The 72,089-nt window shown below is 34.6% G+C and overlaps 2 protein-coding genes and 1 pseudogene across 2 annotated transcripts; 2 read left to right on the forward strand and 1 right to left on the reverse strand.

Moving 5' to 3' along the window:
• The first annotated feature begins 22,250 nt into the window (after window positions 1-22,250).
• Window positions 22,251-28,378, forward strand: LOC120142830 (annotated as a pseudogene).
• An 8,182-nt stretch (window positions 28,379-36,560) lies between these two features.
• Window positions 36,561-38,883, forward strand: LOC120142832 (pre-mRNA-splicing factor syf2-like). The gene is given in 9 exon segments (XM_039157320.1): window positions 36,561-36,626; window positions 37,051-37,184; window positions 37,309-37,502; window positions 37,580-37,637; window positions 37,640-37,663; window positions 37,666-37,818; window positions 38,226-38,362; window positions 38,444-38,712; window positions 38,744-38,883. Coding segments are annotated over 7 exon segments (918 nt in total). The 5' UTR covers window positions 36,561-36,626; window positions 37,051-37,060; the 3' UTR covers window positions 38,672-38,712; window positions 38,744-38,883.
• Window positions 38,884-39,600: 717 nt separating this feature from the next.
• Window positions 39,601-42,633, reverse strand: LOC120142831 (26S proteasome non-ATPase regulatory subunit 4 homolog). Its single transcript, XM_039157319.1, has 10 exons — window positions 42,493-42,633; window positions 42,258-42,371; window positions 42,059-42,164; window positions 41,514-41,628; window positions 41,222-41,431; window positions 40,773-41,067; window positions 40,538-40,658; window positions 40,110-40,213; window positions 39,954-40,022; window positions 39,601-39,861 (listed from the first exon to the last, which is right to left on the reverse strand). Exons 1-10 carry the CDS (start codon window positions 42,502-42,504, stop codon window positions 39,814-39,816), a joined length of 1,194 nt encoding a protein of 397 aa, XP_039013250.1. The 5' UTR covers window positions 42,505-42,633; the 3' UTR covers window positions 39,601-39,813.
• Between the last annotated feature and the right edge of the window lie 29,456 nt (window positions 42,634-72,089).

Raw genomic sequence — 72,089 nt, forward strand, 5'->3', positions numbered from 1 at the left:
ATTTATGCATTTATTGCATTTTCACATTTACATTACATTTGTTATTTTAAGTATTGTTAAATACATTAATTATAAAAACATATAAATAATTCATGAAAGGTTTTGTAACAGTAAAACCAAGATCATTCACTCATATTACTTTACCATCATCATGAAAACAATGGAGCAATCTTATGAGGGACTACAAGATCAGTGGCTAGAACAATTGACAGGGTTACCTCAGGATACAAGGAAAGAAACATTAGATTCAGTACCAGATGGATCAAATCAAATTATTCAGTGTATGGCATCTGATAAAGAAGAGATAATTGATAAAGAGCAACCATGCTATCAGATTGAAGAGTCGAGAAAGATAACATACTCTGGGGCATCCTAATTGAACCCAAAGAATAGCCTCGTTCATTATTCACAATATGAGGAAAGATTTAAGAGGATGGATGAAGCAATCAAAAATAATATGAAATGTGTTGATACTCCCTTCAAAGAACTAGAAGCAAGAGAAATCAGTTTGGTTCCACACTTGGTTATTCCCCATGATTTCAAAATGCCAAATTTTGAAATATATGATGGCACTAGTTGTCCCTTAATCCATTTGAGAATGTTTTGCAAAAAAATGGAAGGATATTTAAGTTCTGATGATCTGTTAATTCACTCTTTCCATGATAGCCTTATTGGCCCAGTAGTAGTCTGGTACAATCAGTTGACCCAAGAACAGATTAAGAGATGGGTTGATTTAGCTGATGCACTTTTGGAACAATATCGGTATGTTAAAGGCTTAACTCCAACACGTATGGATCTTCGAAGAGTAAAGAAGAAAACCAATGAAAGATTTTAAGAATATGCCTTAAGATGGAGAGGAGTGGCAGCACAAGTTCAACCTCTCATATTAGAAGAAGAAATATCACGTATGTTTCATGATTCCCTTCCAACGCCTTTCTTCGAGTTAATGCAGGCAAATCCGACAAAGGAATTCGAGAATCTTGTGACAATTGGAGATTTAATTGAGAATGTAATCAATAAAGAAAACTCAAAAGTCACATCCAGGAGCCCGACGGATCAAAAAGCAAAAGCTGATTATGTGAATGAGTGTTTCATCCAGAGTGCTCGCAATTGCAAAAGAAAAAGAGCGGGTAACTGTTCGGATCGACCAAAGAAAGTCATGCGATCAAGAAAAACTTTGGAAGTGTTCCAAACTTCCATTTCATACTTGTATCCTCATTTGGTTAAATGTCAATACATCACACCAAGACCAACTAAAGTGACATCAAACCCTTCTGCTCATAGCTATGATCAAGATAGTGTTTGTAATTTCCACTTAGGGGTAAAGGGGAATTCTACAGGCAATTGTAGGCCACTGTTAAAAGAAATTGAGATACTTGTTGACAAAGGGGTGTTGACACAAGAAATGATCAAGAAATGGGGGGTAAACGAGGAAAAGAACCCTAATCCTATTACATACCCAACATTATAGGAATAATGAGGCATGATGAATAAACAAGTGGAAGTTGTTATCTACCACTGCAGTACTTTTCTATTTTTCAGCATCCTGTTTAAACTTGTTTTTTGTTCCTTTCTCCGCCTTTTGTGCAATAAATAAATTTGTGTTGCTTATTAAGGTTACGAGCATTGAGTCAATTTTGCAATCTTGCAGTTCTTTGAATATCAACTGGATTAAAAAGTTCTTCATAATTAGAGTTATAATCTTTGATAGAATATCAGGATTGAAAACCAAAAAAACAAGGACCATTGGCCTTACCTCAGAAGAAATACATCCAAACACTATCCTATTACAAATATGAGATAACCTTCTCCTATTGAAAGGAATTACAAAAAGGCTTGGTATTTATATATAGGAGCGTACAACATGGGGCATCATTGGTGTATTACATTACAAAACTGACTAGAGTATTTTTCTATTGATGACATTCGATGATGAACATAATTTTTACAAATAGGTAAATCTAGTTTAAATCAGTTGCTTGAGAATTGAACTCTAACAAAGAGATTTTCTGAATTCCACCAAAACACATAGACTATAACAGGTTCTTCTTAACAAGCTTAAGAAATTGGATTTGGATAGCCATGTTATATTATTATATACAATAAAGCTTGAGTTGTCCCACTAGAGCAAATGGTTAATCGCCCCGGCTTTATGGATAATATTCAACCAACTCATTATATTATTATATATAATAAAGCTGTCCCTCTAGAGCAATTGGTTAATAGCCCTGGCTTTATGGATAAGTTTCAGTTAACCTGATAAAGGTGATTATATTATTATATACAAATAAAGTTGAATTCAGCTAGCCAAAATGGAAAATGTGTTAACAAATGGACTAAGGGAGTTACGAAACACCTGTTATAGTCAACTTCACACAAGCACTTAGAAATTTCATTTTTAGACCGATATTTTTGCACTACTTTGATTAGATGAGTCTAAATGAAAGATTCCAGAGAATTGAAATGGAAGGACTCTAGAAGGTCTAGTGATTGGCAATCCTAGTTGCGTCATTTTATACGCATCCGGTTAAAATACCAAGTCCTCAAAGTGAGACATGTGACAAAGTTCACAAAGAGCGAGAGATGAGTGACATCTTAAATAGATGTAACCATAGAAAATAGGAAGGCCATCCTGAAACCAAACCAAATCTTGATACTTGTCAAAGAATTATAATTCTCAAACATTACAGAGTTGTTGATTCTTTTGATATTCTTTGAATTCATGCTTATGATTTGATTTTATTGTGAACCTATGATAGGCAACATTCTAAAAAATTCTTTCATTCTTCGATAAAGAAGTGAGGAAAAACATTTTCAAACAGGACAGTCTCAAATGGAGAAGGTCCTTGAAGCAATTATTGCTTATTCTACCTCTGTTGTAGAAAAACAATGAACGAGGCCAGAATAATGAAGCACTTCACATTTTTGAAAGCAAGTGGTCCAAGAAGCCAGAAAGTCTGGAGAATTGAACTCATGATGCTCTCTTGTGACATTATTAGCAATTCATCAAGAAAGATTATCACTTATCTCATGTTGAGGGCGATAAACATCACCAGACAAATTATTTTCCCCAGCCATCAATCCTTGTTCTCTAGAAGATTACATCACAGAGCTATAAGTCCCATTAAGATGTATTATGGGAATAAACAAGTCACCATTTGCACTCTGGTTATACCATGATGCTGGCTCAAGTCTTGATACATCATTGCTACTTCTTCTATGCCGATCATTTTCTTTGTCAATATGATATCCATTATGTCCTTCAGAAGATTGCTGAATTTGAATTTGAGGACTTATGGCACAGAATAAGACATTGGAACAGAATCTACCCTTATAGGCCTTTTATATAGGGTAACATTGGTTACAGGATTCCAAAAGTTGAAGATAACCAGTTTTACTGTCAACTAAATCGTTCCATGATGCGAAAAGAGTGGGATATATTGGAGTAGCAGAAGAGACAGTTTGTCGTAGCAGTCATTGCAAGAAAATGCACCAACAAAAATCTTCTGGTTTATCCTGATGATGTTTATTTCTTCCAGTAAGGTTGTTACGCTGGATCCCACCGACAACAAGGTCGAATTCGACAAATCTACTCATCAATTGCTCTAACCGATCATCATTCAGTTCTTGCACATCTTTTTTCAAAGGTATGCCAAGACAGTAGAAGGCAACCTCTACATCACTGATTTTAGAGAAAAGAGACAGGACATTGATACCACTGGGGAACATGTCTCTAGCAGATCCTCCTCCTCGTGTATGGTTTTTAGGGAAAACTAGATGCATTTCCACCTCATCAGGTTCAAGTGGAACAACTTTATTCCTTCCAACCCATACCAGATTCCATTTTCAGCACTCATCAAGAACATACTTCTGGACACTCGAAGGTGGCTCATCGTCATAAGCTTCAAGAGCCTTACAGATCCTTTCTGTCAATTTGGCACTTCCTGTACATGTTTGTAAACAGTTCAACTTTGTTCTTGGATCCCAGGAAGGCCATCATTTCTTTGTCAATGGAAAATATCATGTATAGTGTGTGGAGAAAACAAAGTAAGAGGAAAATTATTCTCAATTGGTAGATTATGAATATAGCCCCTTTTCAGTGTAGCAGCATGAAAATGCTTAGAATCTACAAATTCTGGCTCTACATCGAATAAGTACTGTGATATTCCAGTCCAAACATTAACTGGAGTAAGTGCCACGTTCTCGTAGTAGAAATAAGGAGACCCAATAGCATCTTCTGGAAGTGTTCTTTGAGTTATCTGATCTGATTTGGTATGAGCCCCAAAACCAATCATTGGATTTGAAAGATAAATTTGCTTATAGTAGAAATAAGGAGACCCAATAGCATCTTCTGGAAGTGTTCTTTGAGTTATTTGATCTGATTTGGTATGAGCCCCAAAACCAATCATTGGATTTGAAAGGTGAATTTGCTTATAGTAGAAATAAGGAGACCCAATAGCATCTTCTGGAAGTGTTCTTTGAGTTATCTGATCTGATTTGGTAGGAACCCCAGAACCAATCATTGGATTTGAAAGATGAATTTGCTCATAGTAGAAATAAGGAGACCCAATAGCATCTTCTGGAAGTGTTCTTTGAGTTATCTGATCTGATTTGGTAGGAACCCCAGAACCAATCATTGGAATTGAAAGATGAACTGCATGACCGTCTTCATTAAGAAGCTTCTTTTCAAGCTTCCTCTGCTTCTTCCTTTTCAAAAATCATAGCCCAAGTTTCGCCTTTGCATGTAATTGGGATCATTGCATAATGGCTTCCTATCTTCTACCATAAGAAGTGGGTCAGTAGCCTTAGCCATTTGATCAGCACATATAAAATATGTCAATTCTGCAATTGATGAATCTGGACCACATCTCTCCATGGTTATTGAAGCCTCAGCCTCTGAGAATCTCATTTTTGTCAAGCATAACAGTTTATTCTCCTCATCAGAATCAGAATTCAGGATTTCCTCGATATCAGAAGAACTATCAATATCTGTGAAATCATCCTGAAAGATCGCTTCATAATCAGATGAGTTGTTATCAGAATCAACATGTTGCATGGGTGTGGATTTTTCAAGAGCCTGTACCACTGTATATGTAGTCTTGCTATTGCACCAAATTACTGTTTGCATAAATTGGTTACTCTCCCACAAAAAAGTATATTTCAGAGATGGCCTTCACTGAAAGATGATAAGACACTGTGTCAGCCTGGAACGGATTACCAAGCTATTTTTACTGCTCTGTCTGACTAGATTCCTCCAGATACAGAAAATGGTCACCTCATTCAGAAGACACATATCTCAGACGTTTCTGTTAGAATGATTGAGTATTTCTTAAGTTTGTGACAACATGAAGAGAATTTCTCCAATTACTTGACGATACTACTATTTAGTGATACCAGAATGAGATTATTCAAGATAAACAGATTTGGGGCACGAATAAAGCTACAAGTACCTACAACAGTTCATTGTCAAAATTGGACCTTGTGGGGATCATGACATTTCAATCAAACAGACGTCGAGAGTAAACCAGAAATAGAAAATTGAGGCATCTCGAAAGCCCAATTCAGACAGATCTAGAGGGACATCTTGAGGGTCCATTTTCAACCAAAAATAGAATATTGGGGCATTTTGAAGGCTCACAACAATATGAATATTTGGGCATTCTTGGAGGCTCATCTCAACAAGAAGTAATGTTGAGCACACTTTTAACATTTGTATCAGCAAATGTTGGGGCATTTTAAAGGTTCCTTCATACAGATCCATGTGGGGCATTTTGAAGGCTCAGATTAACAAGAAGCAAATGTCGGGGCATGCTGAAAGCTCATTTCAATCAGAATTAGGACTGTTGATGATTTTTGAACGTTCGTATCAGTAATGCTGGGACATGCTGAAGGCCCATATCATCATGTGTTAAAGATCATTGACTTGAACAAATATTTCCAATAAGACATAAAGATATAAAGAATGAAAATGATGAAACAGTGACAGTCGAGCTGACTACACATAATTGCTTCGTTCATCAGGCAGTTGCATTAGAATCTTGTTGTTGAACAAATATTTACTCAGCAAGTATGGTTTTAAATACCCAATCTTCTTAACCATGTGTCACATGACAGCATGTTCTTTGTTAATCTACATCATGGTTGCATGAATAAAAATGATCCCCAGGAGACTACTCGATCCAGGGTTCAGTTCCTCAAGATCTCAGCTTTGAATTTTGCATTCTCTGTATCAATGATAATTGAAAATATTTCTTTGAGGTTCCTGGCAGTTAGTTTCAACCATACTGTTGGGATTAGGAATCTGTTTTTGACATCAGTTTTTTTACTTACTTGATGACATTGGAAAGGAATACTCGACTCACTTACATTACTGTTATTCACGTTGTTATTGGGATTATTATTACCAGCCAGGGTGAACTGAGTTTTCATCTATTTTGGTTTATCATGTGTGTTTCATCCCCAGCGGCAAGAATTCCATTGATATCTTTCTGTACATGGATCCTATAGCTGATGTGTTTCTAATTTCTATAACACTTGTTATGGAAGAAAACGTGATCAATATCACACTTACCCTTTCCTGAGACAATATCAAGATCAATTGGTATCTCTTATTCAATTCATCACTAGCACATCTTGAGAATTTGATCAACTTTTTGGTCACACCAGCATCTCATTTGTATTCCTATTGAGTTTTGTTCTCAAGTGGTCTTGTGACGTTATACAAAAGTTCTGAGCGCTACGAAAGAGCTTCCCTGACCAGAAATCCGGGCAGAAGCCACAAGAAAGGAAGAAGGTGTTTTCAAATGTTTTATATCTCGACAGAAACCACAGGAAAAGATGAATGTATTATCAAATGTTTTATGAACCAGTGATTATGGTATTGAACCAATGTTGTTATCATATGGTTTTCCTTTATTGATCCAAGATGAAGTTTGTCTTCTTCAACTTCAAGATTATAAGATGAGATATGATGAAGATTTCTTTCCGCAAAAAAAAAGAGCTGAAATTTTAACCACAAGAAACTAGTTGAACGACAGGTTGTGGTTAAGCATCTCGACATGATATGGTCCAAGTTGCTTTGTTCGAGAACCAATTAAATGTGGAGACATGAAAGAAATTGAGATAAATTCTCCTTATGATGTGTTTCAAGAGTCAAATCAGAACATACTCTACTCCCCTAATTAATCCCTGCTGAGTCAGGCATATCTATATCTACACTCTTCAAAGATGATAGATTCTCTTTTTAAAGATGATAGATTCTCTTTTTAAAGATGAAAGCTTTATGGGACTTATACACAAGTCCAAGCAAATAAAGTTGGTTTTATCCAAGACAAAATGGGGCATCAGGGTCATAATTTTGACTACAGCCAGAGTTCCACAAAAGAAACATTTCTTCTGAGACTTTCATGAAACAAAGAAGACGCCAAGATAAAAGTTGATCAGATGATTCTGTAGAAATGAAAGCTTGATAGCATTAGTTTCTACACTGATATCCAGAGATAACCCTGGCAATAAATGATGAAGTGAAGGAAGACCAAGTTCACCACTTTGAAGTCAAATGAAGATTGCATCAACATTCATGCATTCATAAGAATATCATTTACACAATAGACAATGCATTACATTGATACATCTGAGTGCATTCAAACATGAAGTTTTACAGATCTTCAGAAGAATAAGAAGATTCATGGAAAAAAATACCTTACAAAAAAAAAGGTATTCAAAACCGCAAATACAAGAATCATGCAAACATCTGAAGAAGAGATGGACGCTATCCACATGAATGAACATTATCTTGAGATTGGGTCATGTTACCCAATCAACAAGTTATTTTGAAAAATAATGAGAAAACGATTTTCATAGTTTCTCATTCAATCTTTTCTAAAAATGAAATTGTTGAAAAGTAAGAAAACGATTTCCTTAGTTTTTTTACTTATTAAACTATTTCCTACATCTGTAAGTCCTGCAGAGCATGATGTTTCCAAAAAGCCTTCGGGAGCTTTTTGATGTTTTCAAAGCCTTAGGGTCATCTGTAAGTCCTGCATTGCATGATGTTTCCAAAAAGCCTTAGGGAGCTTTTTGATGTTTTCAAAGCCTTAGGGTCATCTGTAAGTCCTGCAGTGCATGATGTTTCCAAAAAACCTTAGGGAGATTTTTGATGTTTTCAAAGCCTTAGGGTCATCTGTAAGTCCTACAGTGCATGATGTTTCCAAAAAGCCTTAGGGAGCTTTTTGATGTTTTCAAAGCCTTAGGGTCATCTGTAAGTCCTGCAGTGCATGATGTTTCCAAAAAGCCTTCGGGAGCTTTTTGATGTTTTCAAAGCCTTAGGGTCATCTGTAAGTCCTGCAGTGCATGATGTTTCCAAAAAGCCTTCGGGAGCTTTTTGATGTTTCAAAGCCTTAGGGTCATCTGTAAGTCCTACAGTGCATGATGTTTCCAAAAAGCCTTCGGGAGTTTTGATGTTGTTATTTGAAAAATAATGAGAAAACGATTTCCATAGTTTCACATTTTATCTTTTCTAAAATGAAATTGTTAAAAAGTAAGAAAATGATTTCCTTAGTTTTTTACTTAGTAAACTATTTCTCACATCTGTAAGTCCTACAGTGTATGATGTTTCCAAAAAGCCTTCGGGAGCTTTTTGATGTTTCCAAAAAGCCTTCGGGAGCTTTTTGATGTTTCCAAAAAGCCTTCGGGAGCTTTTTGATGTTTTCAAAGCCTTAGGGTCATCTGTAAGTCCTACAGTGCATGATGTTTCCAAAAAGTCTTCGGGAGCTTTTTGATGTTTTCGAAGCCTTAGGGTCATCTGTAAGTCCTGCAGTGCATGATGTTTCCAAAAAGCCTTCAGGAGCTTTTTGATGTTTTCAAAGCCTTAGGGTCATCTGTAAGTCCTGCAGTGCATGATGTTTCCAAAAAGCCTTCGGGAGCTTTTTGATGTTTTCAAAGCCTTAGGGTCATCTGTAAGTCCTACAGTACATGATGTCTCCAAAAAGCCTTCGGGAGCTTTTTGATAATTTCAAAACATTCGAGTCATCTGTAAGCCCTTCAGTGCATGATGTTTTCAACATTTCAAGAAGCCAAATGAAAAATTATTGTCTTTTTTCGTCTTTACTTTATTCTTGTTAACACAAGAATGAGCAAAAAAGGGAAGTTGTAGACACTAATTTTTCAGTTTACTTTTATTTTATTATTTAATTATTTTATTTAATATATTATTATTGTTATATTATTAATAAATAAATTAAAAATACATCAGAAGCCCATAACCCTAAACCCATTTACAAGGCCCATTTACAGTTGGCCCAAACTAGAGGGAAACCCTAAAACATTTAGGGTTTCATCTAGGGTTTTCAAACCCTAGCTCCCAGCCGCCGCTTCCAGTGAGCCCCAGCTGTAACACCCTCAACCCGTATCCGACCCGGATACAAGTCTGAGGTGTCACATTGACTTTTCAAACTTTAAACTTTTAACGAAAACCAATGAAATTTAAAATTTTATTAAAATAACATGTCATTGTACACGAGTTAACCAAAACAAGACGAAACTAATCAGAGCATTTGTAACTAACACTTTTTACATGCCAAACACTACATACAACAAAATACCTACTATGACTTTCCTTCTGATCTGATCGCTGAGTGGAGATATGTTGATCTGCAAATTCCTATTCTTGATTCTCCTGCTCTTCGAAACCTACGGTAAAAACACTTACACGCTAAGTCATAGACTTAGTGAGGCATAATTACATAATAAAGAATTACTAAAAATATAAACATGTCGTCTACTATCCAAACGCAATTATACTATCACACTATCATTTATTATACCACATATGAGACAATATAAATCATAATAATACCATATTAAGATACAATTATACATCCTCGTGTCCTATTAAGCCCATACACCATTGAGAACCCAAGGTATACGAGTATTATGAGGTTGTGCACACGTATACTGTCACCACAGCTCAATGAATGTTCCGAAGGACCTATCCAGAGGTCATAAAGATCCTCGGTAACTATCCAGAGGTCATAAAGATCCTCGGTAACTATCCAGAGGTCATAAAGATCCTCGGTAACTATCCATAGGTCCCGAAGAACCTAGGTAACTATCCATATGTTCCTTAGAACATAGGTATACTGTCCATATGTCTCGAAAGACATAGGTAGTTCTTTGACTCTTGGCATGCCAACTATACCTACAGTTCTCATAACTCATATCATGGGCATTGTCTTTTACCTTATACATATTCACATCATATCACATTTTCTTTTCCTATAGCTCTTTATCACTGTCATATGATCATCTTATTACCTATACCTTTTCATATAACCATTACATATATATACATACATACATACATGTCATCATTTATGTTTTATCATACTCCTATAGTATTATCCTTCATCTCTTTTATCTCTGTTCATTTTTCATCCAATAACTTATATAATGTATATATCACGTATACTAGTTCCTAGGTCCCCACACTAGCATATTTTCATATATTTGTAATGACGTAGTTTATTTTCATATAATTCATGTCACCCCTCATATGATTCATATTCATATGCTATATATTTCATATTCTTTCTTATGTCCTTTCCATACTTCTTATTTCATATTCTTATGAAATCATATTGATCATTTAAACTATTTCACATGTTTAACACATTTATCTACCTATTTACACAAATATATAATATATATACTGTAACATGTCAATACATATGCTCTTCATACATATAAACCATAAAAAAAAACACATCACACACTTCATATACCTAATATAGATATCTCGTAACTCATTCAATCCCATATAACATACATTATATAAGCTCTAATCTGGAAAATAGACTTACCAATCTGCATAGTATATCCCATAATGCATATGGTATGAATTCATATCATCTTTAATAATATTGAATGATAATGTATCAAGATATTAAATCTAGACTTATCGCAAGTCTAGAACTGAATATACTAACATAATCATGTTATGCATATGCACTCACCTAGATTTCTTTGTCTTTCCCTCGATTGATCTACTGGTCGATGGTTCCATAACTCGTTTAGGCTCGGTATCTACATAGTAATTCATTGATACTTATCAGTATACTAGTAGTATATTCTAAGCTATCATTTTAGGCTAAAAGAAAAGTCATTTCATCTTTTAATGGAGGTATGCATCGATGCATTACACCATGCATCGATGCATAAATCTTATTCGATGTTTATTTAATGGGGTGCATCGATGCACTCCTTATGCATCGATGCATCGATGGCATTCGATGTTTTCTTTTAAATTAATGCATCGATGCACCTTAAACAATTTCTGGGATTATCATTGATGCATCGGTGCACAATGAATGTGCATCGATGCATATTGCCCAGAATTGTCATTTTAGCATGGAAATCTCTTCTTAGTCTACTTAACACTTTATATTACCCTCTTTTTATATCCTTAACTTACACTCTTACTTAAACTACTTATTATTCATTCCCTTTCAAAACTTAGAAATCCGATTCTCCATGTAGAGTTTAAGAATCTAACCCAATTCCAACATGTTCTAATTTGAATTCTAACACTTCATACCTCTTAGTTAGCTTAATGACAAGTCAAATTTCATTTCTAATTCTTATAAGAACCCTATTCCAAAATTCACTTTTCTACTTCCTTTCTTTAATTCTTCATACACTCCTCATCTTATGGTTTTAAGATAATCTAAGCTTTCCTTAAGCTTAGTTATCAACTAAGGATCAATAAGAAACCTTAAATTCATCAAGAATTTGATCACAAGAAACTCACCTTTGCTTGGCTTCACACGTGAAGAAGAAGAAGAAAGAAAGAAGAGAACTCTGGAAACCTCTAAACTTTGTTTCCTTCCTTCCACGTGTATCTATATATACCATAATTATTATTATATTTTCTTTCTTGCAAATGACCATATCCTTTCATTCCTCATTCTTTCAATTTGATCTTACACCTCATTTCTCATATAGTCTTTAAACACTCAATTATTTTAATTTAAATCACCAAATTTTGAAACCTTACAATTTAGTCACTAACCCGGTATTGAGGATGTTACAAATCTCCCTCCTTTTAAGAAAATTCCCTCGAATTTCATTACACATACCGATAAGAACATATCTTTCAATGTCTCATGCTCCTTTCTCTACTTTATCTCATTGCAATTTTTAATCAATGATTTGCTTTCACTTCCCAAAGAACCAATCCATTTCTAATTACCTTAGAACCATACCCAATCTTATTCCATCATTCTATAACTCAAAACAACCCTAAACCTTCAATGTTATTAAACGTATACTTTACGAAATCAATCAATCTTTCATGCACTATCTACCATTTCCTTACCCCATATCAACTTTAATTCACACTTTACACCCTTTTCATTAATTCCCTATATATACTCCTTTATAAATCCTATTTCCTTACTTATCCCTTGAGGAATATCTCCATTAGATTAACAGAGAATTAAATTAACTGAATTCGAATGTAACACTTCTAACATATCTTGTTTACTTTAGCACTGTACCTTAATGGAATTGTCTCTACACTATTTCTAAAAAAATGACTTCTAACTAAATTCTCAATTCTTCCCATTCTTTACTCATATATGGTTATACAAAAAGCTCAAATAATATCATAAAGCATTAATGTACAATAGAAGATACCTGCTATTATCTCTGGATCCTCATTGTCTTCACTGATATTGAGATTATATACTCTAGCCGTAGAGCGTATTTCCTGTGAGTAGAAAATTTTGTCTGACTTCTTCCTCTACCTCTACCCCGTCCTCTCTGGGATATCGAAGCAGATCGTTCCGACTACATAGGCTTTCCTGTCTCCAATGGACAATCTCTCATGAAATGTCCTATTTCCCCACATCGGAAACAGGCTCCAGATTCAACTCTACATGCCCCACCATGATATCTCTCACAAATCTGACATTGTCTCTGTTGTGCTCTTCCATCACCAGACTTCTTATTGAGTCTGTCTAGCTCTCATCTGATTTGATCCTCTAGCAGAGGATACCACTGATTCAGACCTACTGGTATTGGAACCCAGAATCTCTACCTCTCTTGGGTGGTACAGAGCTCGACGAAGCCCCCGTTCTTTTGGAAGATTGAGATTTCTGATCCCCAAACCGCTCATTCTGAGCTCTTTCTAGAGCTTTAGCACAATTTACTACTTCCTGAAACGAGGACAAGTTCAAAACAATCAACATATCTTTTAGCCTTGGCCGTAGTCCTTCAATAAACCACTCACATGCTTCTTTCTCTATCCGAATCAATTCGACCGCGAATCAACTTAACTTGTTGAATTCACACTCATATTCATACACAGTGCGATTCAGCTGTTTCAAATTCAAGAATTCTTGCTTCATTTCCCTGATGAATTGATCTCCTATATACTTGTGCTTAAACTCTTCTAAAAACAAATACCATGTTTTCTGATCATTTGGCATCCTATGAATAACATTCGTCTACCAGATTCTCGCTTGCCCACGGAGTAAAGAGACCATCCCATCTAGTTTTCCATCAAAGCAGTGGAGTCCTCTAACATGATCTTTACATCATTAAGCCAAAGGTCCGCAACAACAGGACCTTCTTCGGCTTCACCTTTGAACTCTGGAGCTCCTAATCCCTTTAACTCTTTGGATATGTTAATCCTCTGCGTTGAGGATGCAAGAGTTTGGAAACGTGTCAAAATAGTGCCCAACGTTCTGAAGAATACATTTTGATCTTGTACAAGCACTCCAGAGGGTGCCTGTCCTTCACCTTGCCTGGCCAGGGCAGGTGAATTACTACTTTCAGCTAATCTATCATCTCTCGCTTCACCCCGAGAGCTATCTTGTCCGGACATCTAATAAGAGATAACCAAATATTTCTATCAGCTAAACAACATACTCATTACTCGTATCAGATCAGAAGTTCTTACTACTGTGTTGGCATGAACACTTTTTAAGACACTATGGACTCTGGTTTATTCCGAGAATCGACTAAACCGTAGCTCTGATACCATTAAATGTAACACCCTCAACCCGTATCCGACTCGGATACAAGTCTGAGGTGTCACATTGACTTTTCAAACTTTAAACTTTTAACAAAAACCAATGAAATTTAAAACTTTTATTAAAATAACATTGTCATTGTACATGAGTTAACCAAAACAAGACGAAACTAATCAGAGCATTTGTAACTAACACTTTTCTTACATGCCAACACACTACATACAACAAAATACCTACTATGACTTTCCTTCTGATCTGATCGCTGAGTGGAGATATGTTGATCTGCAAATTCCTATTCTTGATTCTCCTGCTCTTCGAAACCTACGTGTAAAAACATTTACACGTTAAGTCATAGACTTAGTGAGGCATAATTACATAATAAAGAATTACTAAAAATATAAACATGTCGTCTACTATCCAAACGCAATTATACTATCACACTATCATTTATTATACCACATATGAGACAATATAAATCATAATAATACCATATTAGATATAATTATATACATCCTCGTTATGTCCTATTTAAGCCCATATACACCATTGAGAACCCAAGGTATACGAGTATATGAGGTTGTGCACCGTAGCTGTCACCACAGCTCAATGAATGTTCCGAATGACTATCCAGAGGTCATAAAGATCCTCGGTAACTATCAGAGGTCATAAAGATCCTCGGTAACTATCCAGAGGTCATAAAGATCCTCGGTAAACCATAGGTCACGAAGAACCTAGGTAAACTATTCATATGTTCCTTAGAACATAGGTATACTGTCCATAGTCTCGAAAGACTAGGTAGTTCTTTGACTCTTGGCATGCCAACTATACCTACAGTTCTCATAACTCATATCATGGGCATTGTCTTTTACCTTATTACATATTCACAATCATATCACATTTTTCTTTCCTATAGCTCTTTATCACATGTCATATGATCATTTATTACCTATACCTTTTCATATAACCATTACATATATATACATACATACATACATACATGTCATCATTTATGTTTTTATCATACTCCTATAGTACTATCCTTCATCTCTTTTATCTCTTGTTCATTTTTCATCCAATAACTTATAAATGTATATATCACGTAACTAGTTCCTAGGTCCCATCACACAGCATATTTTCATATATTTGTAATGACGTAGTTTATTTTTCATATAATCATGTCACCCCCATATGATTTCATATTCATATGCTATATTTTCATATTCTTTCTTATGTCCTTTCCATACTTCTTATTTCATATTCTTATGAAATCATATTGATCATTTAAACTATTTCACATGTTTAACACATTATCTACCTATTTACACAACTCATATAATATATATATACTGTAACATGTCAATAATATGCTCATTCATACATATAAACCATAAAAAAACACATCACACACACTTCATATACCTAATATAGATATCTCGTAACTCTTCAATCCCATATAACACATACATTTATATAAGCTCTAATCTGGAAAATAGACTTACCACAATCTGCATAGTATATCCCATAATGCATATGGTATGATTCATATCATCTTTAATAATATTGAATGAATAATGTATCAAGATATTAAATCTAGACTTATCGCAAGTCTAGAACTGAATATACTAACATAATCAGTTATGCATATGCACTCACTTAGATTTCTTTGTCTTTCCCTCGATTGATCCTACTGGTCGATGGTTCCATAACTCGTTAGGCTCGGTATCTACATAGTAATTCATTGATACTTATCAGTATACTAGTTATATATTCTAAGCTATCATTCTTAGGCTAAAAGAAAAGTCATTTTATCTTTTAATGGAGGTATGCATCGATGCATTACACATGCATCGATGCATAAATCTTATTCGATGTTTGTATTTAATGGGTCATTTTATCTTTTAATGGAGGTATGCATCGATGCATTACACATGCATCGTGCATAATCTTATTCGATGTTGTATTAATGGGGTGCATCGACCGATTCTCCATGTAGAGTTAAGAATCTAACCCAAATTCTAACATGTTCTAATTTGAATCTAACACTTATACCTCTAGTTAGCTTAATGACAAGTCAAATTTCACTTCTAATCTTATTAAGAACCCTATTCCAAATTCACTTTTCTACTTCCTTTCTTTAATTTCATACACTCATCTTATGGTTTTAAGATAATCTATGATTTCCTTAAGCTTAGTTATCAACTAAGGATCAATAAGAAACCTTAAATTCATCAAGAATTTGATCACAAGAAAACTCACCTTTGCTTGGCTTCACGTGAAGAAGAAGAAGAAGAAAGAAGAGAACTTGGAAACCTCTAAACTTTGTTTCCTTCCTTCCGTATATCTATATACCATATATTATTATATTTTTCTTTCTTTGCAAATGACCATACTATCCTTTCATCCTCTTTCTTTTCAATTTGATCTTACACCTCATTTCTCATATAAGTCTTTAAACCACTCAATTATTTTAATTTAAATCACCAAATTTTGAAACCTTACAATTTAGTCACTAACCCGGTATTGAGGATGTTACAACAGCTGCCTCCAAGATTCCAGAAGGCCAGCCGCCGCCTCTGCTCAGCCGCCACCTCCACATTGACGCTTCAGCTGCTGCCACGCCCCGTCAGTACCGCCACCCATCGAAGCCTCCAGAAACGCCTCATATCACCCCCGTCGAGCTATGGTGAGTCACCACATAGCTATAGTGACTCACCGAGAAATCCTTGTGACCGGTCCGATGGTGTTTCGTCGAGGCTATAAAAGCCTCGACTCACCTGTAAAATAAAAAAAAAAGAGGAAGAACAGGAGATAACAGAAACAAGAGCAAGAGGACGGAGACAGTAACCAACAGACCAGAGAGAGCAACGAAGAGATACCGAACAGACAACAGAAAACAGAGAAAAAAAATAACAACAACCCTCAGTAGCAAACAAAACAGAAAGAAAGAAAGAAAGGAGAAGAACTTACGAGGAAACACGCGGTGACCGGAGACGCTACGTGCCGACGAAACATTCAAAATACCCGAAGGATTTCTCTAGATCTGCTCCGATCAAGAGTTTTTAGGGCAAACCAAGGCCAGATTCGGCCTTGGGAGGTTCTGGCCTTTATTTTGGGGTCTTTAGTAAAATCTGACCACCGTATATGGTAGCCGGCGGCGGTGGTTACCACCGGAGCACGGTGGTCAGCATCTGAATTTCCCTCAGGCGAGGGAAGCCGGAGAGAAACGAGAGAGATGATATATCTCTCTCCAGAAGAGAGAGAAGAATACCCGAAGGTATTTCTCTAGATCTGCTCCGATCAAGAGTTTTTTAGGGCAAACCAAGGCCAGATTCGGCCTTGGGAGGTTCTGGCCTTTATTTTGGGGTCTTTATGTAAAATCTGACCACCGTATATGGTAGCCGGCGGCGGTGGTTACCACCGGAGCACGGTGGTCAGCATCTCTGAATTTCCCTCAGGCGAGGGAAGCCGGAGAGAAACGAGAGAGATGATATATCTCTCTCCAGAAGAGAGAGAAGAAGAAAAGACTCTCTCCAGAAGAGAGAGAAGAAAAAAGAGAGAATGAGAGGCTTGGAGCCCTTCTCAGCCGATTTAGGGGTATATAAATCCCTCCCCAAATGACGCCGTTTTGGGGAGGGACCCCTGCGTAATTTCTCACGTAGGTAAACCATGCCCGCTAACCTCCAAGTTTTGTAAACTTTCATTTTGGTCATTAAACTTAATTTTTATATGTTTTAATTATATCTTTGAATTTTAGTTTATTGTAAATTAGTCACTGATATGTGTATTTATATATTTAGGATAAATAATGCATTTAGTTCCTAATAATTTTAATATTTCTATTTTAATCACCGATTAAATAATTAATGGCTAATTACACTACTAGCATTTATATTTTATGATAATTCTAACCATGTCTCTTAATTATTTATATTTTATAATTTGATCATTAAATTTTATATAATCTTAATTTTAACCATAAGTTTTATTATTTTTACATTTTAAGTTCATATTTATGATACGATCCTATAGTTTTTAATATTATTACTTTTAATTCTTTCATTTTAATTATTATTATTTTATTTTATTATTACTTTTGATATATGTTTTAAATTATTATTTTCATGATTATTTATATATATATTTATTTATTTATTCTATTTGTTTATTAAATAAAAATCCTATTTATAAAATTAATTTAGATAAATTACTTTTAAGGAAAATAATCATATTTTGATATTTATTTATTTTTTCAATATTAAGAAAGGGCAGTCTTAAAACAACTGGATGTCCATTTTCTGATATTTTTAAATAAATAAATATCCTATTTTTTAATTATATTATTATTATTTTAGAAAATGTTTTTATTTATTTATTTTTTAATATCAAAGAAAAGAGCTGTCTTAAGGCACCTAGAAGTCTTTTTCTGATATTTCTAAATAAATAATATTTTATTAATATATTTTTCATAATTATAATTTTGAAATAATAGGATAAATTAAATATATTTTGAATTTTTAAATTTCTAATAATAGAGACAATTTATAATTAAAAAGTACCAATTTTGGGCGTTGTAGGGGTGCTAATCATTCCCTAAACGTAACCGACCACGAATCCCTTTTTATTTCTAAAAAGAATGAAAATTATTTTAAAAACTATTTATTCACATCACTTTTTCCGCCAAGTAAAAAATTCGTGCCCGAACGAAAAACGGTTACGACACATACATATTCAATGGAATGGAGTTCTTACTGCACCGTTTCATCCTGAACGAGGCATCAGGCAAGGTGATCCTATCGCTGTATATCTTTTATTCTTGTCATGAAAAACTTAGTCTAGCATTTGCCAGAAAGTTTCTGAGGGCTCGATGTAACCTTTCTAACTTGCTCAAAACGGGTTGCCTCTATCCCATCTTTTCTTTGTAGACGACCTCATCCTCTACATTAAAGTTGACCTTGATCAAGCTCGTCTCATTGACTTGACTTTGACTGAGTACATATACCTTTCTGGCCATAGAGTCAGCTCTCAAAAGACCCATATTTATTTTTTTCCCAACACTTGCGAGGAGTAGCGACTCACAATTTGCTTCTTTCTTGGCTATGATCAGGTGGATTAAATGGGAAAATACTTGAGAGTACTGATTATTCATGGACGTACTCGCCTCGACCACTTTGAATTCATATTAGACAAAATTCGGGCGAGGTTAAATGGTCGGGCGGCTCGTACCCTCTCCATGGAAGGACGCATTACCCTTTCCAAGTCGGTCTTAGCGGCAATTCCCATTTACTTTATGTAGACTGCCTTGCTCCCCTCAAGAGTGTGCTCAGAAATCGAAAAATCATCCGTCTATTTATTTGGGGTTCTACGCCAATAATCTGGAAAATATCTTTGTTTAAATGGGACGCCCTATGTCAACCGCTCAGTAGGGGAGGTCTCGACATCCACAAAACATATGATCATAAGACCGCCTTCATCTGGAAGCTGGGGTATGTGCTGGTCACTCGTACCCAAGCCTTCTGTGTTCAAGCTCTAAGGCAAAAATATAGTATGTTTGACCTTTGCCCGGACTCGATATCAGGTCCTTGCTGCTCCCGCTTTGGAGAGCTTTGTCTCAAACTTGAGTGTCTTTCACTCCAATCTTTTGTGGTTGTCAGGTAATGGAGTTCCGTTAGCCTATGGGACGATTGTTGGATCCCTTCTACAGAACCCTTATGCAATTTTCTGGACCGCTCCCAACAGAATGCTCCTGCTCATTTTGCTGAGCTTCTTGATAGCGATGGAAATTGGGATAGGGCCAAGCTCGAACAATTTCTCCCCTTCGGCATTGTCAATCACATCATGGGAGTCTTTCCCCCGAGCCCCATTGCAGGCGAAGATTCATGCGTACAGCATTGGAATTCCAATCATAATTTCAGCATTGACTCTGCTTACTGCACTCTTATGGCAACTCAATGAGATGCGGTCGATTCAAAATAGCGAGTGATTTGGAAGGCATCGTTTCCCCCAAAGAATCCGTGTATTCCTTTGGCTCATTCTCCACGAGAGGCTCCTTACTAACATTACCAAGGTTAGGATGTTGGAGCCTCTTTGTAAATTCTTAAAAGTAGTGTGGTTGTTGGAAAATTGAGATTAACGGAACTAATTAATTAAAGGAAGGTAATGAATTTATGACTGTGGTAGGAATGAAAATTAATGAAAGAAGATGAATAATTGAAATTTGATAAAGTAAATTGAAGAAGATGAACTCCTCTCTTGTAAAGTGGAGTTAGATAAAAAAAATGAGATAAGTTTTACAGCAATAGCACAGTACTAATTATTGGTATTTCCCATATGACTTCAATAAGATTCGACAGTAGGTTATGTGGTTTTGAGTCCAAAAATTTTACCACTGATCTATAATACTTTGTTTGCTTTTTTATTGTAACAACAATAATAAATTTAATTTTTTTAGGCCCTTGCTATTTCGGGCCATTTTTCGTCGCACACATTGCGCTGTCCTATCCTCGACCCTACTTACTAATCAGGAGCGTTGCCGACGTGGTTTATCCATGAGCTCAACGTGCCCTCTCTACAACAACCAAGAGGAGTCCACTCCCATGTGTTACAGGACTGCCCAGCAGTCACCTCCGCCTGGAAATCATTGCTTCCGCCGAATCTTAGGGTCTCTTTTTTTGCATTGCCACTTATTGATCGGATCTCTTCTAATTTGGCATGTAACACTAAGCTTCCAAACCAGCAGATTTCATGGTCCACGTTCTTTCCCACGTTCGCTTGGCAAATTTGGAAAAGGCGAAATTGCTTATTGTTCACTGATAATAGCACCGGTTTACACGAGACTCTTAAGGTCAGTCTTTCATGGTTGAAACACTTTGAGAACTGCTTAGTCTCTTCCCACATGTCCAGGGAAAGACGACAAACTTTGCTTCAGTGGTCTCCAACCTCGCACGTCGCTTATTGCCTCAATAAGGACGCTTCGATTGATAACCGTACTGGTTTTGGCGCAGCGGTGGTGTTCTCCGTATGAATGATGGGTCATGGCTCGACGGCTTCCACAAAAGCCTAGGAATTGCCACTCCGTTGATGGCAGAGCTATGGGGTATCCACACTGGTCTTCTTTTTGCCTGGAACTATGGAATTGAAGCTCTCCAAATCCAAACAGACAATGACCAAGCAGTCCAGCTGCTCTCGGATCCCGATGCTTGCTGCTCTTCGCTGCCCCTTGTTCGCGCCATCAACTCCTGCGCAGCCGTAGCTGGTATACAGACCTTTGTTTGGATCCCCCGTGAAGAGAATATGGATGCTGATGGCATGGCCAAGCTTGATCAACCACGCGATTTTTTGCTACATTCTTTCTGCACCGCTCCAGACTCCATTCTGCCGCTCGTTGATCGTGATGCACAGGGGCCTCCCTATGACAAATCTATTTGTAATTACATAGGCGCATGCCTCTCTTCAATTCATTTTTTTTTCTAGAATTATAAATAAAAATTAATTTTTAAATTTTAATCATTAACTAATCAAAATATTAAAAAGTTATAAATATTTTATAAATTATATTAAATTTATGTTCATTTAACCTGATAGCTCAATCAAAATCTCTATATATTAACATAAATATAAAAAATACCTAAATTGATTATGCATTTTAAAATCTTCCCTTACAAGCAAAAGTCTACCTCTCTTTCCTTAAAAAAATCTCCCAAACTTTATATATTATTATTTTTTTGAGATAAATAACGAAAAAATATGCAAAAAAGGTTAAATATACAATAAAAAAATGTATTTTGATTTTGTATAATAATACACATAACACTTTTATTTTAATTAAATGATATATATCAAACTTTAATTTTAACTTAGTTACACAAAGTTATACACATAAAAAGATGCTATATCAATAAGTAAAATAAAATTTATAAAATTAAATCAAATTAATAATTAATTTATATAATTAAAAAATAAAATTATGTATATCATTATGCATTTAATAAAAATTTATGTATATATTTGATATTTACTCCTAGAAGGAAAAAAACTATTTATAAAAATTATGAAATCTAACGGCCCAGATGAAATTCAATATTTTTGGATCCCTATGGGCCCAAAACATCCAAACACGAGACAACAAGAAAGATTTAATTACAAATCCGCCCCTGTACTCCTCTTCAAGAGCTCTTATTAAGCTTTTTCAAAGTATCATCGTTTATTAACATTTTCCTTTTCTTTTAATACAAAATCAACTTTACATTCTTTTACAATAACCACAGCTCCTCAGAGGTTCAATCTCGCTCTCTCTATTCAGATAAATCACCGATTTTCATCAGGTATATTTCGATTTCAGATCGCCGTTTTGATAATCTGCCGATTAATTTACCGATGAAAGCTGAGCTTGTTTTTCCATGTCGTCCTTTTTTTCTACGATTTTTTTTATCGGAATGAGGTGGTATAGCGTGGATTTGATCGGCCTGCTCTTTTTTTTAGTTATTTGTTGTTTTGATTTATTTTTTAGCTGTTTCTGGAAATTTCTTAAAAAACACTCTTAGAATATATGAATAAAGCTTTTTTTTTTTTTTTTTGCCCATTTCGTTTTTCATTGCTATTGAATACGATATGGTTGTTTCTGTTTTTGTGTTTCCAATAGGATGTTAAATGGTTACATGCGATTTTAGGTGAAATTATGGTTTTGATATAAAATTCGATGGTTAACTTTTGAGAAAGAGCTGAATGTTAGTTTGAAGTTTATGGTATTATCTAAGGAGTTTGTACTTTGTACTAAATGTTTTACAAGGAACTTGTTTAAGACTGGTGCCGTATTTTATTTGCCAATTGCGATAAGCGATCCTGAAAATCTTGTTTTTAACATGTTTATATTGAGGTAGGTAGGTTGTTTTGTTGGTAACAAGGTTTTTTTTTTTTGGGGGGGGGAGTATTGCAAAACAATAGGTTATTTGTTGAGCAAAAGGGTTGGAAATAAGAATGAAATGCTTGATAGGCTGAAATTTGCTTTGCTGAATTGTGCTGAATTATAGTTCTATGATGTTCGTATGTATTCTCAGATGGAGACAAAGCAACAATTATCAGCTTTTGAGACTAATGAATCCACCACTGCAAGTTTGCATGAAAGTAACACTTTGATTAAGGGTGATTCTACAACAAATGGGCCTTTCAGTGATCAAAATGTGAATGACCCAACTGTTGTTGGAGTTAGTAAACAAAATGAGGCTTCCAGTAACTCAAATACCGTTCCTTATATTTATCGACAAGACGTTGTCAAGAGTAATACAAGTGGTTCAATTGGGATTGTTAGTGAAGTTGCTGGCGACTCAGATTCAGATGGAAGCATAACTGATGATGAAGATGACGAAGATGAAGATAATGAGGATGGTGAGATGAAAGCGGTGATGTTGATGCCAATAGCAATGCTAATGGGAGTGGTGAGGGGAACAAAGGTGACCGTGAGTATAAGTGTGGTGATCTTCAAGCTGATCAGATTCGGGTACTATGGATGGATATACTGAACCAGTTCAAAGTATCAAGAATGTAACTGTTGTTGATCGGGGTTTCTTACATGGTGATTATGTAGCTGCTGCTTCAGATTCAACTGGGCAGGTGGGTGTTGTGGTGGATGCCAATATTTCTGTTGATCTGTTGGCTCCTAATGGATCTATTATGAAAGATATATCCTCTAGAGACTTGCAACGCGTCAGGGATTTTGCTGTGGGTGATTATGTGGTCCTTGGTCCTTGGCTAGGTAGAATAGATGATGTTTTAGATAATGTCAACGTGTTGTTGATGATGGCTCTGAGTGCAAAGTTATGAGGGCTGAACCATCTAGTCTCAAACCAACTACTAGGAATACCCTTGAAGATGATAGTAGTTTCCCATATTATCCTGGCCAGCGTGTGAAGGCAAGCTCTTCATCTGTTTTCAAGAATTCTAGGTGGTTATGTGGCTTATGGAAGCCAAACCGGTTAGAAGGTACAGTAACAAAAGTTACAGCTGGATCTGTGATTATTTATTGGATAGCATCTGCTGGCTATGGGCCTGATTCTTCCACTGCCCCAGCTGAAGAGCAGAATCCGAAGAATCTAAAATTGTTGTCCTGTTTTACCCATGCGAATTGGCAAGTGGGTGATTGGTGTCTTCTTCCAACTTCTTCACAATCCATTCCTTTGGACAAGGGTTTTTCTAAACTGCAACTTAGTGGTTCCATGAGAAATGGGAGAAATCGTGAATGTGACTCAGAAGAGATGCATGAATCAAATGATAAATCTGAATCCATGAATCTTGATGTAATGCCTACACCTGATGAAAACAATGCCATTGTTGAAACTAAAGAAAATGGCAGTATTGACAATAAAGTCTCACCTGAATCTAGCTCTTGTTGCAGTGCATTATCAGTTTCAAAGGAGACTGTCCATGACCATTCATCCCTTCACCGCAAGAAGGTCCGTAAAATTGTGATTAGGAAAGACAAGAAAGCAAAAAAGAAAGAGGATAATTTTGAAAGGGCACTTTTAATTGTCAATAGTAGAACAAGGGTTGATGTTGCATGGCAGGATGGAACAGTGGAACGTGGAGTGGATGCAACAAAGTTGATCCCAATTGAAACTCCTGGTGATCATGAATTTGTTGCAGAGCAGTATGTGGTGGAGAAAACCTCTGATGACGGTGATGATACATATGAACCCAGACGGATTGGGGTGGTCAAAAGTGTTAATGCAAAGGAACGGACAGCTTGTGTAAAGTGGTTAAAGCCAGTTGCCAGGCCAGAGGACCCTCGTGAGTTTGACAAGGAGGAAATTGTAAGTGTGTATGAGCTGGAAGGACATCCAGATTATGATTACTGTTATGGTGATGTAGTAGTTCGATTACCCCTAGCTACTTTTCCCATGCAATCTGTTTCCGAAGAAGGTTCCCTTGAGGAGCCAAAGCAGGAAGATGGAACAAAGGAGGTGAAACGAGACTTAAAAAATAACTCAAGAAACAATAAAGTTGAAAATGCACCGCTGAATGAAGCTTCCATAGACTTCACTGATCTCACTTGGGTTGGAAACATAACTGGCCTGAAAAATGGTGATATTGAGGTTACGTGGGCTGATGGGATGGTCTCAACGGTAAACTTGATTCCTTGTTCTGTGAACTATTATTTTCTTTTCTTTCAATTTAGAGTTGTCTTTAACTTCTGAATTTTAAACTTTGCGCCTTTTTTAGTTGGTTTTCTTATTTTTATTACAGTGGTAACTCTTCCCAAAGGTGGCTAAATATAAGCATTATAACCTTAGAGAAGGCCACTGATGACATTTTTAGCTTATCATAATCAGTAAACTTATCTTCCTTTGCTTATAAACTGTTTATATCTGCTTATTTTAGGAATATCTTAATTACTTGTATGTTCCATTGTGTGATGATTACTGAATTATTTCATGCTGTGCCTTTGTTTCCCTTTGGAGGAGCATGGTTATTGTTTTCATAAATTGATCTTTTGGTTTGTTTAGGTTGGACCTCAAGCAATTTATGTGGTTGGTCGAGACGATGATGAGTCAATTGCTGCTGGAAGTGAAGTAAGTGATGATGCTGCTAGTTGGGAAACTGTTAATGATGATGAGATGGATGCTCTTGAGAATGCTCAAGAGGTTTGTTTCTGTTTGAAACAATAGTATGGTTGTCCATAAATTTAAATCAGTTAACACATCTACATATCAATTATATGCAAGCAGGTTATCAAAAAACTGGTTTGGAAGTTGTTGATCTTGGCACTTTATTTTGAAACACATTTTTATGAGCCAGAATATGGTTGGAAAAAATATATACTTTTGCTTTAAAGCACAGGTAGGACCATAAGATAGTTGAGAAAAGATATCTAGGTGCATTTTGCACATACATGACCACTTAACCTTTTATGCACTCTGCTATTAAAACTATCAGTATATTATTATGTAATCTTAAATTCTAATAATTCGTTTATTATTCTCATTTGAATGATATATCTTATTCAGGATCCGGAGCCTCAAAAAGCCAGTGGAATTGTTTTGGAAACAGAAGAGGGTATGGAAAATAATTCTGGAAGGAATGCAATATTATCTATCCCCTTAGCTGCATTTGATTTTGTCACCAGAGTAGCAAGTGGATTCTTTTCAGGAAGACAAAAAAATATTGATCCATCTGGTTTGGATTCCGAAGGAGAAAATGAACATGAGCCTGAGGGAAGAGATTCCAGCTATGAGTCTAGCTCACAGAAGTCTAATGATATTGATAATTCCTGTGAGAAAATTTTAGTGGAAAAGGTCCGGAACATGTTGAGGTAGAGGCCCAGAAATATTCACTTCCAGGGAAGATTTATGCAACTTGAGGATTGAAGACTCAAATCCTAACACAGGTGATAAGGATGATGCTTGCAGTTTCAAGCGGTTTGATACGGCTAAAGATCCTCTAGATCATTATTTTCTTGGTGCAAATGGGCAGGTATATGACCTTTATATATTAGCACCAACGAGTAATAACTTGCTTTGCTAACCAAAATTAGTACATTATAACATCAAATATAATCCTTGGATGTGGATTGTGGACTTATCTTGTTGTCACAGTATGGTTAGTATCGTCCATTAATTTGATTCTGCAATTTAAAACGCTCTGACATATTGCAGTGCAAGTTGGGAAGTCTATATCGATTTGTTGCTTGAGGAGATTCTGATATATTGATATTTTTATTTCTTGTTAAATTTCTGTTGGTACTCCACCTTCGTAGTTATGTCTTTTAGATCTTGAATCCTTCCACATTAATTATGCTTTCAGAATAATACTGGAAGGAAGTGGCTAAAGAAGGTTCAGCAAGACTGGACCATCCTTCAAAACAACCTACCAGGTAAGGACTGTGGTCTTGGCATATTAAAAGGTTTCTGGTCCTTGACTATAGCAACCTTGTTTTAAGCACTTGAAACTATGTAACAGATGGAATCTATGTACGAGTATATGAGGATCGGATGGACCTTTTGAGGGCTGTAATAGTTGGGGCATACGGGACACCTTATCAAGATGGTCTTTTCTTCTTTGATTTTCACCTTCCTCCTGAGTATCCTGCTGTGCCGCCGGTATATCTTTTAAATGGTCATAGAATTTGGCTATTGCACTTTTTGAATTCTTTTTAACTTGTCCTAGGACAAGTGAATCATGTTACTGTTTTTTCTGACTTTGGGTTCGATTCTGCAGTCAGCATACTATCATTCAGGTGGTTGGAGGCTAAACCCTAATCTATACGAGGAAGGCAAGGTGTGCCTTAGCCTTCTAAACACATGGACTGGCAGGGGAAACGAAGTTTGGGATCCATTGTCTTCAAGCATCCTTCAAGTCCTAGTTTCATTGCAAGGGTTAGTGCTAAATGCTAGACCATATTTCAACGAAGCTGGGTACGATAAGCAGGTTGGTACAGCTGAAGGAGAGAAAAATTCGTTAGCATACAACGAGAATACTTTCTTGCTGAACTGCAAGTCAATGATGCATCTAATGCGGAAGCCCCCAAAGGTGCTATTCCATTTCACCCGTATGTTCTCGTTATTGAGTTGCTCTTGCATGGTGCATAGGTCGTTTTTAGGCATTGCTTATATATAGTTTCTAGAAGTGTCACCTGGAGTTATCAATGTTCCTATGTGCCGATTTATTGAAGTGTTGCATGGTAGTTTTTAATATTTAACAATTGTCTAGCATAAACTCCATTGATCAGTAGCCTCGGTGGTAAAGTTTCGTTCTCGCTGGACTTTTCACTGAATTTCATTTAATGAATTACCAACATAATTTACTGGGGCATAATTAACAGTGTAATACCCCTACTTATTTTCATAAGTAGTGCTTAATATTATATCTTAGAGGTAGTAGGGATTTCCGTGCCCCTTTTTTAAAACTATTTTCCAGATATAAATGGTTAACTTCATAATAATCTCTAGGACTTCGAAGAACTTGTCAAAGACCATTTCAGACAACACGGTTATTACATCCTTAAAGCCTGTGATGCATACATGAAAGGCTACTTAATCGGCTCGCTAACAAAGGATGCCTCCACTAGTGATGCAAAAAACGCAGACTCCAATTCAGTCGGTTTCAAGTTGATGTTAGGCAAGATTGTGCCTAAGCTTTTATCGGCACTCAATGAAGTCGGAGCTGAATGTCAAGAATTCAAGCATCTCCAGCAGCCATCATAGTGGTTGGGTCTTCTAAAGGCAAAAAAAGAAAAACTCAATATTGCCATCAATGCAACAAAGGTGAGTGCTCCGGTATCTTGCTATGTAAATATATAACTCGGTGAAACATTCTTCCGACCGTTTCGAACAAGCCGTTTAAAATCATTAGGAGCTGCACTTCCTTGTAGCAAAAAATCACAGGGTTTCTTGTTTCTTCTTATTTTTGTCATTTTGAATTTCCTTTTAACCAACATAGAGTTAATTTTCCTCTTTTTTACTTGAATTCTTTTTGAGTAAATTTTGGTTTTAACTCTTCTTTTTCACTGATTTCTTTTAGAACCCTAGGAAACAGGATTGGGGAGGCAGTCAGGATTTTGAGTTGATTGTTCATTTCAAATGAGAAATTGATTTAAATTTGAAGGGGGAAAAAAGAGAATCCCATGTCTCGAGTTTCAGTTGCATGTTCATGGAACTCTGTTATGAATGTTACGTGTTAATGGTTCATCTCATTTGAGTTCCTTTTACACGTATGATCTTTATTAGATATTATCGCGTTTATGATAGGTATTATAATCGCAGCTAATTCTAATCATCCTTTTTCATCTTTATTTAAGAACTACATTTTTTTAAAAATTTTACTCATTTTTTTATAAGAACGTAACCTTTTTTAATAAAGGTTTAATTCATCTTCTAGTATTTGAGTTTTGACAACTTTTTATAATGGGATATATGTTTACCTTTTCAGTTTGGTATTTGTATTTTACACTTTTCCCCTATTCAATACAGGTGCCCTTTTGGTTCAATTTGGTATATGAATTTAAAAAATGATACCCATTTGTGACTTGAATTTAACACTTATAATAGGCACTCAATTAAGTAATTTGATTTATATATTAAAGAATTTTATGGTTTAAAAAATTCAAAAAAATATAATTTTAGAAATATTCTTATAGATTTGAAATAAATAAGACTTTCTTCATTACATTAACATGAGGCTTATTTACCAACTTACCAACACCATTGGTTCTTACCACCTATCTATCTTCATGCGAACATAACTTACCATAACATCTAAATTTTACATATTATAACACCAACCATAAGGTTACCTAAAACCCATAACAAGGGATGGATCGAGGCGTGCGACCTCTTTTATATTTTAGATTTTTATTTGTATTTTCTATTGATTATCTAATTTCACACTCTCTAAAAGTTTATAACTTTGTCACTATAAAATTTTAATAAATTTCTTAAATTCGCTACCCCTGACGTAAATTTATGTGTCCGTCCCTATACATGCCATATTATTTACAAGCACACCAACACATAAGTATACTCTTTATCAAAACGCTTAATTACATGCCACCATGTTGGAAATGTCAAAAATGTTGGGAAACTTTCAGTGGGAAAGTGGTGCATTTATTGCACCGAATATGCATCGAAAAAATGGTCAAAAAGGAGTATGACTATGTTGATTTTTTATTAAGGGATAGTTACATTTTAGTCCCTATAGTTTAGGGTATTTTCAAAGCTTATTCTTTAAGCTTCAACTATAAATACCCTAGCCCATTTAGTTTCAAAACCATCCTAAATCATTTTTTCTCCCAATACTAAAGAGTTTCTTGTGAGTAGTGAGTGTTTTGTAAACACCTGTAAATTTTCTCTCTTTAGTAAAAGATCTGCAGCAGTCCGGAGACGTAGGCATAATAGGCTGAACTCTGTTATCAATTTCAGGTATTATTTTTCTGCTTTTATTTCGCATTCTCACTAATCTGGTTATAGGGAAATTACTTTTTACTCGTTTTATTTCCCAACAACTGGTATCATGAGCTTTTGGATGTGAATTTTGTCAATTTTTCTGCGAGGTTACTATTCACGTAAATAGTAAAAAAATTGTCGGCGATAAAAATTTGTCAACGGAGGTGTTCTAATACACGGTGGTTCGCAGAAATTTTTAGAAACGATCCAAACGAAACCAGATTCGAGTGGGAGCGATGGCTGCAGACGAAGGGAATGTGAAAATTGAGAAGTTCGATGGTGCAGACTTTGGCTTTTGGAAGATGCAAATTGAAGATTTTATGTATCAAAAAAATATATATCAACCTCTGTCAGGAAAGCAACCATATGCCATGAAGAATGAAGATTGTGCTCTTCTCGACAGACAAGCCCTCGGAGTTATTCGACTGACGTTATCTCGCAATGTTGCTTTCAACATAGCAAAGGAAAAGACCACGATGATTCTTATGGAGGCTCTCTCCAGTATGTATGAGAAGCCATCGGCCTCAAACAAAGTTCACTTGATGAGACGATTATTCAATTTGTGGATGGCGGAAGGGGCATCAGTGGCTCGACACCTAAATGAACTCAACACAATCACAACCCAGTTGAGTTACGTGGAAATTGAATTCGATGATGAAGTTCGAGCTTTAATTCTCTTATCATCTCTACCAGACAGTTGGAATGTTATTGTTACAGTAGTCAGCAGCTCGTTGGGAAACAAAAAATTGAAATTCGACGATGTTCGGGATATGGTATTGAGTGAAGAAATTCGATGGAGATAATCGGGTGAAGCATCAACCTCCTCAGCCTTGCACACGGAGTCTAGAGAGGGAACTTCATAAAGAAATTCAAATCGTGTCAGATCAAAATCTAGAAGGGGAAAATCAAGAACATGAAAGAAATATTTTAACTGTTATAATTGTGGCAAGAAGGGTCACTTTAAAAGAGATTGTCGAGCACCGAAGAAAGATATCGGCACACAGGAATCTGCCAACATGACAGAGGAGATAGGTGATGTCATGATTCTAAGCGTCAACAGTCCGATTGAATCATAGATCTTGGATTCAGGGGAATATTTCCACTCCACCCCATGCCAAGAAATCATGGAGAACTATGTCAATGGTGATTTTGGGAAGGTTCGTCTAGCTGATGATGAAAGCTTGAAGATAGTCGGAAAATGAGACATCCGATTAAAGTTGCCAAACTAGACCACCTGGAAGCTAAAGGAGTGAGACATATTCCTGGCCTCAAAAGAAATTTAATTTCTGTAGGACAGCTTGATGGAGAAGGATATAGTACAACCTTTTTAGGCTGTGAATGGAAGATTTCCAAAGGAGCACTCGTCATTGCTCGTGGTAAGAAGACTAGTACTATCAATGTAACCTCAAATTTAGAGAATATCATTGCAGTAGCAGATGCTGATGGAAAATCAGACCTATGGCACCAAAGGCTTGGCCATATGAGCGAGAAAGGGATGAAGACACTTTTTTCAAAAGGGAAGCTGTCGGATCTAAAGAATATAGATGTCGGACTATGTGAAGATTGCATATTTGGCAAACAAAAGAAAGTCAGTTTTGCAAAGATTGACAATACATCCAAGGCTGAAAAGTTAGAGTTGGTTCATACTGATATATGAGGACCATCTCCAGTTTCATCTCTTGTAGGCTCACTATATTATGTCACCTTCATCGATGATTCTACAAGAAAGGTGTGGGTTTATTTTCTAAAGAATAAATCAGAAGTCTTTGATACCTTCAGAAAATGGAAGGCCATGGTGGAAAATGAGACTGGTTTGAAGGTCAAGCGGTTGAGGTCTGATAATGGAGGAGAGTACAGAAACAATAGATTCAGAGATTTCTGCGCAAACAATGAGATCAAGATGGAGACAACAATTCCCATGACACCGCAGCAAAATGGCGTAGTAGAGCGCATGAACATAACTCTGAATGAACGTGCCAGAAGTATGAGGATACATGCAAGCTTGCCCAAATTTTTATGGGCTGAAGCTATCAACACTGCAGCTTACCTGATCAATCATGGGCCCTCAGTTCCCTTGGATGGTGGAATACCAGAGGAAGTTTGGAGCAAAAAAGAAATAAAACTTTCACACTTAAGAGTGTTTGGTTGTATTTCTCATGTACACATAAATTTTGCTGAAATAAGTAACTTGATGACAAGTCCAACAAATGTGTATTTCTTGGTTATGGTGGTGATGAGTTCGGTTGCCGATTTTGGGACTACGAAAATCGAAAGATCATTAGAAGCAAAGATGTCATTTTCAATGAGTATGTGATGTACAAAGACAAGTTAACCATATAATCAAGTAGCTCCAATACCGAAGCTGAAACAAAGTAATTTGCTGAGTTCGAGGAGATTTCTGGAAATGATGTTCAGATTAGACCTGAAGCAGTTCAAGAAGAACCAGGCACACCGGAACTAAGATGCTTCTCCAGAATTCCTAAACCAACCCAGCGTTATTCGCCTTCTTTGCACTACTTGTTGCTGACTGACAATGGTGCACCAGAGTTCTATGATGAAGCAATGCAAGTGGAGGATTCAGTCAAGTGAGAGTCTTCCATGAAAGATGAGATGGACTTGTTGATGTCAAATCAGATGTAGAAATTAGTTGAATTACCATCAGGCAAGAAAGCTCTCCATAACAAGTAGATTTACAGGATCAAAGAAGAGCACGATGGGAGCAAACGCTACAAAGCAAGATTGGTTGTCAAAGGTTTTCAGCAAAAATAAGGTATTGACTACAATGAAATTTTCTCTCCAATCGTAAAATTGTCTACAATCAGACTGGTGTTGAAAATTGTAGCTGTAGAGAATTTACATCTTGAGCAGTTAGATGTGAAAACAACTTTCATTCATGGTGATTTGGAGGAAGAAATCTATATAAGGCAGCCAGAAGGCTTCATAGAGGCAAACAAGAAAAACCTGGTATGCAGGTTGAAGAAGAGCTTGTATGGTTTAAAACAAGCTCCTAGACAATGGTACAAGAAGTTCGATAGCTTCATGAGTAACAGTGGTTTTACCAGATGTCAATCAGATTATTGTTGCTACATCAAGAGGTTCAACAACAACTTCATTATTTTATTATTGTACGTTGATGACATGCTTTTTGCAGGCTTAGACATGCAAGAGATTATAAACTTAAAGCAAAAATTGTCGAAGCAGTTTGCTATAAAGGATCTGGGCGCTGCAAAGTAGATTCTTGGGATGAGGATTAAGAGAGACACAAAGTCGGTGACTTTGATGTTATCACAGGCTGAGTACATCAACAAAGTACTCTCCATGTTCAACATGCAAGATGCTAAACCAGTAAGTACACCTTTAGGTGTTCATTTTAGACTCTCCAAAGAACAGTCACCAAAGACGGAGGAAGAACGTGCACACATGGTGAAGGTGTCGTATGCCTCAGCAATTGGAAGTCTGATGTATGCCATGGTTTGTACTAGACCAAATATTGCTCATGTAGTGGGACCTGTTAGCAGGTACATGAATAATCCATGCAAGGTACACTGGGAAGCTATCAAATGGATCCTCATATATCTGCGGGGAACCACAAACAAAACACTTTGTTTCAAAGGTGGAGATACGATACTGACAGGCTATGTAGATACTGACTTAGCCGGAAATGTTGACATCAAAAGAAGTACTACAAGGCATGTCTATACTCTAGGATAAACCACAGTGAGTTAGGTTTCTCAACTACAGAAGATAGTTGCCCTCTCCACAACTGAAGCAGAATATGTCGTTGTTACGGAAGCCAGCAAGGAGATGGTTTGGCTCCAAAGTTTCTTGGAAGAGTTAGGCAAGAAACAAGAAAACAATGTCTTGTATTACGATAGTCAAAGTGTTATCCATCTAGCGAAGAATCCGTCTTTTCATTCCAGGATGAAGCACATACAATTGCGATATCATTTTATCCAGTCTCTTTTGGATGATGGGATTTTGAAACTTGAAAAGATTAGTGGAGCTCAAAATCCGGCAGACATGTTAACAAAGACGGTGACTACGAACAAACTGAAGTTGTGTTCAGCTTCAGTTGGCTTGCTAGAGTAACAAGACCATAAATGTTGTTGCATTGATCGAGGTGTGAAGACATATTAAAATCAGTCTTCAAGTGGGAGATTGTTGGAAATGTAAAAATGTTGGGAAACTTTTGGTGGGAAAGTGGTGCATTTATTGCACCGAAAAATGGTCAAAAAAAGGAGCATGATTATGTTGATTTTTTATTAAGGGATAATTACACTTAGTCCTTGCAGTTTAGGGTATTTTCAAAGCTTAGTCCTTAAGCTTAAACTATAAATACCCTAACTCATTTAGCTTCAAAACCATCCCAAATCATTTCTTTCTCCCAATACTAGAGAGATTTCTTGTGAGTAGTGAGTGTTTTGTAAACACATGTAAATTTTCTCTTTAGTAAAAGATCTGCAGCAGTCCGGAGACGTAGGCATAATAGGTTGAACTCCGTTATCAATTTCGGGTATTTTTTTCCACTTTTATTTCGCATTCTCACTAATTTGGTTATAAGAAAATTACTCGTTACTCGTTTTATTTCCCAACACGCCATCCTTCATAGTTAAGATATCATATGAATACATACAAAATTATTTAACTAGTTCATAGATGTGACTCTCGAGTTATATAAACTTACTAGTTAAATTTTACAGAATTAACAAAAAGATATAACGAGTTTTTAAAATTTTTAGTAAAATAATCAAAATAAAAATCTTATAATATAGAATTTGATATCACACAATCGATTTAAATTTTATTCTCAATAGTCATACACTCATACTAGCACGTTTTACGGTTACAATTTTAATTAGTTTGCAACTAGGGGTGTAACTGAACTGTTGGGTTATGGGGTCCAGCGATCACCCTTAGGGATTCTATCGTGTATGGGCGCAATATCGGTGCGTGACTGCCTAACCTGCCGAGGCCCACGTGTGTCTAGCGAAGCCCCTAGGCCCGCCCGCAGCACGCTATAGATGCGGGGCTCTGCAATGTCGAGGTGAAATGTGGGGGGTGCCCTACAAGAATCCACCTTGACTTGGGGGAACCCAGTGATCACCACTACAAAGATATGAGGTTAAAATTGTCCACCTACTTATCACCAATTGGTTTTAAGAATGAATGGTGATCATTCGCTTCAGAACTCTATGGTTAAGCGTGCTTGGACTAGGGAAATCCAAGGATGGGTGACCCACTGGGAAGTTGTTCAGAAATGAATGACTCGATCTTAACAACTGGTATCAGAGCAGGTTGCAAGTTCGAATCACCCAAGTGTCGTTGGGGGTGATTGTTAGGTTATGGGGTCCAGGGATCACCCTTAGGGATTCTATCGTGTATTGCACGATATCGGTGCGTGACTGCCCAACCTGCCGAGGCCTACATGTGTCTTACGAAGCCCCTAGGCCCGCCCGCAGCACGCTATAGATGCGGGGCTCTGCAATGCCGTGGTGAACTGTGGGGGTGCCCTACAAGAATCCACCTTGGCTTGGGGGAACCCAGTGATCACCCACTATAAAAATATGAGGTTAAAATGACCCACCTACTTATCACCAATTGGATTTAAGAAGTAATGGTGATTATTCGTTTCAGAACTCTGTGGTTAAGCGTGCTTGGACTAGGAAAATCCAAGGATGGGTAACCCACTGGGAAGTTGTTCAGAAATGAATGACTCGATCCTAACACGATATGTATACATGCATCATGCATGTATGTATGTATGTATGTATGCATATGTGTGTGTGTGTGTGTGTGTGTGTAATCACAATTCAACCATCAAATAATTTCATGAAAAAAGAGATTATTATTTTTCCTAAAGATATTTAGTGTATGTATGTTGTCAATAGATTAAAAAATTTCTGAATATATATTATCTTATAATTATTTCAGACTAGGGACGGAGTTATACACGGAGTGGGAGGCTCTTGCCCCTCCCAAAATTTATTGTTTAGTAACATTTTAAGTCTTTATCAATTTAAGTTTAAGTAACATTGGACTTTTGTCCCTAAAATTTCAGATTAAATACATAATAAGTTCTTATTATTTAGCATTAAGTATCTTACTCTCTTGATATTTAATCCCAACTCCGTTCATGCAGCGTAGAATTAAAAAAAACTTAACAATCACCATTATCATAATTCGGACTAAAGCTATTCTTCAATAACGGCAAGTAAATAGTTTAAGTGCACTTGGTACATTCATCGAACATATATTTTGACTATTATTATTACAAAATAAAGTTACGTAATTTTAATTTATTTAAATATTTATATTAAAATTTATTTTTAATATTTTTATTAAATTTTAATAAAAAAACAAAATTTAACTAATTGTGTCATGTCATATCTATAAACTTAATAACTGTTTGTAAAATTAATATTTTCTATAATTTTAGGTACTTAATTGATTAATAGTTTATAAGTAAAGGGTTAATGTGAACTGAAATAAAGTTACATGAATAGATCGAGAAAAGTTATTAAGTTGGGGACTAAAACTTACATCATCCGATAATTATGCTCTATAAATAATATAAAATTGAAAAAAGTATTCCCCTTCTCGCGTTAAAAAAAAACCCTAGACAGAGGAGAAAGGATTAAGCGATCGAAGCAATATCCATATTAAGGTTCGTTTTTCTATCTTTCCTAATCTTTCGTTATCGTATTCTATATTCGTACGCAGTTAAATTTTTCTAGGGTTTATTCGAAGTTCACTCTTTTTTGGTTGCCGAGAAATCATACTGATCGAAATTTGGTACTATTGGTATAATACGATCAAATTGAGCCGCGAAGTTTTATACTTATGAATTTGAACAATAATTTAGTTAATTAGTTTCGTTTTCTACTTAATTTTATCAATTAATGATTGCAAGCTGTATGTCGGTGAAAATTACTTATAATCTTGCTTGTGAAAATAACATGATATAGTAATATTAGTCTAATCGTAGTAGTAGTATAGTGTTTTCCCCCTTTTTATAAATAAAAATAACTTGAATTAGCTGAAAGTGGCATTGAAATTTTGATTTGAGCTTATTTTCATGTAAAAACTAGTAAAAAAAACATGGAAGAAGAATGCAGAGTGCACCCGGATTGTATCAATGCATCAAATCCATTCCATGAATGTGTTGAATATTGCTTTAGAAAGATTGCTGAAGCCAAGGCAAGAAAGGATCAAGAAGATACAGGTTTTAATGTTGTTCTTGTAATTCTTACATTAATGGGTTTTTGTTTGTGTACCCTGCCTTCTCCTCGATAGCTCATTAGAATGTTTAGGGCTTATCAACTCAATATCTCTTCCTTTCATCGCAGAAGCTGTGTTATCTGAGCATGGCCAGTATGCTAGATGTGCTGCATATCAAGAACAAGATGTACAATGTGGAGCACCAGAGCCGGAAGAAAATTCCAATGACGATAGTGACCACCCAGCTGAAGAGAACGTTGAAGTAGATGTTACAAACCTTACCGGGAGGCAGAAAAAATTATTTGAGTTGAGGCTGAAGATGGTTAGTTTGCTTAAACTTTCCCTGAAGTCTGTTCTTTTTTGTCATCTTTACGTCTAATTTCTTTACTGTGATTCCAGAATGAGGCAAGGAAAGCCAATCAAACAGCAATGGTGACTGAAAAGAAAAGAATGGAAGCTCACCTGAATCTAGAGGAATTTCTAAGCAAAATGGCTAGAGGAAAGGAAGAAAAAGATAGGAAAACTTCTGGATGCAAATGGCTTGGATTTGCAAAAGGCATATATGCTAGACACTCAAGAGGCAGCCGAGTCAAAATATAAGAAATGGGAAAAGGATCCTGCTCCATTTGGTTGGGATGGTATGATTCGAACCGCTACTTGTAATCTATATTTTATTCTATTATCTAGGTTACTCGTTGTCATATTTCATGGTTTGTTATATTACTCTTCCTTTTTTCGATTTCATACCACCAATTTACACACATCTCAGTTCTAATGTTGTAGTTCCATATAATGTCCACAATGCATTTCATATTTGTTGAAGTGTGGCCGGCCACATATTTCAAAATTGTATATGTAGCCCAAAAAAGCTTCTTATTATCGCTGCTGTAGTATAGAAAGTCTTAAGCGCGGTTTCCTTGATGTTTTTGCTTTTTCGATAGAAAATGAACTGAAAGCAGGGATAAATAGCAAAAAACAAATGCACTTTATTACTTTAATATGTCAATGAGTCTAATCTCTGTATTTTTATGGAGGGACTTACCAGTCTTCAATCAGAAGACATTGTACAATGCATACAAAAAGCGGACGAAGAACATTGATGTTGACCTAGAAGAATATAACAAAATGAAAGAAGCTGATCCAGAGTTCTACCGTGAAGCTTCGAGCCTCCAATATGGGAAGGTATGGTTGCTGATTTCTTTCAACGGTTTCTGGCCAATGTGATTGAAGTATTTGAATGAAAGTTTCTTACGTTTTGCGCAGGCACCTAAGATTTCAGAAGATAAGATTGAGAAGATGGTGAAAGAGCTTAAAGACCGGGATGAAAAGCGCAATTCGTTTAGCAGGAGGAGGAAGTTTCACGAAGAGAAGGATATTGATTCCATCAACGATCGTAACGAGCATTTCAACAAGAAGATCGAGCGGGCCTTTGGAAAATACACATTGGAAATTAAAAATAATCTTGAACGAGGAACTGCATTGCCTGACTAAGGTAATATACTCAGTTCGATGTCTTTGTGTGAATGCCTGTCCAATTCAGAAAGCATTGGGGGTGCTTTCGCATGGCTTCCTTGCATTCACAAATTCGTGGTTATGTATTCATTTTCTTAGAATCTGAACATGGCATCCTGGTTTGACCGGATGGTACTTATCAATGCCTGGTACTCGTACACCTCGGAATGTATTTCATGCATTCGAACCTTTTTCATGCTTTACATTCACTTGTTTCGATTTGGCCATGTCGTCGATCTTAAATGTGATTATTTATCATGATATCCAAGGATCAAAGACCGGAAGTACTTTGTCACACAACCATAGGAGGTATTTCGAGCAGCTTATCATATGCTACATCTTATGTGTATTGTATTTTTTCCGACGTGGTATTTCATAGCTAATAAACATCTGACGCGTAGATTAGAAAAAACAATCCATATAGTCGAGGACAAATTGCAGAACTATAAAAATACTTGCTCAAATTTTTGAAAACTTGGCTGATTTTCTATGCGACAATTTTTAAATTTTAAGTCAACTAGAATTCAAAAATTGACTAAAAATGGATTTTCCAAATCAAAATCTCACCGTGTCTAATATTACCTTAAATTGCACTTTCAACACTTGTGGTCACCTTAGTCTTGTACAATTAATGTATAACCTTTAAAATGTTTTTTTATTCATGTATGCTTCGAGATTAAAGGTTACTAATTTCTTCTTTGAAAAATAAGAATCATGAGTTTTGAAAATGGTCTGCAACACCAGAAGAGTAGAAGCAGATAACGGTCGAATATGTTTAGCAGACGAGACAGCCTGAATACAATAGGCCGCTGGTAAAAAAAAAAAGCCGGCGGTATTGATCTATGGCAGTAACATACAAGTAAATAGGCACATCAGGTAAAAAAAATAAAGTAGAAATACTGTCATCAAACACCAACAGATAAAGTTCAGACATGAATGATAACCTCATAATCCCACATATAAACCGATAAGCATTTGAGCGCTTCAAATCAAGGGAAAATCAAAGAAAACGTTTCAATTGATTATACGCCACAGTTTTGCCACGTTACTTGAATTTCAGGAGAAAGATTAAGTCGGCTAGAAATCGCCCGGCACATCGACCATTAAAGGGATGCAGATTTTCACTCGTCATCTTTCGGATGCTCATCTTCATCCTTCTTTTGTTGTGACTGGTAGCAAGAAAAAGTTACGATAACAGATCAGTAAATGGAAAATTGAGTTGAAGTACATGTTGGGTTATGCTGAGCTTAAGGAAACAAACCTCTGATTGGCCCGGCAAAGATGCTAGCAGATTTTTCACATTTGGGTCATTTGGGTCAACTCCAGGAAGCTGTAAAAGCCATAACACATCAGAATATATGCAATCGATGGAGGAACTGATTATGCATTTAGACAGGCAAAATCGATTTAGACTTACTGATGAAAGAATAGATGACATAAAAGACTGATCCCCTAACACCTTGCTGACATCTGACGGAGCTGATGAACCTTTTGAACCATCCTGCATGGACATCTGAAGTGCTGCGAGGAAGAAAGTTTGGCATTTAATTTAGAAGTGGATGATATAGATCCATGCATTTGACAATATTTTATATATCTAGAAGTAAGACTTCGGAGGTATAGCACCATAAACCAATGTGAAGTTAAATCCTGACACTCAATTGTGCGTGTAAAACGGCTTTTATAACTATTATCCTTATATTGTGGACTATCCAGACAACAATACTACGAACACTGCACTCAAAAGAATTGGTAGACCATTTATCCAGATAGTAAAGAAAGGTGTAGCTTGATGCAATTATATACATAATAAGTTAAAACAACCAACAAAATAAAAGGGCATACCCAAGGCCAATTCCTGATCGTCATTAGTTGCCTCAGACATTTGAACATCAGCCGCAGAAGAATCAGATCCAGGGGTATTCATTGACAATGCAAGGGCCTGCTTTAGCAAATCATCCTCATCCTGCCATAACATCAGTTGGCAAAACCCAATTCGAATCTCAAGTTGCACTGTCCAATGTTAAAAGATGGTAATTTGTGGAATGGTAAAATATATTGACTGCAAGGTAATACTTACCATTGGATCAGAAACTTTTTCAGTAGCAGTCGAAGTTGCATTCTGAGAATCAGACTGCGGTTGCCCTTCCTCTTCTTCCTCTTGTGTACTGGCTTCCCCAGCAGCTCTCTTGGCATCAGCTTCTTGCCTTGCCCTCTCCTCTTCCATGGAAACCCTTAGAGCAAGAGCCAGCTCTGGATCTATATTTGGATCCACACCAAAATCAAAGTCAGAAACACCGCCAGCTGCAGCTGCTGCTGCAGCAGCAGCAGCAAAGCCGCTTCCTCCTTCACCATCACCAGTGAACACAGGTGTGCTGGCATAGAAATCACAAAATAATATCAATCAAAAAATCGCCATTTGGTATGTAGCATAAGCTAAAAGGCACGAGCTGATAGCATCTTACTCAAATGTGAGAATTTATACATATATATATTCTGAAGAAAGAATCAGAAGGAACAAAGTGAAACCTGATAAGGACATCAGAAAGTGCATTCTGACTAGGAGAAACATGAACTATGTGACTGGCGTCATTATTATTAACAGATGCTAGAAGAGCCTCCAATTTTTCTGGCTTTCCATCTTCTTCCTCACCAAAATCAACAATATCAAGAGCTACGTTATTCTTTTTCAGCTTCTTTCCAATAATCTCCAATGCCTTTTTTTCATGCTTAATGGGACTGAGAGCATAAAGCATGTGAGAAAAAAAGGGTTATATTCAAACTGAAATAAACAAGCAAATCAAAGGCCAACATGATATACCTTCCAGCGAAAACTATAATCCTTTGCTGCTGATTTTTGTTTTGGCGATGCTTCAGAGCCAACTGAGCAATCAGAATTCCAGCAGCTAGGTTCATCTCACCCCCCATTTCAAGACCTGTGAAATGCATTGAAAAGTATACAGAGAAGGTGACAATGATGAGGCAGCTGATAGAATGGAAGGAAGATTACCTTCAATTCAGAAATGCGTAAACAAAATATTACATATTAATCATTAATTGTATGCTGATCTTGCATAAAATGACAAACTAAATTAAATATATAACTCCTGAATTCCACCAGCACGGACAAGTTCTCCATCTCTAGATTCTTAAATTAGACAAATCAGTACCACATAAAAAATCCAACTTGCTTAATTTTATCTTCCATAATAATAAAAAAACGGTAAATCAAAACACAAACTCACATGGGATTCGGTTCCTTCAACATAAGCTAATCTATTGCCACCACCAGTTCAAAGAACCCTAAACGTAAATCTTCAAATATGGATTAAACCCTAACTTAAGGAATAGGTGAATCAAAAGTACCGTGCATGCAAGACAATATTTTCCCGAGATCACTGGTGGGAGTAGCCAATACACTAACTCCTTTGCCCGCCATAGTCAAAATCCCAACCGTGTTTTCCGGATTAGACTGCAATTAATTTATCAAAACAAAATCAGACTCCCAATTCTTCGGATTAAACTGCAATATATTTATTACGTAAAAAAAACACTAATTTTTAACCTGGGTTTTAGCTCCACAGATAAGACTAACGGCATCAGCTTGGGCTTGAAATCGAGACGGAGAATAATCGCCGTTCCGCATCCATTCGGAATTATCAATGCATATCATAGTAGCCTAAATGATTGAATTGAAAACCCAAAATGAAAAGGAGAAAACCGATGAAACCCTAATTCTAGAAACGTATAAAGATAATTGAAGAATGATATCAATGAAGGATCTTCTTTGAATAGGTTACCTCTAGAACCATGGCTGCAAAAACGACGAAAGACGGAGAATAGCAGGCTTGGAAGAGAAGAAAATAGAGTAGATAGAGAGCACACCGATGTGTTCCTTGATTTGCTTATCTGCCCCTTTCATTTGCCTAAGTATATTTTTATAGGGTAAAATACATAAGGCAAAAATGGTACATGAGGCCCTTCACTTTTTAAAAAAATAAATATAATGTGGCTCTCCATTTTTTTTTCATTCAATGTGCCCTCCAATTTAAAAAAAAGATTCAATGTGGTCTTTTGACCAATATTTTCGGTCGTTGATCGACGGGGCCATTACTTTGTGTTGACTGGCACGTTAAGTATGTCAAATCCTTTTTTCTCTCAGTTTGGCCCTCCAACTCAAGAAAATAACTCAATCTTATCCTCATATTTTCTCTTATATTTTGGTTACTAAACTTTAAAAGTTTTCAATTTAATCACTCAACTTTTGAATTGCTCCTATTTTAATCATCATGATTTATTTTATTAATATTTATGTATGATGTGGCATTTATTCTTTTCAACCAAAGATTTTTTTCTTTCATTACCAGATTCAGTGAACCCAAATTGAACTTGTAAAAAATTGAAAAACTGGGGATGAGCTACTTGACTAGGTAATGAAGGAAAAAAATCTTAGTTGATAAGGAAGAAAAATGAAATGAGACGATAAAAGAGGAGAGTGGAGATTTGGAAATATATAAAGCAAAGTGAATATTTTTTAATTTAATTATATTTTTTGAGAATATTTTTTTGTTTCAATATGTTTTTAAAATTTTAATTTAATTAATATTATTTTAATCATATATTAATAAAATAATAATAATAAATATCACATCATACATAAATATTAATAAAATGTTGAGTGATTAAATTGAAAACTTTGAAAGTTTAGTGATTAAAACATAAGAGGAAAGATAGTTGAATGATGAATGATATAATTTTCTTATTTATAACAACATTAAATAGAAATAGGAGGGTCATATTGAGTTATTTTCTTAAGTTGGATGGCCAAATTAAGAGAAAAAATGCATCGTCAGCACAAAGTAACAGCTCCATTGGTCAATGACAAAAAACGTTGATCAAAGGACCACATTGAATCTTTTTTTTTAAATTGGAGGGTCACATTGAGTGAAAAAAATGTGAAGGTTCACATTGGTTTTCTTTTAACAAAGTGGAGGGCCTCAGTATCCTTTTGCCAATACATAATCAATTAAATTAAAGGATTAATTATACCATTAACCACCTAACTATTGACTCCTTTCATTTTGACTACTAATTTAAAAAGTTAATCAATCAAGTCACCAAACTATTTAAATACATTCAATCAAGACCCCTTTTTTATTTTGACCAGTAATTTTAAAATTTTGTCAATCAGATCACCAAATTATTTTAAATACATTTAATCAAGACACTCGTTAACAATTGACACATGTTATCGTTTGATTAAAGGATTTTTTTTATAATTTAATATATTAAATTTATTTACGTTTTTTCAACTTCAAGAGCTTATACGGGCTCAAACTCAAGTCCCTTAAACATCAGAGGCACGCCTTAACCACTCAGCCTGCCCATCGTTTGTGTTATGAATTACACAATTAAATTTATATATTGTATACTTGAAATAATATATGTTCGAACTTTCTTTTGGTTGGTCCCGGAATTTGGTTTTGATGTGGATAATTGAGTTAAAGTCGCCACCTATCACTTGAAAAGTGTTTAGGTGGATCGGACACCATCTTATTTGATCTGCGTCTTACCAGAAATGTGTCAGGTTCGGGAGTCGATTACGGTCAAGGAATGATTAGCACCCTTGAACCACCTTTTCGGTACCAATTAATATGTCGGTTGTCTTTAATTGCAAAAATTTAAATTTAAATTAAAAATTCAATTCGAATTAATTACCTTTGATCGATTGCAAGTATCCCTAAAAAGTAAAAAATGTTAGATTATAAACATAAAAATAAATATGTAAAAAGAAAAATATTAATATAATAATAAAAATAAATAAATAAAATAGATAAAATTGAGTGAAAATAAAATAAATAATGAAATAAAATAAATGAAAAAAAAATAAAAACAGGGTTAAATATAAAAAATGTTAAGAATATAAATATTAAAAAAATAAAATAAATAAATAAAAGGACCAAATTGAATTAAATGGGACTTTATAGACTGAAAAAAATGAACTTCAAGGAAAAAATTAGAGGGATAATTCGCAAAATATAAAAAGTATAAATGGATATTAAATTGAATAATTTGAAAATTCAAAAGCTAAATTACAAACAGTGACCAAATTGCAATGTGCTTCAAAAGTGGGAGGACTTTGGGCATGATTTTCCCATCCTCGAAATTACACAAAGGTCCCTCCCTGAAATGACGTAGTTTCGGGGAGATATAAATACCCCAAAACCTACCCTTTAATCCTTCGATCTTCTAATTTTCCCTTTTACTCTATCTCTCTCTCTAAAAATGAGAATAGAGAATTATCTCTCCCTTCTTTCTAACATTCTCTCGCCAGAGGGGATGATCGGCCACCGTCGGCCCCCGCTCCGGCAGCTATCTCCGGCGGTCGAAAAGTGTAATACCTCAAAAATCTAGATGATGACCAAAATGTAAATTTTGAAAGTTTGATGATCAAATTAGAAATTCAGGAAATAAGTTTAGGGAATTAAGTGATAATTTCCTAAAAAGAATTTTATTCCATAAATAGATGGTCTACTCTTGAGAGTGGAGTTTTATGGAAATCATATTGTTGGATTTGGAATTTAGTAAAGAAAGAGTTAAAGCCGGTAAGAAATCGGTAAATTCTGATCGAATCGGAATTTTACAAAAATTTGAAGGATGTTATAAAATGGTTGGAAATATTATTGTAATATTTTGGATCAGAGAAATTTGGTTTGGAATTGTGCAATTTTTCAGATTAAAGCGAAACTGTGGAATTTAGTGACTAAAACGTAAATTTTGAAAATTTCAGGGAATTTTCGTAGGTCAAAGTCAAATTAAATTATATTTGACTTTGTAATATCAGATGGCTTGGTTTTATGGTGATTTTGGAGATTCATTAAGGGTGTTTTGGTCTTATCACAATTAAATGAATAATATATTCATTTAAGGTGGAATGAAATGTAAATTAAGATGACATTTCAACCAAATGTGTTTATCTTCTCCTCCAAAAGCTGCGTGGGTTTCTTGAAAGGTAAGAGATCTTCAACTCATTTTTTCAAGCAATTTCTTTAGGATTATGAGTATGATGAAAATAGAAAATGGTTATTTGCGAAAAACGCTATCATTTGATTCAATATTGCATGATAATCTTGCTTGATTCAAATATCCCCAAATCTGGAAATTTGGGTTTATACTATGGTTGTTAACTTGATGATGATTATTGATGATTTTGAGGTTGTAAGAATTGATGAAGAACATAAGGATGAGGTTAAAGAAAAACAGTTTAGATTTTGGGAATTATAGTAGGTTCGAAAATTCACCAGAAAATATATAAAAATAATTTGGAGGTTATTTTTATATATTGTGTTAATATATGGATCTAGTTTCGTTTAAAACAAACGGGATCAATTTCAAGTTGTATACAAATAGATATGAATTTTTAACTGAGGAAAGGTCAGAAAAGTCGGACAGCAGAATTCTGTACAAAACAGATTCTGTTGGTGAACTTTGAAAATTCACCATAAATTGTACATAATGAATTAGAAGGAGTTCTTTATATGGATAGATTTGTATTCGAGTCTAGTTTTCAATGGAAAAAACGGAATTAAATTCCAGTGTGTGTATCAATACAGTTTAATGATTCTTTAAAGGTAGTACGAACTGTCTGAATTCTGAAAAATTAATGGGTTGTTGTGTAAGAGTTGTATAATTGATTATTTTGGGAAGATTGAAATGATTGGTGATTTAAGTACAAAAATTGCATAGTTGGGGTACTTAAATGTATTTATACTTTTGTAAAAGCATTTGAATGGAAATAATTTCAATGTTGGAATTATTGGTATTAAGAATTTAAGTGGTAAAATGGTGAAGACCATTTTGAGTAAATTGGAAAAGTGGGTTCCAATGTTAAAGGAATTAATAAGTACTGAATTATTTGGTGGAAATGAGTTTGAAGTATGCTATGGAATTATTTTGGGATATGGTTATGTTAGTACAATACTAACATATGTATTGTTATAAATTTGTGATTTATACAGATTGTGATTGATTTGTAATCGAAGCAAATCAAATATAAAAAGGGTTTATGGTGGACAATAGTGAGGCTTATATATTTTGAAAGACATAAAGTGTCAAGGTGAGTGCAATACATGCATGAAATTACACATGGATGTTTTATACATCATAAGGAAGACTTGCGATAAGTCGACCTTGTTTATATCAACATGATATTATGCCATGTTTTTATAAATTGACATGACATTGAAATGTCACGGTATGAAATCAAAATGCATTGATTATGAAAAATATGATATTTTACCATGAATGTTTTCGGGTATGAACTGCCCAATGTTAAATATTGATAATATACTTTGCCATGGATGAATTGAATAAAATAGATTATATGCCCAAGTAAGTCATTGAGGGACAGGGAATAGTTGGCATGCCATAGAATATAGCAGCTGCAGGTTCATAATACACTTTGGTGTATATGGTGGGCACGACCTTATGTGTAATACACTTCGGTGTATATGGTGGGCACGACCTTATGTGTAATACACTTCGGTGTATATGGTGGGCACGACCTTATGTGTAGCACTACGGTGCAAATATTACTCGAATACCCAGGGTCCTCAAGGTTTAATATGGGCTATTGGCTATGGATTATGTTTTATTGGTTAATAAATGGTAACCATGCAAATAAGCTTATGAGCTTACGGAATAATGGCAAGTATATTGAAAATAAAAATAATAAGCTTACGAGCTTATGGAATTTAAATGGTAAGTATTTTGGTAAAATAAGCTTACGAGCTTATGGGATAAATGGTAAGAGATTTTATATTATTTTGATCATGGTAAAATATTGGATATGTTAGTAAAATGATTTTATGGAAATTTGATATTTGATATTGAAAATCATGCATGAATTGTATTGCACTGTTAAATGTTTTAATTGCCTCACTAAGTTTATACTTAGCGTGTGATGATTTTCACGCGTAGGAAAAAAAGCAAAGAATAAGAATAAAGAGTTCAGAACGACATCAAGCATCAAGAGGTATATTTGAATATCAGTAAGACATCCTATTGTAAAATTTGATTTTTGATAGTGGCTTGTAATTTAAAAATGTTCAATTTATTTGTTTAATTAATTTTGGAAATTTTTATAGTGATAAAAGGTGAATTATTATGAATTTATATGTAAATTTTCGGAAGTTACTATTCATATAAAATAAATGTTTTGAATTAAATTGGTTACAACGAAACATGATTTATATGACATGGTATTTTTATAATATTATTTACTATTTCAATTAAATAAATTTTAAATCGCTCTCAAATTATGAAATGGTTTTAGAAAATTCGGGTGACATCTATAATCTGTATAGGTATAATTATACGGGTTATGGGTGTTACATTTATTGGCATCAGAGCTACAGGTTTAGCCGATTCTAGGACTAAACCGAGGTTATTTTGAGTTAAAAAGTGTATACATGCCACTAGGATGTCAAAAGTTACTGATATTTGTATATATACTATGATGATGCTTATTAAGAGTAAAGTTGCTCTTTAATAATGTATGATGATTCTGACTATGTTCAGATATGGAAAATTAAAGACAAAGGTAATAAAGTCGAAATGGTTGAAAAGAATGTCGAGATTGAAATCGACAAAAAGGGAACATATATGACTTATATAAAACACCTTAGAATGGTGGATTGTTGTAAGGGATTTTTCTCCATTTTGTGCAAGAATGGATTAAAAAGTTTGAATGACTTACAAGAAAAGTCGAATCGAATGAGGATCCAGAGAAGATATATGGATCTAGTGAATGATTTTGAGGTTCTCCAGGTAAGCTTAAATAAGTGAAAAATATTTAAGCTAAGCATTAAATTGTTTAAATCATTGATAATTTGAGTAAGAAGAAATAAATAAGCGGTAATATGATTTCCGCTAAACGTTTAAAGAAAGTTGAATTATTAGTAAATCAAATAATTATGAGTTGGTTTGAGAATGGATATCAAGTCCATAAAATTGGATAAAGTTACCTTGTGAAGGTAAATATGTGAAAATGTATTGTCCAACTTTCCACGCTACAATGTATTATTGTTTAGATTGAGATGGATTCTCAAGAACTTTAAAGTGTCAAGTTCGTAATGATAAGAAAATGAGTAAATTTGTTTACTAGTGTGATATTAGCATTAACTGCTATGAAGTTATTGCTACAAATTTATCAAGTTTTCTTATTGAATGATGTGAACATTAAGACTTTCCTTGGAGATGGAAAAGGTTTTAATTATTCAAGAATAATTTTTATGGATCTGGAAAAGTTATAAATATTTCCTTAAGAATGAAATAAGGAATTTCAAAGTAGAAATATTCAATTCTACTTGGTATCCAGTGATATTAGAGTGGAAGATCATAGATCATGGTCATGATATAAGTGTTAGTCGGACAAATAGTACATGTTCGATAAAGATTCAGGAGCTTATGTTACCGGTGAATCTTATGGGATCAACATTAACAAGTTGTAGATCATTTTGATCATGAGTTGGTTGTCTCTGCAATAAGGTTGGGTTATTGGTCGCAAGAAGCGATTAATTTAAAAAAATGCGGAGAAATTAAAAATTTTAATGGTTGATGAAAAAGTGAGATCATCACTAATGTCAACAATGGTTACGATTAAGATGATGTAAAAAGGATGCATAGCTTTTATAGCTAAGGTGATGGATACTAAAGTATCTGAAGTAAGATCATATGATATTTCCATAATTTGGGAATTTCCATAAGTCTTTTTAGATTTATTATTATGGGTTACCTCCAGATTGAGAGGTGGAATTCAATATTGATGGTTATCAAGACATTAATCTTGTATCTATGGGTTCATATCGAATGATTTCGATTGAGCTAAGAGAATAAAGAACTAATGCAAGAATTGATAGATGAAGGATGCATTAGACTGAATATTTTATACCTTGGGGTAAACAGGTATTGGTTATAAAAAAATGGATATATGCAATTATGCATAGATTATTGAAAAAATTATTGATAGTTAAACAAAGTAACTATCAGAAACAAATATACTATTTTGAGGATTGATGACTTGTTTTATCAGCTTAAAAGGAGCAATAATGTTTCTAAAATTGATATTCGAATGGGATATCACCGGTTAAATTTTAAAGAGGAAGATGTTCCAAAGATAGTTTTCAAGAAACGGTATAGACACTACGAGTTCGTAGTAAAGCCGTTTGGTTTGAAAAATGCTCAGGTATCATTCATAGACTTGATGAATCAAGTATTTCAATTTTACTTGGATTAATTTGAGGTGGTTGTATTGATGACATTCGGGTATACTCGAATACAAAGATAGAGCATGATGCTTATATTCGTGTTGTATTCGAAATACTTAAGGTATATACTAAACTGTCAAAGAGTGAGTTTTGGCTATCAGAAGTTGATTTTCTTAGTCATGTTGTCTCGGTATATGGCATAAGAGCTAAAAAAATATATATTATAAGAAGAAAAAAAACAGAAGAAGAAAAAAAAAATAGAAAATGAAAACGAAGAAAAAAAATGAAAACGAGAAAGAAAAGAAAATGAGAAAAAAATGAGAGATAAAAAACATTATTTCACTTGTGGAAAAAAAATGCGAGACTAAAGACTTTGAAGTCAACTTTGATGGAAATTATTGAGGAAGAATTTGTATTCCTCATAATGATGAGTTGAAGAAATATTTTCTTTCTAAGGCACATTATAGTCTACTGACTACGCATACAAGTGGGAACAAAATGTATCAGGATGTAAAGAGTTATTTTGGTGGCCAGATATGAAAAAAAAAACATTACTAAGTTTGTTGTTACATGTTTGACATGTCAACAAGTAAAAGTTGAGAATCAAGTGCTTTCGGAATTATTACAACTGATTGCTATTCCAGAGTGGAAGTGGTAAAGAGTCACTATGGATTTTGTTAGAAGACTACTTTTGACATTAAATAAAAAGGATTCCATTTGGGTGATAGTGACTGGTTTATTAAATCGGCACATTTTATTTCGATGCAAATGGACTATGCATTGGATAATTATACATAGTTATATATTAAAGAGATAGTTCAGCTACATGGAATATTAATGTCAATTATATCAGACAGGGATCCAAGGTTCACTGTATGATTTTGGAAATATTTGCATAAAATTTTGGGTACTTGATTGAATTTCAATACGATCTTTCATCCACAGACGGATGGTAAGTCAGAAAGTATTATTTATATATTTGAAGATATGCTGAGTGCATGTGTGATTGATTCCAAGGAATCATGGGAAAAGAAAAGTAATTGTTTTTAGTAGAATTTTTCTACAATGACATTATTAAATTAAGCATCAAGATAAATCCGTGTGAAATTTTATATGGGAGAAAATGTCGAACACCATTGAGTGGGTTCGAGATAAAAGATCGAAATTTTGTTGACCTAGATTTTTATTAAAAGAGGTTGAGGATGAAGTAAAAATAATATCAAGATGATATTGGATCGGCAAAAGTCTTATGTAGACTTGAAATGAAAAAGGGATTGAATTTTATGAAGGTGATAAAGTTTTTCTTAAAGTATCACCTTGGAAAAAGATATTGCGCCTTAAAAAACTAAGTCTAAGATTCATTGGAATTTATGAGATATTAAAAAGAGTTGGACTGATGGATTATCACTTAACATTAACTCTGGAGGTAATTGGGAACCAGAGTTGGGCAAAGTATACAATATTTTTCATGTGTTGATGCTTAGAAAGTATCGATTGGATATTCATATCAGGTTGAAGATTTGGATTAAATAACTTCCAAATCTAATGATTGGCATGATCTTCACAAAGTTCTCAAATTAAGGAGGAAAAAAAATCGGAATATAAGAAGTTAGCAAGACCAAAATAAGTCTACAGTTAAAGTGTGAGCAAGTCTTACCAGTTAGTATAACCCTAAATTAGGGTTATGAATGTACAAGGGAAAAAAGAATTTAATGATGGTTTAAAGATTATTGAAGTATTCTTATCTTTAGAGAAATATGAGAGTTTTAAAAAATCCTTATTTTGGTGGGATTTATTTATTTATTTATTTTTTTATAAAATTCTTTATAAAAAGGGAAGTTAGAGTTTTCATAGAAAGTCTTAAAATTCGAGGACGAATTTTCTTAAGGAGGGGAGAATTGTAATACCCAAAAAATCTAGATGATGACCAAAATGTAAATTTTGAAAGTTTGATGGTCAAATTAGAAATTCGGGAAATAAGTTTAGGGAATTAAGTGATAATTTCCTAAAAAGAATTTTATTCCATAAATAGATGGTCTACTCTTGAGAGTGGAGTTTTATGGAAATCATATTGTTGGATTTGGAATTTAGTAAAGAAAGAGTTAAAGCCGGTAAGAAATCGGTAAATTCTGATCGAATCGGAATTTTACAAAAATTTGAAGGATGTTATAAAATGGTTGGAAATATTATTGTAATATTTTGGATCAGAGAAATTTGGTTTGGAATTGTGCAATTTTTCAGATTAAAGCGAAACTGTGGAATTTAGTGACTAAAACGTAAGTTTTGAAAATTTCAGGGAATTTTCGTAGGTCAAAGTCAAATTAAATTATATTTGACTTTGTAATATCAGATGGCTTGGTTTTATGGTGATTTTGGAGATTCATTAAGGGTGTTTTGGTCTTATCACAATTAAATGAATAATATATTCATTTAAGGTGGAATGAAATGTAAATTAAGATGACATTTCAACCAAATGTGTTCATCTTCTCCTCCAAAAGCTGTGTGGGTTTCTTGAAAGGTAAGAGATCTTCAACTCATTTTTTCAAGCAATTTGTTTAGGATTATGAGTATGATGAAAATAGAAAATGGTTATTTGCGAAAAACGCTATCATTTGATATCAATATTGCATGATAATCTTGCTTGATTCAAATATCCCCAAATCTGGAAATTTGGGTTTATACTATGGTTGTTAACTTGATGATGATTATTGATGATTTTGAGGTTGTAAGAATTGATGAAGAACATAAGGATGAGGTTAAAGAAAAACAGTTTAGATTTTGGGAATTATAGTAGGTTCGAAAATTCACCAGAAAATATATAAAAATAATTTGGAGGTTATTTTTATATATTGTGTTCATATATGGATCTAGTTTCGTTTAAAATAAACGGGGATCAATTTCAAGTTGTATACAAATAGATATGAATTTTTAACTGAGGAAAGGTCAGAAAAGTCGGACAGCAGAATTCTGTACAACACAGATTCTGTTGGTGAACTTTGAAAATTCACCATAAATTGTACATAATGAATTAGAAGGAGTTCTTTATATGGATAGATTCGTATTCGAGTCTAGTTTTCAATGGAAAAAACGGAATTAAATTCAAGTGTGTGTATCAATACAGTTTAATGATTATTTAAAGGTAGTACGAATTGTCTGAATTCTGAAAAATTAATGGGTTGTTGTGTAAGAGTTGTATAATTGATTATTTTGGGAAGATTGAAATGATTGGTGATTTAAGTACAATATTTGCATAGTTGGGGTACTTAAATGTATTTATACTTTTGTAAAAGCATTTGAATGGAAATAATTTCAATGTTGAAATTATTGGTATTAAGAATTTAAGTGGTAAAATGGTGAAGACCATTTTGAGTAAATTGGAAAAGTGGGTTCCAATGTTAAAGGAATTAATAAGTACTGAATTATTTGGTGGAAATGAGTTTGAAGTATGCTATGGAATTATTTTGGGATATGGTTATGTTAGTACAATACTAACATATGTATTGTTATAAATTTGTGATTTATACAGATTGTGATTTATTTGTAATCGAAGCAAATCAAATATAAAAAGGGCTTATGGTGGACAATAGTGAGGCTTATATATTTTGAAAGACATAAAGTGTCAAGGTGAGTGCAATACATGCATGAAATTACACATGGATGTTTTATACATCATAAGGAAGACTTGCGATAAGTCGACCTTGTTTATATCAACATGATATTATGCCATGTTTTTATAAATTGACATGACATTGAAATGTCACGGTATGAAATCAAAATGCATTGATTATGAAAAATATGATATTTTACCATGAATGTTTTCGGGTATGAACTGCCCAATGTTAAATATTGATAATATACTTTGCCATGGATGAATTGAATAAAATAGACTATATGCCCAAGTAAGTCATTGAGGGACAGGGAATAGTTGGCATGCCATAGAATATAGCAGCTGCAGGTTCATAATACACTTTGGTGTATATGGTGGGCACGACCTTATGTGTAATACACTTCGGTGTATATGGTGGGCACGACCTTATGTGTAATACACTTCGGTGTATATGGTGGGCACGACCTTATGTGTAGCACTACGGTGCAAATATTACTCGAATACCCAGGGTCCTCAAGGTTTAATATGGGCTATTGGCTATGGATTATGTTTTATTGGTTAATAAATGGTAACCATGCAAATAAGCTTATGAGCTTACGGAATAATGGCAAGTATATTGAAAATAAAAATAATAAGCTTACGAGCTTATGGAATTTAAATGGTAAGTATTTTGGTAAAATAAGCTTACGAGCTTATGGGATAAATGGTAAGAGATTTTATATTATTTTGATCATGGTAAAATATTAGATATGTTAGTAAAATGATTTTATGGAAATTTGATATTTGATATTGAAAATCATGCATGAATTGTATTGCACTGTTAAATGTTTTAATTGCCTCACTAAGTTTATACTTAGCGTGTGATGATTTTCACGCGTAGGAAAAAAAGCAAAGAATAAGAATAAAGAGTTCAGAACGACATCAAGCATCAAGAGGTATATTTGAATATCAGTAAGACATCCTATTGTAAAATTTGATTTTTGATAGTGGCATGTAATTTAAAAATGTTCAATTTATTTGTTTAATTAATTTTGGAAATTTTTATAGTGATGAAAGGTGAATTATTATGAATTTATATGTAAATTTTCGGAAGTTACTGTAGCATGAACAGTAACCCCGATTTTTAAGCAAAATTTCCAGATTGTTAAAGGGGTATCGATTCCCCTGCTACAGGGTATCGATTCCCCCACTGTTCATTGTTACTGTTCATGGTTTCTATTCACTATTCATATAAAATAAATGTTTTGAATTAAATTGGTTACAACGAAACATGATTTATATGACATGGTATTTTTATAATATTATTTACTATTTCAATTAAATAAATTTTAAATCGCTCTCAAATTATGAAATGGTTTTAGAAAATTCGGGTGACATCTATAATCTGTATAGGTATAATTATACGGGTTATGGGTGTTACAAAAAGATTCGAACTCCCCGAAAAGATTCCCCTCGTCACCCTGAAGCACTACTCGAACCCAAAACCACCTAAAATTATTTCCTCTAGTGTAGATCTAGAAAAAGGTTTCGGCTTTTACCCCTTTTTCGTCGGATGGTTCGATTTCTGGTGGCCGACGCTTCTCCTTCCTTTTTTCGAGTGGTTGCGATTGTTATTGTTGTTTTTTCTTTATTTTTGTGTGTGTTTTTTTTGGGTTTTGCTCCGGTGTTTGGTTATTGTGGTTTGTTTTGGTTTGATGTTTTGGTGTTTGGCTATTGTGGTTACTCGTGGCCTTGCTGTCGATGATGGTTGTCTCTCGAAGATGGTTGTTATTCCACTGTTGATGTGGGTTTGTGGCTCCGTTCAATCTGTGGTGGGGTATTTATACCCACCATCGTGCTCTTAGTTCTGATCATCATTGTAACAAACCCATTATTGGCCAGGGATTTCGGGATGGGCCAATCCCGATTTACTTGGTCAGAAATCTCGGCGCCGTTGAAACTTGACTGGCTCTGTTGGTTGTTGCCGTGTGGTTCTCACGCGCCACACATGGCCCTTGATATCTTGACCGTGCGGCGTCCCTGCTAAGTGTTAAAACCCTAACCATCCATTAGACTAGTTCAGGCCCATTAGCCTATGCTGGACCCGAACAGACTTTGGACCTGGAAGAAAAAAAGAATAAAATTAACAAAATAAAATAAAATAAATAATAATAATAATAATAATAATAATAATAATAATCAAAAGATTTTAAAACCATATATTATATAATTTTAAAAAGTTTTCAAAACTATATATCATATTGTTTTCAAAATGTTTTTTTTAAATTATATAATATATATTTTCAAAATGTTTTAAAAACTATATATTATATATATGTTTTCAAAAAGGTTTTTTAAAAAACTATATAATATACATGTTTTCAAAAAAAATGTTTTAAAAACTATATAATATATATGTTTTCAAAAACTATATATATATTATATATATATATATATATATATATATATATATATTTAAAATGCTTTCAAAAACTATATAATACATATATTTTAGAAATGTTTTCAAAAAATTATATATTATATTTTTCAAGAAAACATTTTCAAAAATTATACTATATTACTATATAAATATATATATACATAATGAAAAAAATAATATAAAAAACAAATATGGACGAAAATAAGTGTTTACAGCTTCCTCTCTTTGTCATTTTTCGTGTAACGAAAAATGGGACAAAGATAAAAGGACACAAATTTTCGTTCAGTGGAGTTGAAAATTGACTCTGATATTTCAATTAAGAATAAGTCCATATCGAATTGAGTTGCGTATAACTCCTCCGTCGTAAAGTCGAGTCCATCTTGAAATGATATGAAATTGAAGCCGTAGTTCGGAATTTGAATCGAAATATGGCTTATCGTGCCAAATTGTAGTCAACTTCGATATTCTTCTTGGTTTAAAGCATTGGTTTGAAAATTTGACTAGAAGGTAGTTCCTCGATACTGTTATGTGGTTGATGTGTCATCGAGTTGAATGGCTCGATAGTTTTTGTTGACATATAGTTTTTCTCGATTTAAGTTATGCTGTAAATTTGACATGCCCTTGAGCTGAATGGAATCGAACCCAAATATCTTTATTGACAGATAACCCTTCTCACCTTGAGTTATGCTATAAATTTGATATGCCTTTGAGATGAATGGAATCGAACTCGAAGGTTTTTACTGACAGATAACCCTTCTCACCTTGAGTTATGCTGTAAATTTGATAGGCCTTTGAGCTGAATATAATCAAACTCGAAGGTCTTGGTTGACAGATAGCCCTTCTCGCCTTGAACTATGCTATAAATTTGATATGCCTTTGAGCTGAATGTAATCGAACTCGAAGGTCATTATTGACAAATAACCCTTCTCGCATTGAGTTATGCTATAAATGTGATATGTCCTTGAGTTGAATGGAATCAAACTCGAAGGTTTTGGTTGACATATGACCCTTCTCGCCTTGAGCTATGTTGTAAATTTGATATGCCTTTGAGCTGAGTGTAATCGAACTCAAAGGTCTTTGCTAACAGAGATTTAATATGCCTTTGAGCTAAGTGTAATCGAACTCAAAGGTCTTGGTTGACAGATAACCCTTCTCGCCTTGAGTTATGCTGTAAATTTGATATGTCCTTGAGTTGAGTGTAATCGAACTCGAAGGTTTTTGCTGACAGATAGCCCTTATCGCCTTGAGCTATGTTGTAGATTTGATATGTCTTTGAGTTGAGTGTAATCGAACTCGAATGTCTTGGTTGATAGATAACCCTTCTCGCCTTGAGTTATGCTGTAAATTTAATATGCCTTTGAGCTGAGTATAATCGAACTCGAAGGTCTTGGTTGACAGATAGCCCTTCTCGCCTTGAGCTATGCTATCAATAGTTCCCTTAAGTAAAAAATGGCTCCCATTCACGGGTCTAAGCCAGTCATAATTCTTCAATGGATCCCCTTAACGGGTATGAACCAAGTGAGATGATCTTTGGATGACTCCCCTTCACGAGAAAGCCATGTGGTATATTTCTCGGGTGGTTCCCCTTAGCGGGTCTGAACCAAAAGATATGATTTTTGGATGACTCCTCTTCACGGGAAAGCCATGTGGTATATTTCTCGGGTGATTCCCCTTAGCGAGTCTGAACCAAGTGAGATGATCTTTGAGTGACTCCTCTTTGTGAGAAAGACAAGTGAGGTAGTTTGTCAGTCGGATATCACCTGTCGTGGAGTTGAAAAATAGTCGTTAGTCGTTGAGGTTAAGTTGAACTAGATTCGTTCTGAATCGAACCTATCTGAAGTTGATTCTGAGCTCTGTCAATCTTTCAATATGTCAAGTTGGTTGAGGTGTATCTTCTCACTGCTGAGTTAAGCAACCACCATTGATCTTCAAATGCGCTTTTGAATCGAGTATCTTTCGTCTTGAAGTCGAAACCTGACAATAAAAGCTACAAAAATTATGTATACAAAAAATGATAAATGTAATGCTCTTAAGTATGTCTAAGATGCATGCAACATGAATTAGTTCTATTTTATCTCTTGGATGAACTCCCCTTCTTTTTCTGTTGATCTGGTCCTTGGAATCGATCATACCCCATTTTCTTCTCGGGTTTTTGACAATGTCACAAGTGAGTGTTGCAAGTCCTATTTGGTCACTCGAACTGATTGCTTTCAAGAATGTGAAATGCTCAAAATTTGGCATTGTTTATTCTTTCTTCAATAGAGGCAAAATGAGCTTCAACAGCTTCAAGGACTTTTCACATTTGAGGTTGTCCTGTTTGAAAATGTTTTTTTCTTTGTTTTATTTTTTGAGGAAAAAAGGGATATGAGAATATAAAAATTTTGTAAAACATTGCCTCTTAAATCAGGCTCATAATCAAATCATAAACATGAGTTCACAGAAAATCAAAAGAATCAATAGCTCTTTACTACTTTAAGAGTTATAGCTCTTTGACAAATATCCAAATTGATGAGTTGGCTTCAGGTTGGCTTCCTAATTTCTAAGGTTTCGGCCACCAAAATGTCATTTTTTTAACATCGCAACATGTTCCTCTTTCTCGGCTTGGCATTTTAATCGTGCACGGACAAAATGACGCAACTAACACAATCAATTACTAGAGCTTCTATTTCGGTTCTCTAAAACCTTCCATTTGTTAAAGCTTCGTAGGCTCCTCTAACAAAGGTAGTGCAAAAATATCGGTCTAAAAATGAAATTCCTGAGTTCTCGTGTGGAATTGACTATAACAGGTGTTCCTTAACTCCCTAAGTTTATCCTTCCCAAAACTCCTTATTTAAATAAATTTGATTTGATTTTGCCATTGTCTGGCTAGCTGGATCCATAAAGTCGAGGTGTTTAACCAATTGCTCTAGAGGGACAGCTAAATATTATAATCACCTTTATCAGGCTAGATGAATCTTATCCATAAAGCTGGGGCGTTTAACCAATTGCTCTAGAGGGACAAATCAAGCTTTATTGTATATTATAATTACCTTTATCAGGATAGCTTAACTTTTCCATAAAGCCGGGACGTTTAACCAATTGCTCTAGAGGGACATATCAGGCTTTATTGTATATGTATAATGTTATAATATGGGTATACGGATCGAATTTCTTAAGTTTGTCAAGAAAAACTTGTTATAGTCTAGGTGTTGTTGAAAGTCAAGAAATATCATCTTTAGAGTTCAATTTCCAAGGAACTGGTCTGAATTAGATTCACCAACTTGACTATTCCATATGTGAAGATCACCATCATCATTGAACGTCTTAAACAAAAGTATAGTAACGTCATATGCAAAAGATTCCCCATGTTTTCTGCTCCTATGCATATCTAAATACCAAGCCTCTTGTTTATAGTGTTCGAGTGTATCTTTCTAAGGTAAGGCCAAAGTCCTTTGTTTTATTGATTGTCACTTTGTCAAAGATTTATAACTCTGAATCATTTACAGAGTTTTTTTTAATTCAGTTGATATTCAAAGAATTTCAAGTCTGCAAATTTGATTCAATGCTCAGCATAAATTCATTTAAATATCCTTATAAAAATAAATATGTCAAAGTTCAAAAGAAAGTTACAAAAAGAATTATGAGAAAGTTAAAAAAACAATTCCAAACAGGATGCTGCAAAATAGAATAAAGCCTCATTAGGATGCCCCACTATTTCTAGAATGTCAATGATTAGGGCATTTATCTGTACTTGCTCCCCATTTTTCAACTGTTTCACTTGCCAGGACTCCTTTTGATGTACCATCAGATGCACAAATTTCTGATTCGGGAGTTTCCTTGCATTTATCATAAAATTTAGCTCTTTTTTGTCCATCATTAGTTAGATCAATGCTCTAAATTTGGCACATTCTTGTACATCATGTCCATCTTCATTGTGATAACAACAATGACTACCACCTTTGGAATCTGATGTGCTAGGATGTGGTGTAAGAAACCCCACATTTATCATTTGCCTCCATACCCAAGCAAGATGTGACTTTACTTCGGAGACTCTAGTTTTGGCCTTTTTACCATTCTCCTCAAAATTGCACTTTCCTCATTCTCTTGATGATTAGACAGAGGGTTCTGTTAATGTCGGGTGATTCTGAATTGTTGAAATGAATCCAACTCCCGTTGCGCATTCTTTGGATAATCCTCTTAAAGGTGAGGCAGTTTTCAATAGCATGCCCTGGAACGCCGCCATGATATTCACAATGCTCATTTTCATCATACCACTTGGGGTATGGGGGCTTTATAAGTTTCTTTGGATATGGTGACACCACATATGCGTCAAATAACTGTTAATAAAACTCTTTATATGTCATGGGAATTGGATCAAAATACGCCTTCCCCTTTTCTCTCATTGGCTCTCTCGAATCTTGTCAAGAAACACCTGAAGGTACAGCTGCAATTGGTTTTGATTTGGAGATTGTAACGCCTTTTCTAGTATTGAAAATGCTAATGATCTCTCATTCTTTCTTCTTCAGGGGAGGTTTTCTACTCGACCTACCTCCTTGTTTAATGATCATTTCAACCATCTTTGTTTTGACTTATTCACTAAATTTTGGAATGAGGTAACCATATGAATTATTTTGAAGTCCTGGTAAGGTTCCAGTTGTAATTACTAAATGTAGAGTAGGCGATACAACTACCCCCTAAGATACCCCTGCCCCATGAGTATTTATTTGATTTAAGCCAGACAACCTTGAAATAATCTGGTCAACAAATAAGTCTTGATTCCTAGTAATGGAATCCAAGGTATTTTGTTGATTTTGACTTATTTTTTCTTCCAGTTCCTTCGGTAATATTAGCATGTACTCTTCATGTTGTCTTGGCTTTCATTTTCCTTTGTGCGAGTGTTGTGAGGACGACACGTGTCCGAAGCTTGTGGAGGTAAACCCAGTGTTTGTTCCCTTTTTTTATGAGACATCTTTTGTTAGTTAATGTGAATGTAAAGAAATGATAATAACAAAATGCAAAATCTATCTAAATGCATGATGCATAAGATGTCCGAGGCATTGATCCAAAAATGTGTCTGTTATTATAAATAATTCTTATTAGGGAAAAAAGTGTTATTTCTTAAGAGACAAAAAACATTTTGAAGGTATATTCTTTTAGACTCCGAACATCTTCTGACAAATTAATTCATCTTCCGCCTTCGTGTGTACCCTGTCTAACTGCTCTAGCTTCTCTGGCCAAACCGTGCAAGTGACGAGATGCTTTTTGTACATGCTCCAAGAAGTCTCGAATGACTGCATCTCTGACTTTTATTTTTGCTGAGTCTGTTCCCTAACGGAAACATCATTGGAGCCCTCCATCGATAGGAATTATCCGAAGTTCATCTACTTGTTTCTTGAATTCTTTAACAATGGCCTCCAGTTTCAGTTATCGCTCTTCCATCTTGTTCTTGTTGTCTTTGAAGGGACTCTCTAGGTCAGTAACCTTTTCTCGTCTTGCCCTAGCAACCTTTGTCAACCCGTTTTGGAAAAGTTGACTTTTGACGCGCTTGATGTAAACCCGGTCCATTCTGAGTATTTTCTAACCATAGTCGGGCTTCTAAGCTTTGTATTATAACCCCTTTGTACATTAATGCAAATTATTTACGTTTAATGAACACATTTTTTGTGGATAAACACCTCTTTTGAATGATGTAAATGATAAAAATGAAATGAAAGAGAACAAAAATGAAAAGAGTTAGTGAGGTCAGGATAATAATCAAAACAATAATGAAAATAAAAGTCCTACCCCACATGCTTATTATTCCTACCCGGACATGATCTCTATCCTACATTTTAATTTTGAACCAGTCCTAACCGCATAAATTTCTAGTTCACATGATTTGAACAGAAAATAAAGTAGGAAATAATCTCAAAGCAGCCTAGGGTTTGAAATGAGGTTTTGGGGTGGCCTCTAACTCCTTGTAGTCTCCCGATTTAGGTTCTAAAGAAGGTACCCGAGTTCTCCTTGTTGGTGCCCCCTTAGGCTTGCTAGACCCTTAGTCCTAAGCCCATTACAAGCTCATGTGGACTAAGTTAAACTCAAGAGGATACATTCCCTTATGTCCGCACGATGAATAAATTCACACGAAGACATAAGGTATATAAATCCCGAAGGTTACTTACTAGGCCTATGCAGAGAATAAATTCTCACGAAGGCATCACTTTCACCCCCACTTAAAAGGGTTTAGAGCTCGGGTATAGAGCCTTAGATGGAAAGAGTTAAAGATCTGAAATCACTAAAAAAACGCTAGTACAACTATTTATTTGAAAAATAATTAAAGATAAATAATTAGAATCGAATAAATAAATTAAAATTTAAACTTGTAATTTTTGCTCAAAAAGATAACCGAAAATTAATTTCGGCCTGACTCACTTACCTTTCCCCAGTAGAGTCACCAATATGTCAAAACCGTCTTTCGGTTGGTCCTGGAATTGGGCTTCAACGTGGATACTTAGGTTAGAGGCGTCACATATCACTTTAAAAGCATTTAGGTGGATCAGACATCATTTTACCTGATCTGCGTTTTACCAAAAATATGTCGGGTTCGGGAATCGGTTACGGTCAAGGAAGGATTATCACCCTTGAACCGCCCTTTCGATACCAATTAATATGTCGGTTGTCTTTAATTGAAAAATTTTAAATTTAAATTTAAAAATTCAATTCGAATTAATTACCTTTGATCGATTCCAAGTATCCCTAAAAAGTAAAAAATGTTAGATTATAAAAATAAAAATAAGTATGTAAAAAGAAAAAAATATTAATATAATAATAAAAATAAATAAATAAAATTGATAAAATTGAGTGAAAATAATAAAAATAAATAAATAATGAAATAAAATAAATGAAAAAAACAAAAACATGCTTAAATATAAAAAAATGATAAAAAGATAAATATTACAAAAAACTAAAATAAATAAATAAATAAAAGGACCAAATTGAATTAAATGGGACTTTATGGACTGAAAAAAATGAATTGTAAGGAAACAAATTAGATGGTTAATTCACAAAATATAAAAAGTATAAATAGGGATTAAATTGAATAAATTAAAATTTTGAAAGTTAAATTATAAACAGTGACCGAATTGCAATATGCTTCAAAAGTGGGAGGACTTTGGGCATGATTTTCCTGCCCTCGAAATTGCACAGAAGTCCCTCCCCAAAACGACGTAGTTTCAGGGAGGGTATAAATACCCCAAAACCTACCCTTTAATCCTTTAACATTCTCATTTTCCCTTTTACTCTCTCTCTCTCTAAAAATAATAATAGAGAATTCTATCTCCCTTTTCTCTAACATTCCATTGCCGGAAGAGATGACTGGCCACCGCCGACCCCCGCTTCGATCGCCACCTCTGGCAAACGAAAAAAATCCAAACTCCCCAAAAAGATTCCCCTCGTCACCTATAAGCACTAGTCAAACCCAAAACCACCTAAAATTGCTTCCTCCTGCGTAGATCTAGAAAAAAGGTTTCAGCTTTTACCCCTCATTCGTCAGATGGTTCTCCTTCCTTTTTCCGAGTGGTTGCGCTTGTTATTGTTGTTTTTTCTTTATTTTGTGTGTGTTTTTTTCTGGGTTTTGCTTCAGTGTTTGGCTATTGTGGTTTGTTTTGGTTTGATGTTTTGATGTTTGGCTATTGTGGTTTGTTTCGGTTTGATGTTTCGATGTTTGGCTATCGTGGTCAATCATGGCCTTGCTGTCGATGATGGTTGGCTCTCGATGATGGTTGTTGTTCCACTGTTGATGTGGGTTTATGGCTCCGTTCGATCTGTGGTGGGGTATTTATACCCACTACCGGTGCTCTTTAGTTCCGATCATCATGGTAACAAACCCATTGTTGGCCAGGGATTTCGGGATGGGTTAGTCCCGATTTCCTTGGTCGAAAATCTCAGCGGTGTTGAAACTTGACTAGCTCTATTGGTTGTTGGCGCGTGGTTCTCACGAGCCACGTGTGACCCTTGATATCTTGACCGTGCGGTGCCCCTACTAAGTGTTGAAACCCTAATTATCCCTTGGGCTGGTTCAGGCCTATTAGCCTATGCTGGACCCGAACAGACTTTGGACCTGGAAGAAAAAAAGAATAAAATTAACAAAAATAATAATAATAATAATAATAATAATAACAATAACAATAATCAAAAGATATTCAAACCATATATTATATAATTTTAAAAAGTTTTCAAAACTATATATCATATAGTTTTCAAAATGTTTTTTTAAATTATATAATATATATTTTCAAAATGTTTTAAAAAAACTATATATTATATATTTTTTCAAAATGTTTTAAAAACTTTATATTATATATATGTTTTCATAAAGGTTTTTTTAAGAACTATATAATATACATGTTTGTTGAAAACATTTTGATATTTCGATATAACAAATTAAGTTAAATGAATTTTAAGATTTTCCAAATGATTTTCTAAATATATTCGATATAACTATTCGAATATCAAATCATTACTCTAAATATTTCAAAAATCATTTTTAATCCTTACTCAAGTGTAAAATTAAGTTTTAATCTTAAAACAATTTCAAAATAATTTTACAAAGTATTTCGAACCATTTCAAAGCCAAAAATTCCAGATTGCTCAAAGGGAACTGATTCCCCCTAAGGGGGTACCGATTCCCCCTGAATGGTTTGGCTTCTAGAATTCCAGTATGCTCGGAGGGAACCGATTCCCCCCCAGGGGGTACCGATTCCCCCTTGTATAACGATCAAAATATTTGAATTTTACACTTGGGGAACCGATTCCCCATAAGGGGTATCGATTCCCCTCACGCTCCAAGCTGTTTTATTAATTGTTTTCACAGTAAAATGACTATATTATCTTCTCTAATCATCCCCAACATTCAGAAGTGATTCAAGGTGTATTTAAGCAACTTAGAAGCCATTGATCAACTACAAGAAACATCAAGCAATTAGAATCAAGAGAGAATCAAAGAGAAAGCATCAAACCTCAAGTTTGAGCATTTCAAGCCTATTTTTCAATATTCATTTTGCTTTCAAGAACACTTATTGTGCTAAATTGTATTTATTCTTGAGTGTTCTTTCTTTGTTCTAGAATTGTGCAAACATATTTGCCTTGTGAGGTTTTTCTTGTAAGTTTGCAAATTTGTATTTCTCTTTGAGAAAAGAGTGTTGTCAAGAATTGGGGTATATTCTTGAGGGAGTTGTAAGGTTATCTCTTTGGCCTCAAAAGAAAGAACAAATTAGTGAATTTGTTGGAAAATCCTTAGTGTGGATAGCTAAGGTAGTGGACGTAGACTTTTGTTGATAAAGTCGAACCACTCTAAATCATTGTGCAATTTCTTTCAATTTTCTGCAAAAGCTTCCACCAAAATTTTTATTGCCAATTCACCCCCCTCTTAGCCGATTCAGTCAATCGATTAACTCAACAATTGGCATCAGAGCCTAACTCATTTGAAGGTTTAATCGCCTCTTGAGTCGATTCAGGAAGAGTTATATCGATAATCAAAGTCATCAATGGCCTCCGCTTCAAACTTCGACTCCGGTCTCGATTCGATGCCCGTCAACAAGCCTCATTTCTTCAATGGAGCTAACTATGCCTATTGGAAGAATAGAATGATGTACTTCATTCAAGCAAGTGACATGGGAGCATGGAATGTCGTAGTAGAAGGATACATCAAGCCTCTCACTCATCCAAGATTGTGGAGTGAAGAAGAGACAAAAATGTTTCAGCTAAACTCCAAAGCCATCCATATCATTTTTTGTGCTCTTGGACCAGATGAATACGGAAGAGTTTCATCGTGTACAACCACCAAAGAAATATGGGACAAACTTCAAGTCACTCATGAAGGTACCGATGAGGTAAAGAAATCTAAAATTAGTATTCTAACGCATAGCTATGAGAATTTCAGGATGAAACCAAATGAATATATCAAAGCTATGACGAATAGATTTTCAACGATTGTCAATGGTCTCAAATCATATGGAGAGATCATTTGAAATGAAAAACTTGTGAGGAAGTTAGTCTACTCCCTCCCAAAATCATGGCAATCAAAGAAGACGGTAATCATCGAGTCTAAGGACTTAACGTCCTTAACTCTTGAAGAGCTAATTGGGTCACTCCTCACTCATGAAATGATGCTTGAAGATGAGGTGAACCTTGATAAGATTGAAGAGACACCAAAGGAGAAAGAGAAGAAGAAAAACATTGGAGTTGCTCTCAAATCCACAAAAGATGAAAGTGATTCGGATGAAGATGGCGATGACGAGGAAATGGAATTGTTTGCCAAACGGTTCAGAAAAATGACGAGACCTTACCAAGGAAGAAAATTCAAACGAAATGAAGGCCTCAAAAATGAACCAAAAGAAAAGGACCCGATTATTTGCTATGAATGCAAAAAGATAGGGCATGTCAAATATGATTGCCCACAATTAAAGAGGAAGGGTCAATCAAAGAATAAGCACAAGGCTCATGTGGTTACATGGAGCGATAAAGAAGGTTCCGATGAAGAGGAACAAGAAGTAGCAATCTTGTGCTTAATGGCATTCGGGGAAGATTCTAAGGTAACCTCTAACTCATCTGATTTTGATGATTTATCCTATGATGAGCTATTAGAGGAATATAATGGGTTGGCTTCGGATTATGAGAAATTGTTTTTAAAATATAAAAAAGATGTTTCAAAATTGAAAAGTGAAAATAAAAACATATCCAAAACCAACAACGATCTTGAAAGTAAAATCAAAGATTTGCAAATCAAACTCGAAGAGTTTGAAAAGAAAAATTTAGATTTGCAAAATTTACTTTCAAAGGTCAATGATGATCATCAAAAGAAAATTGATGATCTTAAAGCTTCTTTTTTTGATAAAGTTGGAACAAAACGTTTTGAAAGTGGAGAAAATTCAAAATCCAACTTTGTTAGAAAAAGTTTTAAAAACTAAAATCATAGAGGTCCCCAAAGAACCTCTAATGGAAAAATCGTTAGAAGTATATGGGTTCCTAAGGAGCTCATTACTACTAAAGATAAGGATATCCTACACAAATTGATACCTAAGGGGACTAGGATTTTGGAAACTAATGAATATGGACCCAAAAGAATTTGGGTACCAAAAATCAAAAAATAATCTATGTTTGTAGGGAAAGGAGCATTGCTACAAGGCACGGGAAAAATTAATCATGGTACCTTGATAGTGGATGCTCAAGATACATGATCGGAGACAAAAGATGGTTCATTGAGCTTAACGCCAAAAATGGAGAAGAAGTGACTTTTGGAGACAATTAAAAAGGTCACATTGAAGGTATTGGTACAATAGGTAATACCACTTCCATACAAATTAGAAATGTTTTATATGTGAATGGATTAAAGCATAATCTATTGAGTATTAGTCAATTATGCGATAAAGGATTCAATGTCTTATTTGAAATTAATGGTTGTAAAGTCATTGACATTGCATCTAATCAGATTATGCTTGTTGGTCATAGAGTAGAAAACATATACATGGTGCATTTAGATTCTTTTGATAAGACTAATTTATGCCTAGTTGCTAAGGATGAGCATGATAGTTAGTTATGGTATAGGAGACTAGGACATGCTAGTATGAGTGTTTTGCAAAGGTTAATTCAAGGAGACCTAGTAAGAGGGTTGCCTAAACTTAAATTTGATAATGATAAAATTTGTGATGCTTGTGCTAAAGGAAAACAAAAGCGAGTTTCTTTTAAATCCATTAATGATGTATCAACTAGTAGAGTTTTACAATTGATCCATTTAGATCTTTTTGGGCCAACTAGAACTACTAGCTTGGGTGGAAAACAATATGCATTTGTCTTGGTAGATGACTATTCTAGATATACTTGGGTTCTATTCTTAAGTACAAAAGATGAAGCATTAGAACATTTCATCACATTTTCAAAAATTATCCAAAACGAAAAAGGTTACTCTATCACTAGTGTTAGAAGTAATCATGGAACTGAATTTGAAAATCTTGGATTTATTGAATTTTGTAATTCTAATGGTATTAGTCATAATTTTTCAGCACCTAGAACCCCTCAACAAAATGGAGTTGTTGAGAGGAAAAATCGAACTTTAGAAGAAATGGCTAGAACCATGCTTTGTGAAAATAATTTGCCAAAATATTTTTGGGCGGAAGCCACAAATACCGCTTGTTATGTTGTAAATCGAGTAATGGTTAGGCCAATTTTAAAGAAAACTCCATATGAAATTTTCAAAAATAAAAAGCCTAACATTAGTTATTTTCATCCTTTTGGATGTAAATGTTTTGTTTTAAACAACGGTAAAGAGAACCTTGGCAAATTTGATGCTAAAAGTGATGAAGGAATTTTTCTGTGTTATTCCTTAAATTCTAAAGCTTATCGTGTATTTAATAAAAGAACTTTAGTTGTAGAAGAGTCTATACATGTTGTTTTCGATGATAATCTCCTTCCGAGGAAGGATTCTTGTGTTAATGATGATGTAGGCATTGTAAATACAAATGACGTTAGACATGAAGTTGGAGAATCATTATCAAAGGAAGAAACGAAATATGAGGAAACTCATGATCCTCTCGAGAATCCAACCATCGAAGAAAGGGAAGTATCTTATCCAAGAGAGTACAACTATGTCAAGGATGGTGAAATTATAAGTGATCCATCTAAAGCGGTAACTACTTAATCTTCTCTTAGAAATATTTGTAATTATGTTGCATTTATTTCATGCATAGAGCCTAAGAACATCAAAGAAGCATTAAAAGATGAACATTGAATTATGGCTATGCAAGAAGAATTAAATCAATTTGAGAGAAGTAAAGTATGGACATTAGTTGAAAGGCCTAGTAATAAAACTACTGTAGGTACTAGATGAGTATTTAGAAATAAGCTTGATGAAAGTGGTAATATAGTGAGGAACAAGGCTAGACTTGTTGCTCAAGGCTATACTCAAGAAGAAGGCATAGACTATGATGAAACATACGCTCCCGTAGCTAGGATGGAAGCAATTAGAATGTTATTAGCATTTGCATGTTTCAATGAATTTAAATTATATCAAATGGATGTTAAAAGTGCATTTTTAAATGGTTTTATAAAAGAAGAAGTAAATGTGGAACAACCTCCAGGTTTTGAAGATTCAAATTTTCCGGATCATGTTTTAAAATTGACAAAAGCTCTTTATGGTTTAAAACAAGCTCCTAGAGCTTGGTATGAAAGATTGTCAAATTTTTTAATTGAAAAAGGTTTTTCAAAAGGAAAGGTTGACACTACATTGTTTTTAAAGAGAAAAGGTAAAAATTTATTAGTAGTTCAAATTTATGTTGATGATATAATATTTGGTTCTACTAATGATGTTCTTTGCCAAGAATTTTCTAAGCTAATGCAAAGTGAGTTCGAGATGAACATGATGGGGGAGCTCTCATATTTCTTGGGACTCCAAATCAAGCAAAGAAAAGATGGCATCTTCATCAATCAAGCTAAGTACGTCAAGGACATGCTCAAGAAATTTGGATTGGAAAATGGGAAACCCTATGCCACTCCAATGAGTTCTTCTACAAAGCTTGACTTGGATGAATGAGGTAAATGTGTGGATGTTAAATTATATAGATCCATGATTGGTTCATTGTTTTATCTAACCGCAAGTAGACCGGACATTATGTTTAGTGTTTGCTTATGTGCTAGATTTCAATCATGCCCTAAGGAATCACATTTACTAGCTGTTAAGAGAATCTTTATATACCTTAAGGACACTCATAGTTTAGGACTTTGGTATCCTAGAGACTCTAGTTTTAGCTTGCATGCTTTTTCTGATGCGGATTATGGAGGATGCAAATTTGATAGGAAAAGCACCTCCGGTACTTTCCAATTCCTTGGAAATATGCTAATTTCTTGGTTTTCAAAGAAACAAAATTGTGTTGCATTATCTACTACTGAAGTCGAATACATTTCAGCTGGTAGTTGTTGTGCACAAGTTTTATGGATGAAACAACAACTTTTTATTATGGAATTGAAGTTAATACCATTCCTATCAAGTGTGACAATACTAGTGCTATTTGTCTCACTAAAAATCTCATCCAACACTCTAGAACTAAGCACATTGAAATAAGACATCACTTCATTAGAGGCCATGTCACTAAGGAAGATGTAGTTCTAGAATTTGTTGATATTTTGCACCAATTAGCGGATATCTTTACAAAACCTTTAGACAAAGAAAGATTTTGGACACTTAGGAGAGAATTAGGTTTGACCAACCTATCTTCACTTAGTGTTTAAAATAATTTTAGCAATTTTAAGAATATATGAAAAATGCTTATAATAATTTTTTATTGCATTCATTGCTATTAGTTAGGGGGAGTTTATGATTCTTAATGAAAAATTAATTTTATGTTCAAATATCGTTTAAATATTAATTTAATTGTTTGAACATGATTAATTTTCAATATATGAGTTTCCAATACCACTAGAGGAAATTAATTTAGCATTTTGGGTGTTTAAAATCGGATTTTAGCATTTTGGTGCAGAGGGAATCGATCCCCCATGAGGGAATTGATTCCCCCTTTGAAGGGGAATCGATTCCCCCCACAGGGGAATCGATATCCCCCTGGGGTTCTGGTTATACACGGGCAGAACCCTTACTTTTATTCAAATCCCTTCTCTTTCTTGCCGCCGTTTCCTCTAAACTCTCTCCCTATCTCCATTTTTGCCTCAAATCAACGTTCTTAATTGGAATTCACTTCAAATATCATCTTCTAAACCTGTTGGAATCATCAAAAACGTGCAAACTTCATCTAATCTCACTCAAATCCGAAATCCTTCAAGGTATTTTTCCAAAACTTCTATTTCATCAATTTATGAACATAGAACTAGTTTTAATTAGTTCTAGGATGAACTTTAGATCGGGCATTGAGTGTTTAGTGATTACAAACTAGATATCACAACTAATTTCATCAAAAACACAAGAATTTTCCAAAAAAAATTAAATTTTCGAAATAAAAAATATGTTGATTTTCAAATTATTGTGTTTTGATTGAATTATGTTGTTGTTATGAAAACTATACATATATTGTTTCTCAAAACCGTATTTTTCAAAAGTTTTCAAAAACTTTGCCCATTAGGATTGATTTAGAGAACCTTGAAATATTGAGGACTCAATTGAGATTTGGGATTGATTGAATTGCATACATGTGTTTTAAATTGCAGGTTATCCATTCTATTCCGATTTCCTAAAACATGTCCAATCCTAAACGTGCTAGGTCATCATCTAGTCGCTCACACCGTCAACCAAATCCACCTCCAAATCCTCCTCATATTCCAATTTCTAATCCTAATCCCATTGATCCTAACTTGACTATCCAAAATTCGTGTTTCAATCATCATGGTCCTAGAAATCATCATTTTTGGTATTATCAATATTTCGACTCTTACAAAATCTGAGAAGAACGTATTCCTTCTCATCAAGCTATGTTAGCTATTAATTTTAAATATCTTCCTCTTTTACAAGAGTGGAAATTTGATAAACTCTTTGATCTTGAACCCATCGTTTACCATCAACTTGTTCGTATTTTCTATTCTAATGCCGTTTGTGTTAAAAACCAAACCGAAACCGAAACAATAGGAATTCGTTCCTACCTCCTAGGACAATTCTTATATATTGACTCGGCTTACATAGCCAATACATTCGGATTAGATAATGATGGTATTTCAAATGAAAAAAATGTTTTAGGATCTCGTTATAAAAGAAGGGATAGTGCAAGTGTCTTAGACCTTCATGAACGTTTTCTTCATCTAATGATTTCTTGGTGGTTTCGACCATCCGGAGGTCGTTATTCTACTCTTAGAGCCTTAGATCTTTGGTGGTTACATTGTTTCGAAAACAATATTAAAATTAACCTACCTCAGATTATTTTTGCTAAAATTGTTGAAACTGTAAATCTTGTTCCTAACAAGAAACTCTGTTCATCTCTTTTTTACGGTTGCATTTTGAGTAATCTGTTTTCCAAAGCTGGGCTTAGAGTCATTCTAGATGTCGTTTTTCCCCTTAAGAAACAAATTAACCTTCTTTCCTTAACGAGAGCGTGATGGATTAAGGATAAGGAAACTGGTGAATGGGTTCGATCTTCTACAAATACTCCGGGAGCT

Source organism: Hibiscus syriacus, unplaced genomic scaffold, assembly GCF_006381635.1.
Source record: "Hibiscus syriacus cultivar Baekdansim isolate YM2019G1 unplaced genomic scaffold, ASM638163v2 tig00110831_pilon, whole genome shotgun sequence".
NCBI classification, from domain to species: Eukaryota; Viridiplantae; Streptophyta; class Magnoliopsida; order Malvales; family Malvaceae; genus Hibiscus; species Hibiscus syriacus.

What these genes read in the sequence shown, in the direction of transcription:
- LOC120142831 (XM_039157319.1), bottom strand. An exon ending in AATATTGTCTTGCATGCACG is followed by an intron (nt 41,629 to 42,058) that starts GTACTTTTGATT and finishes TGCATTTCACAG; the next exon opens with GTCTTGAAATGGGGGGTGAG. An exon ending in CGATCAGGAATTGGCCTTGG is followed by an intron (nt 40,214 to 40,537) that starts GTATGCCCTTTT and finishes TCTTCCTCGCAG; the next exon opens with CACTTCAGATGTCCATGCAG.